Source organism: Rhipicephalus sanguineus, chromosome 2 (assembly GCF_013339695.2).
Source record: "Rhipicephalus sanguineus isolate Rsan-2018 chromosome 2, BIME_Rsan_1.4, whole genome shotgun sequence".
Classification (NCBI taxonomy): domain Eukaryota; kingdom Metazoa; phylum Arthropoda; class Arachnida; order Ixodida; family Ixodidae; genus Rhipicephalus; species Rhipicephalus sanguineus.
Window position 1 is genome coordinate 28,520,951 of NC_051177.1, and position 71,872 is coordinate 28,592,822.

General features: G+C 46.9%; 2 protein-coding genes across 2 annotated transcripts; one reads left to right on the forward strand and one right to left on the reverse strand.

Moving 5' to 3' along the window:
* The first annotated feature begins 6,515 nt into the window (after positions 1–6,515).
* On the forward strand, positions 6,516–34,373 carry LOC119382617 (40S ribosomal protein S3). The gene is made up of 4 exons (XM_037650397.2): positions 6,516–6,646; positions 7,204–7,428; positions 20,321–20,603; positions 34,171–34,373. Exons 1-4 carry the CDS (start codon positions 6,617–6,619, stop codon positions 34,359–34,361), a joined length of 729 nt encoding a protein of 242 aa, XP_037506325.1. The 5' UTR covers positions 6,516–6,616; the 3' UTR covers positions 34,362–34,373.
* Positions 34,374–42,767: 8,394 nt separating this feature from the next.
* On the reverse strand, positions 42,768–51,597 carry LOC119381510 (thyrotroph embryonic factor). Its single transcript, XM_049412172.1, has 3 exons — positions 51,459–51,597; positions 45,439–45,825; positions 42,768–43,342 (listed from the first exon to the last, which is right to left on the reverse strand). The coding sequence occupies exons 1-3, from the start codon at positions 51,595–51,597 to the stop codon at positions 42,834–42,836; spliced, it is 1,035 nt and encodes a 344-aa protein (XP_049268129.1). The 3' UTR covers positions 42,768–42,833.
* Positions 51,598–71,872: the final 20,275 nt, after the last annotated feature.

Here is a 71,872-nt window from a genome sequence, read left to right on the forward strand (position 1 = left end):
CTTTAAACATCTGCAGAGACTTTTGAACTACACTATCGACATTATCAGCAGTGCACTATCAACATTGTATTCGCTATCGAGCTTCGTGTTGAAAGGTATATGACAGCGATCTACCCGTGCCAGTCTGAGATGTCATCTGTGAGGGCGAGCACCGGCCGCCCATGCCGCCACTGCACTGTATAACCTCTTCCCCACCGCGAAGGCTTATCAGAACTCGTTCATTTTTCCTGCGGGTAGCGGACTTTGACCTCGTACGGACTGTCGAAGTAGAAGGGCGCTGAGAACGTTGCTCGGGCGGAGACAGAATATGCAACTATATATCGAGGAGCCCGCATCTAATGGCGCCTGTATATCGTCCTTGGCAATCTTCGCTTGCCTCCTGGTTCCTTTCATGTACGTAAAGAGAGAGAGGCATAGCCGCAGCGCGATAGGAGACGAACCTTAATTGACCAGTGCGTTTGCCGTGGAAGGAAGTGACGCAGGCAGCTGCTACGTAATGTTATTGAGCAGCAAGCGGAATATGAGTGATATGAGACGCTTATTAGTACACTCGTGTGCGCCGAGCAAGGGTTAAAAAAAAAGCAAGAACAAACCACTTACATTCAGGGGAATAGAAGGGCTCGTTTTTCTTTGTTTGACAAAACCTGAATGAAAACCAACAGGCAATGAGGCAAAGGAAGGTATAGGGGGCATTGTTTGTGGTCTTTTAACGGTATTGTAGTAACTGAGATACAAATGTGAAGAAATTAAAGTCGACGAAAAGACAACTTGCCGCCGGCAGGGACCGAACCTGCAACCTTTGGATAACGCGTCCGATGTTCTATCTATTGAGCTACAGCGACGGTCGTCCTCCCGTCCTGAGATGCCAGGTCGAAAAGACGAAACGTAGCCAAAAATATGAAAAACTAGCCAAAAAGTAGCCAACGTGATCAAAGGTCAGTAAAAGCAGCCAAAAGTAGCCACGCATGTGTGAAGATAACTGCGACGTTTTTTTTTTTTTTTTAACTACTAAAAGCAAGAGCGTTTCGGCGAAAATGTACAGTATGAAATCTTACAAATCAGAATTGGTGAGATTCAAACATAAATTGTTGACCTAAGCAATTGTTTCGTGCAAGATGACGCTAAAGTGCCTTGCGCTAAAGCAGAAACAACGCCTTCTTCACATGTCTTGTGTGACTTGTCTTTAGGAAGTGAGAAGTGACAGCCTTTTGACGGCAATGAAAAATGAGTACGGCGTGAGTGTGCTCAGTATCATAGTTGCCACGGGATTTGAGCGTAAATTTTAGTGTCCGCTATCGCAATCATTTTTTGCATGATTACAAAGTCTGTGGTTAATATTTCCGAGTCGCAAGCCGTACTAATAGGAAATTACACAAGAAGGTCATGGGACATCTGGTTTCTGATGCCGTTCCGAGTAGGCTCCCTTTAGGGAACCTGTACAGTACTTTTTAGTGTCGACTGCAGAGCGTTGTCGATAGGGAGTGCGGAGCACTTTCGATTGTCCCGTTCACTTTCAATTAAGGTTTAAAGTCGCGTTCGGTGGCCTGCAAACTCAGGCTCCTCGCGACAGTTTTCCTCGAGTCTCAGCCACGTATCCGAAAGCCTGTGCTTTTGTGTACGGTAAGCGCCAAATTCAATTTTGGGAGCTAATAATGATATCTGGGGTTTAACGTCCCAAAACCACGATATGATTATGAGAGACGCCGTAGTGGAGGGCTCCGGAAATTTCGACCACCTGGGGTTCTTTAACGTGCACCTAAATCTAAGTACACGGGCCTCAAACATTTTCGCCTCCATCGAAAATGCAGCCGCCGCGGCCGGGATTCGATCCCGCGACCTTCGGGTCAGCAGTCGAGCGCCGTAATCACTAGACCACCGTGGCGGGGCAATTTTGGGAGCTGCAAACACGCCTTGGCCGCCATGTTTTGACACCACGTGCTCGAGTGACAGTGGATGCGGCGTCACCAGATATATGTAATTTAGCTTTAAAAAAGTAGCCAAAAAGTAGCCAAGCAGCAACACGTTTTTTCTGCCGCCACCGGCCTTAAAAAGTAGCCGAATTGACGCAATGTAGCCAAACCTGGCAACTCTGCTCCCGTCCACTTCATCAGGTGTTTCTGTGCATATAAAACTGGTAATGTTAGTCATCGCCACTTGTAGCCTTGATGGCGAGTGTGGAACACTTTTTTGCCAGCTGGCGTCACGTAGCACGTGATCTGCAGGTTCGGCCCGTGCCGGAGGCAAGTTGTCTTTTCGTCCACTTTAATTTATTCACATTTATATCATAATTACTACGAATAACGTCCCCTATACCTTCCTGTGCCTCATTGTCTGTTGGTTTTCATGAGGGCCATTTCTCAGGTTTTTCTGTGGACAAGCACGGCCTTCCGGAGAGAGAGCTAGACAGAGAAATGTGTGTGTGTGGGGGGGGGGGGTTGTGTGTGCGCATTAGTGAAGCAGCCTTGTATAGCACTGTGTGCAAAAACAATTAACAGTGGTAGAAGACGAGTTTCGCTAAACCAGCGCAGCGACTGTTATTTCATCCTATGGAACTCTCAACTCTTCCAGAGCATTACACAACAGCTGGTTGCACATTCTGTCACTGTGCCCTTCCTTTGAACTTGCAAAGGCTTCCAGAAAAGCCACTGCCATGGTTTTATTTCTTTCTCTCCTCCCCCCCCCCCTCTTTTTTTCTTTTTTTTCCTCTTTTCTTAGAAGGTCCCCTTGCGTTTCTGACCGCACCGTAAACACCGTTCGACCCCTCGCGCAACCATCGCTGCCGCTGTGGACCGAGGGAAATTTTCTCTGGTGTGGCGGACTCTGGTCGGGCGAGGTCAGGGTGGACCGCTACGGTGCGCCGAAAGAACCGAACTCGAGTCCTTTCCTTCTGAAAAAAAAAAGGGGGGGGGGAGAGAAAGAAAAGAAGCCGTTGCCGGCGTCTGAGAACGACACTCTTTAGGAAGAGAAAGGTCGTCGGGGCGTCGGCCACTGCAACCCCACCGAGCGGTCGACTGTGTGTACGAGTCTTCTAGCGGGTACAAAAGGTGAAAAAAAAGGAGGGAGGCTGGGCGTTTGTGGAGGCTTCCTTCGGAGCTCCTCTACCCCTTCAAAAGAAAAGAAGAGCCCACGCACAACAAACGCAACCCTGAGGATTGTTTGCGGACCCTTGCGGAAGGGGTCAGAGCGTCGGTCACCTCCTCCCCCTTCGAACACAGTGCGCCGCTATTGACGGCCCCTGCGGGGGTCCGGCATAGCACCGTTCGATGTGAGTGGGAGAGGTGGCCACAGGTCATGGGAATTCCCTGGGATCCCAGATCCGATTAGGAGATCTCTCCGCAGCACAGGCACCGGTATATGCATATACTGCACCGGTGCAAGGAAAGGGAACGGGTCCGCCCGCGAGTGCTGACCAGGTGTTGTTACCTTTGGGCGTTCTCTAGAGTAGAAACCGTACATTGGGTGTCTTCGCTGGAGGACAGTGTTTGTGTCCAAGAAATTTCCAAGACCTAGGTAGATTCACGTCCCCTTAATTTACTGTACGTGGTTCGCTGTTCCAGAGCACAGTTATACTGTATACAGGGCGTCCCTAGATATGTGATATGCAGTCTAATTGTACAATGTAATCGTTCCGTGTGAGATGGTGAGCTATGATACTAATACGAAAAATATTGCAGTCTTGTTGCAGAAATCCTACAGACTCCCATCCGGGATGCAGAATACGTGAAGATAGGTGGCAGAAATGGGACTTCCCAGTAGGCAATTAGCACTGGCGTAGCCAGGAGAGTGAGGGATCAACCCCCCCCCCCCCCCCCGGAAAATTTTTAATTTTGCATGTCACGCACATACAAACACACGCACGAAATATTTAAAGGGTAGTGAACCCCCTCCCTCACCCAACCCCGAAAAATGTTTCTGGCTACGCTCCTAGCAATTGGTACAGTCTTTCTGCGGAAAGTTTGCTCAGCCTGCGTAGCCGCAGGATGCTGCATCTCTGTAGAATGTGTGCGGAGTTTGGTTAAGGGGAAAAAAAAAGATAAAGATATGCAAGGCGGCGACACTTTCAAATTGTGACTATCCCATACAGGCGGCAGTGTAAAAGTCGTGGCTGCAGCCGACGCGGATACCAGCGTACTATACGTGTACTAACTATGGTTTCGATGTAAAAGCATTATAAAGTTCAAAACTTGGCCTTCGGCATTACAGGGATACGTACTGTAACGTCTTCGGCATGTATTATTAAAAAAAAATGCCCGGTACTTAAATTTAGCTGCACGGGAAATAACTTCAGATAGCGAATATTAACCATAAGTCCCCCACTGCTACTTCGTGCCTTCTAATCACGTCGCGGCTTCGAAACATAATGCCCTAGTAGCAGGCCCGTAGCCAGGGAGGGAGGGGGACCAGGGGCCCGGGCCTCCCTCTCCCTGAAATTTTGATGGAGGGGCGTGTTTTACAAAAAATAAGTAATGAAAATAGGTGTTTTCCTCAAATAGTCAAGGCCTTCAGCAAGTACCATCCCCCCCCCCCTTCTGAAAAAAATTCCTGGCTACGCTTGCAGTAGGCATTCTAGGATGCTTTGAATAGACCAATGTTACGCGTATACAGGCATTCCTTTTCTTGCGGCGCGGTTGAGGTGTCAACCGAGAAGCGAAGCGAGGCTAGCAATTGAGAAGGCTATGCGAACGGGGCCCGATTACGCTATCGCGTTCTACTATCGCGAACGCTATCCCGAACGGGGCCCGAACGCTGTCGCGTTCGAAGGCGAAGCTCAAGCCAACGTTTATAGTTGGCTCAAGCGTCCTCCAAGACCTTTTTTTTCTTTTTCTGAAGGAGAAAGAAAGTCTTAGATGCCTCATCAACCTCGAAATTTGACCGTCGGCGTCCCGTAGCGTCGGGGACGAGGGATGCAAAAAATCATCATCACGTACGTGATGACGTCACGACGTCACACATCGACAAAATTTGTGACGTCACGTGACGTAACGCCACATGACATCGTAGCTTGGTCAACGATGGTCCGATCACGGAGGCAATGCAAAATCAGGTGAAGTGCCTGCGATCCTGGAGGCAGTGCAAAACCACGTTAGGAGTAGAAAGCTCTCGAAGCTGGCGGGGCAGGATCACTACATCGACTGAGACGAAAAAAATTATGGCTTTCGCCTTCGAGTCATCCCAAGTGAATGCATAAGAGACCCTGGGAGTTTTTGCTTCTCTGTCTCTCTTATTCGCGCTACAATGGCTTCATCGAACGTCGAGCAACTATAGACCAACAGCAATCTACTTCATGTCACCCAGTTAAATTTCTCATGCTTATCCTACTGTTTGCTATTCACGTACAGAGCATATTGGGTCATTGCTTCTTTTATCATACTCTTCTACGTTTTTTTTCTCTTCTTTCTACCATGTTTCTTGTAATAGTTACATTCGCACAGAACACAGAACTGGTTTCTTTCCCATGAACATTCATCTCGACTTTCAGATGCCCTAGCCCAACTACACGATGATGGCTTACCAGCTGATGTGCTTGGGGGAAGAAAAGAAGAGAAACCTTGGTGTCAGCCACTGTTAATAGGGGAACAACAACAACTTCCTTTCCTGTCATAGGCGTAAGCAGGATTCTCCTTTAGAAGGGGCCAAGTTTCAACGCAGACCCCCCCCCCCCCTTCCTAGTGGACTAGTCCGACCCAATCGAAAAGAATCTTCGCAACGGATGCAAAAATGAAAATAAAGCAATGGCATGCTGCTTACAACGTCCTCCCTTTGGTCCCCGCCTTGACGGAGGTAACGGTGGGAAGCAGGCACGTAGCCAGGATTTTTTTTTTTTTTCGGGGAAGGGGCAGGGGGGGGGGGGGGGCAAGGCCTAATTGTTCGGAAGTCTTTCCATGGCAAAAAGACAAAGAGGTTGCCCGGGAATATAGAAGGCTGGACGAATTCAGGGGGGGGGGGACCTCCCCTCCTCCTTGCCTACATGCCTGGTGGGAAGTAAACCGTTCTTTGAATGCATCATCAGGGGTCCTCGGCCGCCATTATTGTCAAAAACCTGCGTGGTCATAACGCTGCACATTAAACAATGACAGGACAGGGCCGACTCAGTAAAGAGATGGGGCTGACTTGGCGCCCTCGTTAGATTATTAGGGGGGGAGGGGCTCTACCGTATGCACGCCTGTACTTCCTATCATGCGGCATGGCATTCACAGCGTCACGTACGTAGCGCGAGCTTGTGAGTCACACATACGTTGTACTTGAGTATTTACACGCTTATGCAATGTTGCATGTAGAACACGCAATAAAAACAGTCACACGAAGACGAAAAGATCCGCGATTTTCGTTAATTGGCGAAGTTATCACAGAAGTGATACGTTTAAATTACGCGCGCCCTTACTGCAAGGCTAGCAGACCACTGACGTACGTTGCTAGTGCTGCCATCTCGTAAATAACGTAGTGAGCTAAATCACAAGTACATCAATTACTCGTAAGGGAGCGCCACTAAACAGTCAAAATGTGATTGTAGCTGGCAGCTAGCGCCGCAAAGAATGTTGTACGTAAGAGCAAGGCTTTGCGGTAGAGGAAGTGGAACATCGCAGCACGGAGAGTCTTTTCCGGTCTCTCAGCAGACATGGCGAACCCGATCAGTAAGAAAAGGAAGGTAAGTCACGCTATTTTAATGGTGTAATCATTAAATTGGAGATAAAATAAGGGTTTAGAGATCAGCCATAATGCCTCCTGCAGCGTTCCGCAATAATGCTGCGTTGTGGAAGTGTTTAAATTGCATGATAAAAACCGATTGGGAATGGTCACCCAGCCTGTCGCGTTTCGTTGAAGACGGTCCTTAGCCGCGGTAGTGTAACGTTGAGCATGTTTTCACTGACGTCGTTGCCGCAACATATACGTTAAGCTGCAGAATACTTGCGGCGTAATTGCTTCCACCTGTTGCACATCTGTGGTAGTGTTATTTAGTGTACTGTCGGAACACCGGTTTTGGTCTGCCCAAGTTGGCCTTACGCATTGCCTCGTGTGGTCAGAATGATAGTTTTTCTTGCTGTTACCCTAAGTGTAATGATGCGCGTGACCTATGCATGTTCTTGCTGTTTCAATGTGTGTTTGCCTGGAATGAATGCACGGCTTTTCTACCCATCTGCGCTTCGGACAAAATGCCGTCAGACACTGAAATCTGTGCATGCCTTTCTCTCAATTCGCTTGCAGTTCGTCGCGGATGGAGTCTTTAAGGCCGAACTCAATGAGTTCCTTAGGAGAGAACTGGCCGAAGACGGCTACTCTGGCGTGGAAGTCCGGGTCACGCCGCAAAACACAGAGATCATCATCCTAGCGACCCGGACCCAGTCCGTGCTCGGTGAGAAGGGACGAAGGATCCGAGAACTTACCTCAGTCGTGCAGAAGAGGTTTAACTTCCCCGAAGGCACCGTGGAGGTGAGCACATCTTGATGCGAAATGTGTAGCATGAATCTCGCTGCATTGGTGAAACATTATTATAAAACTTTGAAGCCGTTGTAACAGTTACATGTGGTTGGTGCTTTTGACAGCCGCAAAAGTTGACAGCGCGTTAGTTCTGTCTTCAGTTTGTGCGATCCAAGCAACATTAGTTATGGTATTAAGCTGCCTCCAGAGACTTGCGTATGTTGGGATTTTGCGAGTTTACCACGAAGCTTTTCGCTTTTGAAAGCAAAAGTTAATTGTAGTGTTAAACAGAATTCACGTTTTATGTTAAATGTGCTGAAACTGCCATAATCGTGGGAGAAAAAATATGGTCACTTTGTGTACAATGTGTAGACAAGGCTAATTCACTTGCATAATCCTCAGACAAGTACTTCAGCGTTATTATTCTCCATATAACTCCTGCTGCACATAAAGGCTAATCACTTTCTCCTTTGTTGTGTAAAGTGTACATATGCTTGCTGTGCTTCAATACAGGATGTGCGCACAAAGGCTTGATTCTAAAGAATTGTACCATGCTGCTGGTCGTCTTTTGTGCAGCATTGTAAAATACTGGACAAGTTGTTCAAAGCACTGGTACCTATTCAAGGATTTGTACAGGGGTCATATTGTGAAACTATCACGAAAGACAGCAATCACCAAATTGTTACCTTTGGTGCATACTATACTCGGCGACAACTTTCCTTGACAGCACTGTGGAAGCTACAGAACCGAAGTGCATGCCTGCTACCGCGCCAAGAAATAGTACTTACGTTTACTGATAATTTTCTCGTTTTTCTTGCTGAAATAAATGTTGCTTTATTTATTATGAGACTGAAACAGTTGCGGGAAGTCGTAGGTAAAATACAGTTATTGTTCACCTCGCAAGAATGCCTTCCTTTTCTTTCCATTTCTTAGACAGCACCACCTTTTCAGCATGCCCGTTTTCCAAAGTAAACATGGCGTCCGTGACGTAGTGGATCAGTGTGCGGCCGCAAACTCACCATTTAGTTCTCCAAGAAAAATGTACTCGTAATACGACACTACAATGTACTCTGAACAATCGAAATGTCTCTCCCGTTCACATTCCCTTCACATTATTCGTGAATATGTTTTCTAAACGCGTTAACGATGCGAGCGAGCAAAACCGAAATCAGCCGCAAGCTGCCGTACTACTTGCGGAGCAACACGAATGTGCGGAAGCCCCGCCTCCGTAGCCTTCGCTCCAATGTCAAGATAAGTTGTCGTCGAGTATAATAGGCTATTGAGCAAAACCAGAAAAGGGAGGGTGCCATCGAGTATTTTCAATGTTATGGTGCTGCTGACATACCTGTAATCATAAGTTTCCTGTAGAGGGAATGGCGCTAGTGTCTATGGGAGCTGCAATGCATGGCGCTTCAGCCAGCATGGGAATGATGGGTAGTACACAGATTTGTCTAAACTTCGTTCTTTCGGCTCCGTTTGGCTCCGCTTTGTTGGAAGACGATGTTCAGCGAAAGTCAGCGGTTCCACTTCACTACTTTAACCTTTTTTAGGCTCACCAATTCACGAAGTTCACGATGGTCCATTCTTTAATCCGAAACGAACGCCAAAACTCAGCAATAAACGGACCCACAAGTGCGTTCAAAGCCGTAAGTACGAAGATTAGGCAACTCCGTGTACTACCCATCATTCCCATGGTGGCTGAACGATTACACCGCCAGAGTACCCTCTAGGTAATTGTAGGAAACTCTATGCCTGTAATAAGTGAACACACCTTGTCACCCTCGGTTGGTGGGGAAGTATAGCATTTCAGTGACATAGACAGTAGTTCCTACTATTGAATCCTTGGTGGATGTGTGCAGCATTATCTACACTGAAGCTTTCAGCGAACATTCCCTTTGTGGTTTGAACATGCCAGCAGCATTAACCAAGTCCGTTGCTCGCGTCGTTTATCGTGCAGTGGCAACATGTTGTAACTGTGTCGCTGCAGAGGCATACCGCAGCTGAGCTCTATGAATAAGCCTTATTAAACAAAAAAAAAATACGTTTCACACAAGGTTGCATTTTTTAAATATTATGCTGTGCTTAACATGTACACAAGAAAAGTTTACAGGACTTTTAACACATCATATATTTCAAGTAGCCACAGCCAAGCCTGGCCACTGCGTAGACGCCAGTATGCACTGCATACTCTGGTCGCTTTGCACTCGGACAGTACGCTTGCTGTTGTGCTGTGAGACGTTCGAATCACCAACAGCCAGTGTAACAATGACGTCATGAGCAAGTACTTAATTCACTTATTCATACCTGCCAACTCTTCCAATTTGCCCAGGAGACCCCTGATTTCTGACCTGTGTTCCCAATTGCACAATCACAGCCATAAATCTCCCGATAAACTGCCTCTACCCATTTTGAAAATAAAAAAAAAATGACTAGAAAAGGTGAATAAAACGACACAACTTGTTTATATGACGCACCAAAGAAAAGGGAACGTCCACGCAGCTCGAGAGGTTTGCGGCCACTGTGTTCCTCGTTTTATGGCCCAGTTCGTAGAGGGCACAGTAACAGTGAAGAGGCTGTAACGCTTCTATAGTGACAGTGTTTCAGTCAGGCCGCAGGCCCGCTTCAAGTTTTCCAAGGCCATGCGTGCGGGGGCCGTATTCTGGATGCGTGGCCCTTCCAAGAACTTATAGCAATGGATAAACAAGTCCGCAACATGAAGCTTTCGCGCAACGCAGTCGCCTGCCCGCCTTGCTTGCCGCTGTGATGTGCAGTGTTGCGTGCAGAAAGTGCTAGTTACCTGCGGGTTTCAGATGTCTCCAAGAGTTGCACCTGTTTCAATGCACTTGAGTTGTGGGTTTACGAGAACAGCGACCCTGTTTGTCCATCTTCATGGTAGTGAAAGGGCGACTGCTACGCGTTATAGGTGAAAAGTACATTAGATGGGTTTTACAATAGCATGCAGTATGATGGGGTATTACTACAAATTACAGCTGTGGGGTTCGCTACACAGTAGTGCAGACTAGTTCCAGTTTGTCAGATGCACAGCTCGTGCTTTCACTTTCGCCCTTGCTTAACCGCGAAGTTTATATTCTGCGGCGTGCAGTGCTGTCGCTGCAGTATTCTCTCCGGTCGCAGGCTTTGGAAAGTGTGCGTGAGTTTTAGTTTTCACGGCTCCTTTTTGAGATCAGTACAGTTTTGTTGACCGATCACAGGCATTGCCGGAAACAACTTGTTTGCTGCCCTCCCTTGCATTCCTTTGAGCACCCCAGTTGCGGGTATTTGTCACCTTATTACTGCTGTTGAAATTAGTGAAAGCTTAATTAAGCAGATTTTATGTATGCATTACGGAGCTGATAAAATTAGTGAAAGCTTAATAAAGCAGATTTTATGTATGCATTACGATGAAGCTGTTGATAGAGAGCGCACCTAGTTTACCAGGCGCCATCGTGAACCTCCCTTTACGACTCTGTGTCCCCCACTTCTGGGATACAGAGCCACGACAGGAGGGACAGCACAGTTGTTTGTGGCGGCTCTCGTGCCAGTGGTGCCTTGCTGAAGCACACTTCGTTGTGGCTTGGCACAGAGCCAGACATGGTTCAGCACACTGTCCTGTATACAGTACTCTAGATGACATGAATCCATTGACCGCACACAATATATTCATGCCATCCTTGATTCATGTGATCCAAAGCACTTGCACATCAATAATGAACACACGCTTTATTAGGCCTAACTTCCATTATAAATGGCCATAGCATCCAATCGTTTTGATGTACTTGGTGGTTCAGATAAGCCCTGTCTGAAATGCACAAACTGCAGTGATTTCATCATTTACACTACCGGTATTGATAGGGGGATCCGATTTTTTTATCAGACCACGAAGAAAGCTATCTACATTATATCAAGACGATTTCACTGACAGTGCTCTATAACTACCTAAAGGAAGCCAGTTTTTCAGCACGGATGGTGAAAAAGGATCTCAAGATAACGTGTAAATGCCAGAGTCACTGAGCCATCCCTAGTCTTTCCAGCCAGCAAGCGCTTCCATCTTGGTTTCATTATAAAACTCAAGTTTTGTGTTTGTGTGCCTGTCGTCCTCACTTATGATGGCCACGCAGAAGGAAAATGCAAACAGTGAAACAGTGGAAGTTCTGACGAAGTTACCACAAAAACCGATATATAGGTCGGACCGGAATATAGGCCAAACCCCCACTTCTAACTACTGAAAATCGAAAAAAAAAGTACATGGAACGGCCAAAGTATCAGAAGGCGCCTTTACCATGAAACAAACACAATTTCAAGTGGCGCACAGTGAAAATGCCGTTTATTTACACGTGTGTTTACACATAAGTTCCACATGGCAGAAAGCCAAAAGATGGTCTCAAGCATTATCTTCGTAAAACGTCGCAACCGTCTTGACAGCAATAATTTGGATGCACTTTGAGGTCCCCGGTAGCAATCACGACGCAAGCGCGGCTCCTGGTTAAACTGTGCAACCTTCGTCTCCAACTCTAGATAAGCTGTGGTCTCGCACGGAAAGAAAGTTTTCTTCTGATCGCTGCACGCCGTGATGTGATCCCGTTGAGAACAAGAAAAAAAAAGCTCGTCGGAGCCCAAATAGATTCACAAGACAACAAGAAAAGCGCGAAATGAGACCACCAACAGCACAAGGCTGGTAGTAAACAAAGCGACACTGATGATTGCGATGGCAATGGAGACGGTTGACTTCAGTTGCCTATAGTGGCCAGACTGGCGAAGTTTTTCTGCCAATGACTGGTGTATAAGAGGGGGGGTCAACTTTGTAGGGGTGTTTCTTGAAAAAAAAATTCGACCTATATTCTGGTTTTTACGGTAGCTATAAAGTTGAACCCCCATTGTAAGTGTAAGTGGCATTGATGTAACAGACAATTGGGTATAAGAGACAGAAGTGTGCCTGCATCGAAATAAAAGTCGATCAGAGAATAAGAACATGGTACCTTGCTTGTAAGAGACACTGCTACTGGCAATGTGTTTGCCTGCTAGGCCTTTTCACTCGTTTATGGAAAGAAATATTTCTTGTTTGCGTCATTACAGTGTTTTCTCAAGTAATGAACCAACTAGCTCAGCAGCAAGCCCTGTTGAAATGTACAAGCCTGCTGTGGTTTGTACTCCAAAAAAAAAAGCAGCTGTTTATCGCAAGGATCAGACGAACAGCTCATATTCTCGGTATCCCCAGCAGCCGATGCCGGTGATACTGAGGAGACAAATAAGAGCCATGTCGTGCTCTCTGGTCAATGACAGGTGCCTATAGCAGCTTGTGCACAGTGGTGTCTCTTGTGTGGCCTGTTTGAAGGCCATGAAGGCCTGTTTATACAACAAGTTCTCTGTTGTGCATCTTGCATGGTGTGTGTGCATGTCAAGAGAGTTGTGGCATGAGTGAACTGGGCTTTTTGTAACAGTTGCATGAGAAAAAAGCCTAAGAATATGGCCAGGTTGGGTTAGTGCCATAAGACCACACGAACAGCATGAAAAAGGGCACCTGTTTCTGGGTCTAAAGCCTATTTCACATGCAAGCAATTGGATGTTCACGTTCATGGGGATTGAAGTGCACTTCAACATGCGGGTGCGGCTTTATTTCACATGCACTGCTTTCACACGAATACTGCTGCTGAGATGCGTAGTGTACCCCTGGCTCCGGAGCCTGTTTTGACCTTGTCCCTGTGATGTGCTCCTCATGTCACTGTTCACTGAGGCTCCACTATCGGTAGCTGCTCTGCTACTGGCTAAATTTTTCTAAATCTTGCAATATTGATCACAGTGGCATGCTCCCATGAAAAAAAAAGGGCGGGTGGTTCGGGGCTCACCTGTCATAATGTTGATGTGTAAGTAATCATGTTATTTATTCACCGATTCTGCTGTGTTGTTAGTGTCATTGAAATAGACCTGTATGACAGATACGGGCTCTGGGTTTAGTTTCTGTAGTGTGTGATTGATCATTAATGTACAGTACTCACGGATTTAAACGCATCAAATGTTTTAGTATAGCGACTGGTTGGCGCAATTACTAGAGATAACCAAGTCATGTTGCGATGAATTTGGTCACTAAAGATAGTGTTGCCTCTGATCTACGTGTTCGTCGAAATTATGCCGATATAACGCGAACTGAAGGTTGTGGAAACGAAAGTATGTGCATTACACTCAAACCTCGATATAACGAACACGGATATAACGAATTATCGGTTATAACGAAGTAAATGAAGAATAGTCTTGTCATAGCTACAGTGTTACCAATAAACGTTTATAACGAATTTTCGGATATAACGAAGTTATTTTCGTGGCAGATGTGACTTTGTTATAATGAGGTTTGAGTGTACTTGGCCCTAAATTGTCCTGTTTCAATTCGTGAGTACTGTACATGTAGGCCATTTGTGAGATCAATTAGGTTTAAGCACACACATTATTTCGTAAGCTTAAAGAGTCATAGAAGTCTGAACTGGACTGGTGCATGTCACGATGCCGTCGGGGATGTTGAAACAAACCCCAGCCAAAGCTAAGCTGTTGCAGCATAAGGATCTCGTTTGCTTAGCCATTGTATCTCGATTAGAATGTGGAAAAAGTAATGTTGGGACAAATGATGAAATATGAAAGGAGTAGCATGACAAGAAAACGAAAATGCGGTGCTGCTTTCCATATGTTCAAGTATCAAGCTTCTTTCGCACAAAAATGCAAGCTGTGTGTGTGTTTGCTGACTGCTTGAGTTCAGCTGCCTGGCAGCTTAGCCTTGGTGCAGAGTCTTCGCCCAGTGCTCTGCTTGTAATTGTTGATGCCTGCTATTTTTCTCTGCTTCACATTTTTATTTTTTTTATCAGTGCTTTGTGTGCTGGCAGTGTTCTGTTCCTGGACATGCTCTGAACATTTACACTCTGAGCCCCTTCACTATCCTAGCACTTTAGTATACGAAGTGATAATATGAAGTAGAAATACTATTTAAAGGCACCTGTCGCCATTTATCTGATATGTTTGCTGCTCCTAAGTGGGCACACTTGACAGGCTTGTATACATACACCGCACAAAAGGCCAGATTTGCTACACATCGGAAATGTAGTACAGTAAAAGCTCGTTAATTCGGATTTCTAGGGACCGGAAAAAATGTCCGAATTAACCGAATGTCCGAATTATCGAATGGTCGAAATAAACACAATAAATGCAAGAGTTTTTTCAACATACCTTTACTTTACAGGTAATCGCGGATGCGCCTCTGTTTTCGAGCAGAAATTCGCGCGGACACAATTTTTCTGAGCCCTTCAAGGTGCTCAGCAGCTAGCATGCTGTCTGCAGTGCCAAAACAAAATTCTTTAAGGACGACGAGGGCCTCCGCGGCTTCCTTCACAGTACGAGGGGGCCTGTGTGGCTCATAGTGTGGCTGCTCCTCTTCAGGCTCTTCGTTCTCGGATTCGTCGCCATGCATCACTTCCTTGACGATTTGCTCATCAGTCAGAGAGCCGGCAGTGGCAACGCCATCAATGCCGATATAATCGTCGAGTGTCACTGCATCAGGCATAACACTTCCGAAATCCTGCCAGTCATCGGCACCGTCGTTCGGCGACACTTCGGCCACTGCAGCATCGCTGGAGTCGGGTACAACAAAGCCACTGTTCCTGAAACAGTTGGCAATGGCGTGCGCAGGCGTGCTCTGCCACACATACGCAAAGAATGCTAACTGCGCTCAGGAGACTCACGTCGTATTGTTTGCCGACGTCATGGCACAGGAGCTTCTTGCCGGGAGAGCCCATTTTTTAGGGCACGCAAAATTTCTACTTTGGTGGTGAAGTCCTTGGCCTCGTACTTGGGCCGCTTCGCCGGCGTTGCCATCGGCGGAGAGTGTGTTCACACGAGAAGTCAGCACAAAAGCACCAGCAACGATCAAGCTAAAGGAGCCGTACTGAATTGTTCCTCGATAAACGGCGTTCAACGATGCAGCACACCAACGGGAGCAAAGCCGGCAAAGCAACAAAAATGACACCGCGCCAAACCCACACGCTATCACGCGCGAAGAAAAGGCGTTCAATCAGTCTCAAGTCAAGCCAAGCCGATAATTGATGTCCATGGCGATGCTGCGTTTGAGCTTCACTTTTGTTCCGAATAGTTCTTTTTTCGTTTTCGAGCCTCGCCAGCGGCCCGAAAGTCGCCGAATTATCCGATTTGCGGTCAAATCTGTCCGAAATAACGAGCGCCCAGTCTCATAGAGTGATGCATATATTTACAGGGACCAGATGACGTGTCCGAATTAACCGATTTTCCGAATTAACGAGAGTCGAATTAACGAGCTTTTACTGTAGATGTTGCACACACAAAAAAAGTAATTACTACTTTCAAAAAGGTAATATAGTACCAGTTACTGCCCTGGGAAATAATTGAGCAATTCTCGAATTTAACAGATTACATTACTACATTTACTCGATCTTAATGAGAGTATTTTTACTACCTTAATTTGCTTAGAATTTCCCCTCTCATTATTTTCAGCTAAATATACTAGTAGCTGTAAAGATGCTGCAACACACCGTTTGAATTGACAGCTGGGTGTGTCCAGATAAGATCGAACACGAGGTCCCGGTCACCATTCCCGATTGTGATGAAATTTACTGTAGGTCTAGGCATTACACCCAGAACAATGGTTTCGCAGTTAGTTTTGCGAAAAAAAATTTGTTCGCCTGAAAAAAAATTACAAATTCTGGCCGCAAAAAAACGCTTTTCCGTCAATTTCTCTATTTCTGAATTTTGAGCGCACCTAGGGAAAAAACGGTGCACTTCTTCGTCACAATATTTATTCCCCTTAAAGAAGAAGTGAAATACAATCTTATGAGTCTATTATTTTCCTTGCTTGTCGAAGCACTTTTGAAGAAAAAAATCACAAACTTGGCAAATCGCACAAAGTACCTGTATTTCATGAATTTATTGCTGCACGCAAGTTAAAGTGAGGATAATAAAAATCGGTACATATTAACATTCATACTTTCGCTCTCTTTTAAAATAATTTGCGCGGTTTTGTCGAGCTCCGTTTTACTTCATAATTGGGCTGAAACGTAAGTGATTTACCAAAAACGCAGAAATTTGAAAATGATTTTCTCAAAACGGCCATTTTTAATTTTTTTTAAAATCCCTCTGATTGAAGTCAAGGACGTCGTCTACCATTGTGCAGAAAAAAACGTTGCATTATTTTGGTTGCTAACAAGTTATAGTGCGTCAAATGAGACCATGCCAGCCTAGCGGCTGCGTCGTTCGTTATGGGCTGAAACTCGGATATAAGTTGCCCAAAATACTTGTACGTGACATAATCACAAATCAACAGCTCCACACCAACAAATGCGCAGCCCGGTGTCAAGGTTCAGCAAACTTTGTCTTGGGATCAGCCGCTTGACAAACCCGCAGCAGCGGCCGCTCGATACTGCGGGCACTCACATTACATGAGTGCCGCTTCGACTGCGGATGAGCTCCGCTTGCGCGCCAAACTACGCTCAGAGGACAAACGAGAGAAGGAATGCATCACTGTGAAATTAATGGCTGTTAAGTGCCAACAAATGTCATAATATTCAAAAAAACTCTGCCGGCAATTTCCCAGTGAGCGCCTCCAGTAGTGCGCTCATGTGTTGCTTTCTCTCTTCTGAAGCCCTAAAGATAATTAGGTTCATTCTATGAGCAACATATGACACAAAAGAAAGCCATTGACATCTAAAGAAAGCTGTCATACGTGCTTCCGATGGTCGAGCAACTGAAACTGCAGTTGTTCATCTCGTGCCAGAACACTTGTGTCAGCCGGCTGTGAAAAGAAGTGTGTCCAAGTCCTTTACTTCATTAAAGAACCGCTTTTAGAATACTGTGTTGTTGTGCGTCTGCAGATAGAATATTCAACGCAAGTCGAGCGTTTGTCATGATATTATGCGGCTTCGGGCATAACAGCAGGGAAAAAAATACATCTGTGCTGTATTGAAGGCTCTCACTGGGAAATTGCCGGCAGAGTTTTCGTTGCATACTATGACATTTGTTGGCACTTAACGGCCTTTAACTTTCACAGTGATGAATTCCTTCTCTCGTTTGTCCTCTGAGCGTAGTTGGGCCCGCAAGCGGAGCTCATCCGCAGTCGAAGCGGCACTCATGTAATGTGAGTGCCCGCAGTATCGAGCGGCCGCTGCTGCGGGTTTGTCAAGCGGCTGATCCCAAGACAAAGTTTGCTGAACCTTGACACCGGGCTGCGCATTTGTTGGTGTGGAGCTGTTGATTTGTGATTATGTCACGTACAAGTATTTTGGGCAGCTTATATCCGAGTTTCAGCCCATAACGAATGACGCGGCCGCTAGGCTGGCATGGTCTCATTTGACGCACTATAACTTGTTAGCAACCAAAATAATGCAACGTTTTTTTCTGCACAATGGTAGACGACGTCCTTGACGTCAATCAGAGGGATTTAAAAAAAAATTAAAAATGGCCGTTTTGAGAAAATCATTTTCAAATTTCTGCGTTTTTGGTAAATCACTTACGTTTCAGCCCAATTATGAAGTAAAACGGAGCGCGACAAAACCGCGCAAGTTATCTTAAAAGAGAGCGAAAGTATGAAAGTTAATATGTACCGATTTTTATTATCCTCACTTTAACTTGCTTGCAGCAATAAATTCATGAAATACAGGTATTTTGTGCGATTTGCCAAGTTTGTGATTTTTTTCGTCAAATGTGCTTCGACAAGCAAGGAAAATAATAGACTCATGAGATTGTATTTCACTTGTTCTTTAAGAGGAATGAATATTGTGACGAAGAAGTGCACCGTTTTTTCCCTAGGTGCGCTCAAAATTCAGAAATCGCGAAATTGCGGAAAAGCGTTTTTTGCGGTCAAAATTTGTATATTTTTTTTCAGGCGAACAATTTTTCTTTCGCAAAACTAACTGCGAAACCATTGTTCTGGGTGTAGTGCCTAGACCTACAGTAAATTTCATCAGAATCGGGAATGGTGACCGGGACCTCGTGTTCGATCTTATCTGGACACACCCAGCTCCACTTTGAGTGCTTTCACAACACATGTTAGCGGGCAACATGTGCTACTGTGAACTGTCCAAAGTCATTACAAGGCAGGATTTTTGTCAGTCTTTGTTTTTTTTTTCCTGTTTTATTCCTTCTTTACGAGCCAGTCCTGTTATTGTATTGTTTGACCTGCTTTGATCTCTTAGTGGCTAAGATGGTATGCTGCAGTCACGAGGGAAGAGGTTCTATTTCTGGCCATGGCTGCATTATGATGGGTGTGCGCAATGCAAAAACACTGATGTATGTATACTTGGATATAGGTGCGAGTTAGGGAATCCCTACTCTTCAAGTACATTCAGGTCTCTGTTATGAACTTCCTCATAATCACATAGTAGTGATTCTGGCGTGTAAAAACATCACAAAAACATCACAAAACAACCACTACAGCACAGGTGTGCTGTAGTGGTTTGTACCAGAAATCGGTTAATATATTGGAGGAATGGCTATGCATTCAAGCAGAAAGCCTGGTCTTAAAGTTCATTTTTAACAGGAATGTGTGTCTGGAAAACAGGTGACCTCTTCTTTGTCGGCCTGTGGCAACTTGCAGCCATGATGGTAAGCCAACTTAGCTGTGGATTAGATAAGGTCTATAACTGCAGAAGGCAGACCCACAGAAAGGGAGCACACTGTTGTCAGCCCTGTGAGTTGTCCTCAGCATTGGCAGCGAAGCACTCTCCCTTGACGAGGAGGAATCGGTGCACAAGCGTGAATTGAAACATGATGCTCTACACCCAAGACAAAATTTGAGAAGGGCTGGGAAAGGCAGACATAAGTACCTGCTCGGCAAACTGACATTGTGCATTAGATATCTGTACATTATTGCGCTAAACACATGCGGGTTCGATGGACTCATCAATGGAGTTGTTGAAAAGCTGCAGTAGGAGAACAAAATGGCTTTAGCCTTCCGGTCATCTTGCGCAAATGCATTAAAGGGACACTAAAGAGAAACAATGAATTGGTTTAGATTGATAAAGTGTGCTCGAAGAACTCTTGTGCAGTTTATTTCACCACTATAGGTTTATTATGAGAGGAGAAAGCCAAGTTGAAAGTTTCATTTTTAAATTTCGCGCCGAACTTTGTAATTCGTGACGTAAAAGGTTTCAAAGAGCATTTAACGTATTTTGGCGCCACTGGCTCGACGAAATTTCCACAAACTCGTTATGTCAAGTCTCTGGCCCCCTCGGAGGACAATGTACTTCGATTTAACCGATTACGAACTACGTAGGCCCAAGCAGGCGCCGTCAAAAATATCGACGTCATGGCAAATGGTGCGGGAATTCCAAGGTGGCGTCGCCACCTGTATTTTCTTTTTGCGCGTTTTCTCGCTTATTAAGCGTCTTCTCGCAGCAAGCGTGGTGTTTTTGGTATCGTGGAAGGCTGCTTTACTAATGCGAGAAAAATCGTTTTGCTCTTTAGTGTCCTTTTAAGGACCGTGTGACTTTTGCCTTCAAGTCATCTTAGGTGAATGCTTGAGGGACCTAGTGAATTTTTTGGAGTTATGAAACTAAACAAGAACATACTGTTGTGTTAAACCTCGCAAAACCGCCCAGTGGAAATTTCATTTTAAGGCATAGAGCAATAACCGAAGAAGGTTGAATGTGCAGTGATGCAAGCAGATCTTTTTTGAACGGACAGTCTAAGTGCCGTTACAACACACCGAACTACTATATTTTTTTTTGTTTTCAGAATTGCAATTGCACGGCATTAAATTACATTATTGTAAAATAAGTCCTTCGTTCCAAGCTGTGTTCAGCTACATAGTCCGAGACAACTCATCTGTTTGGGTACGATGGTGCTATCTAACGTTTCTACGTGCCTGGCAGCTAGCTTAGGTAATTTCCTTGTTCCCGTGCAGCTGTATGCAGAGAAGGTGGCATCTCGTGGCCTCTGTGCCATCGCCCAGTGCGAGTCCCTGCGCTACAAGCTGATTGGAGGCTTGGCTGTGCGAAGAGCATGCTATGGTGTGCTTCGCTTCATCATGGAGAGCGGCGCCAAGGGCTGTGAGGTGGTGGTCTCTGGCAAGCTGCGTGGCCAGCGAGCCAAGTCCATGAAGTTCGTGGATGGGCTCATGATCCACAGTGGAGAGCCAACAAACGACTATGTCGAGACTGCGGTGCGTCACGTGCTGCTGCGGCAAGGTATGTAATGAAGTTCTGACTGACAAGGTCGTAGCTCGAACCTATTTTATCAAAATATTAAATCCAAAGTTGGTAGGTCAACTTACAGTCGATCGACAAGATTGTAGGTTGACCCGCTTTATCAAAATATGAAATCCAAAGTACCCAATTAAAACTGAAACTAGTGCTGCCAGTAACGGTGGTGCAAATGAAAAATTGTTACGCTGTGGTGTGGTTGCAACATTACATGTGCTTTCCAGCACTACCTATAGAATATAATTATTCCACATGCATGCTTTGAAGGAATGAGTTTCTTTCTGTTTCAACTTTTCTCAAGTCTATGTCACCATCAGGAGTGCTGCTGCTGATAGGAACAGGTTCTTCGATCGATGATCGACACTCCAATAAAAATGACTCGCTCGCTGACCACACGACACGCCCGAATTGACGGGGGTTGAATTAACGAGGATGAGGTTTTACTGTGCTGTATCATCTCTCTTCATGGTTCCTTTAATGCTGATGCCTCAGCAACCTGTCAATTTTATACCCATTTTACATGGTTGTTTGGAAGGCCTTCTAAACTTAGTTATTTTGACTGAAGGTCATGTTCGAGCCACTACAAGCCGCTTTCGAAGGCTGCCAAGTCAGTAATATAAGCGGGTATGGAAAACTGCAGCTGCATTGAGCGGTGCAAATGTTGCAACAGTTTTGCTACTAAACAACTCAAAGAACTAAACATACATGTAAAACAATTTATTAAAATGTCAAAAATGTAAAAAAATTCTGGTGCTTTTAAGTGGACTCGTACTTTTTAGCTTTTGGTGACATAAAAATAATCTGCAGCACCACAATATTTTTACAGTCGCCGACCGTTTATTCGGACTCGGCGGGAACCGCCAAAAAGTCCGAATAATTGGGAGTCCGAAAAAAAGGATTCACCAGAAAAAAACGCTTTTATTGGCCGAGCGGCCGTGAAAAACTTGTCAGTGTGCGCCTGTACACATGTACGCTTACACGCGACCTAGTCAGCCTGTATTTCAACCAATGTTTGCCACCCCCGTGGGTCATCAATAGCACTGCAACGGCCTACGCTAAATCCGCATTTGATGGCTGTGGTGCGGGAGGTGCGTCATCACGGCAGTCACTGTCCGCATGCACTGGCTCGAGTAGCTGACGGATGATCACATCACCCAACTCGGCAAAAACTCCCAAGCAACTTCCACCTGGTGAACAATCGCGGCTTTTTTTGCCATCGTTAAGGCCTTGTAGTTGCCGCGTTTCTTTAGTTCTGACGGTGCATCGACGGCGCACATGGAATGAGTGGCAATTTCAGCCTCGCACGCCAAGGAACAAACAAGGGAGCGAGACAAAGCTCAGGGCTCTGGACGCAGATAAGGCCTAGCCACAAAAACGTCTGACAATGCGAACCCTCACACGCCAAATGGAAACGACGTTGGGCTAGTTGATGTTGCAGCGCTTCTGTTGTCGTACCCTCTTTATCAGAATTTGAATCCGCGCCGTACTCATACGCGCTGTCATTCACCTCAAACGCCACACCGAGCTAATTACAATCTTGGCTTGGCTTGGCCTGCTGTTCGGCCATGGTAGCCGTTCAATGGACACTTGACTGGCTAAAACCAAAAGGTAACCGTTACATGTAGCCAACAAACATAGCTTTCAAGATCAGTAATTTCTCCGTGGATTTTTGACACTGGCACGATCTTCAGTTATAGCCAGTGCAACATTTCAGTGCTGGCAACCCAGCAAAAATATTGTAAACATTGCTGGGGCGGTATTTTGTAAGCGCTGAAAACATTCCCAAATTCCTTAGCTAGCTATTGGCTGCTTGCTCCCTCTCGTTCTTCCATTCAGTCCCGCCTCCATTCTGTGACAGAACGCGTACAAAATAGCGCCCCAGACAGCTTGTCATGGCGTTGCACTCGATCAGCCAGCTGAAGTCCGAAAAATCGAACGGCGGACTGTGGGGCGTCCGAATTTTCAGTCATGAGTTTATATACTTCAACGGGACGAGTGGCGGTGCCGCGGAGGTGGCCGAATAAACGAGCATGTCTGAATTTTCAGCGTCTGAATAAACGGTCAGCGACTGTACAAGAAATGCCTGAGACACGCAACATCGTTTCAAAACTGACGTGTAGTAGCACCACAACTGAGTCAATAGAGTTGTATATTGAAGGTTGTCGCTTGAAGGCATTCCAGATGTGCTCGTTTGACACGGGTATTGGCCAGCTTGTTACTGTGGATAAAATTGGTGGAAGTTTTTAGTTAAGCAGATATATTTGCATTATGGTGCCATCAAGTCTTCATTCATAGTGAAGCTGTTGATACAGAGCACACCACATTTACCAGGCACCATCGAGAACCTCCCTTTACGACTCTGTCTCCCCCACTTCTGGGATACAGAGCCACGACAGGAGGAATAGCGCACTTCTGTGGCGGCTCTCGTGTCAACAGCGCCTTGGCGAAGTACGATTCGTTGGGGCTTGGCACAGAGCCAGACATGGTTCAGCATACTGTCCTATATACAGTAGAATCCAGATGATACGAATCTATTGACCACGTGCAAGATATTCGCGGCGTACTAAATTCTCACGATCCAAAACAAGCCGACTTGCACATTAACAATGAACACAAGCTTTATGAGGCTCATCTTCCATATGAAAAGCCTGTAGCTTACGATTGCACTTAACTGCTCTCGGTGGCTCAGATAAGCCCCATCTATCATGCACAAACTGTGCAGCAATTTCGTCATTCACACTACTGGCATTTATAGGAGGATCAGGCTTGTATTGGATTATAAAGCTATAAAAATCTATTTCAAAGCATTTGTTTCTGCATCTGCAATGCCTAATCTACGTTATATAATAGAATCTCAGTGATACGAACGTTGAGCAGCATTGCTTTGACTCAGTGACTGTTGGGTGCGTATGTATGCAGTGAAAGCTCGTTAATTTACACCTCGTTAATTCGAAATTTTGGATAATTCGAAATGGTCTCCGCAGTCCGGTCCGCGGTGCATAGGAGACCATGTGTAAAACGACTCGTCATTTCGAACAGAAATTGCCGCCTCTGCGGATAATTCGAAACGCGCGCCGCCGAGCGTTATCGTCGTCAAACACCAGTGGAAGCTTTTACGGACGAACGATAGGTGGCACGACCGGTTTTTTCGAGCTTTGATGGGGCTCGGTGCTTCAGGTGGCCTCCGAGCAAAGGGCGAGCAAAGTATGGCCTCCAAAAGCACGGGAGCAATTTTGTTCTGTCGCCTTCCTGCTAGCTGGCGCCACTTGTACTACAGTCTACGCTCGTTATAACGGACCCGCATTCAACGGACTTTCGGATACAACGGACCATTATTAGTTTGGTCTGTGTATTAAATTAATGGAGCGAAGTTCGGTTTTAACGAACCGTGATACAACGGACTATCGGCTACAGTGGACGAAATTACCGGCACTTTTTGTCGCAATTGGGCGCATAAAGCGGACTTTTGCCATGTTGACGCGGGCTGATAACAGACTTCACCACGCCGCTCTCCGCGAGCTAAAGCCACGGCAATTTCAAATGGCAGCTGGCAACATTGGTGGCTTCCGGCCAAGCCAAGCCTCCAGCCAAGCCAGTCTGAGAGCACGTTGGCGACTATGGTTATGCACGGACGTAGCTAGCTGACGCTATTTTGTCGTGTTCCCGTGCTTGACTGTTCTGTCTGTTCGCAAATTTTGAGGTAATGGCCTCCAGAAAGCGGAAGCAAATATCAATGACCGACAAGCTCAAGATAGTAAATGCGGTCGCTCACGGTGAGAAGCAGGCGGACATCGCAGTGTTGAAGTGTTGCAGCTGAGTGAAATGCGGCGCAAAGTGATAACAGCATCGTTAAGGGTGCTCGCCAATCGCTGATCACTAATTTCTTTTCAAAGTAACTGTAAATAAAAAGTTTGTGATTTGTATTAGATGTTCGTCACTCATTGCAGTAACGTTGTTAGACATCGCGACCTATGTTTTGAAAGCAAGACGTTCCGGTGCTCCGAGCAGGTGAGTTCTGCTGTCAAATTAGAATTTTAATGCGAGAGGTGCCTTGGTGCTGCTCAGTTCAGAACTCTCAGATGAACTTGGGGCCGTCCGGCGATCCTTGGAACGGAGGGGGAAGGGGGGGGGGGGCTGCGCTCCCGGCAATAGGCGTCCCCACTTCAGCAGATATGCCTTCCCGTCCTCACAAATAAGAATTTATTCGAAGCCGATCAAAAGGAGCGTATGAAAAAGCCTACTAGAAACGTTTTATTATCGGGCTAAGCTTCGTTTCGTTGCTGAGCAGGAGCCACATGGCGTCCCTGCATCTACTGTAACGGCACTGCGCTGCAATTTTGTTAATAACCGTTGCTAGTGATTAAGTCTTTTCTAAACATGCTGGTGAATGCACTCAGCGTTCACCAGCAGAACTAGCCTGCTGCTGAGCGAAATCGGAGCGATCGTCACACGGTAACGCAATCCACCCCCCCCCCCCCCCCCCCCCCCCCCCCCCCCCCCCGCGAAGTTTGGATATTACGGGCTTCGGATAAAACGGACTCATTTTGCCGGATTATGATGGTCCGTTGTAACGAGAGTAGACTGTATACGCGAGAGGCTGAGGCAGTGGAGTGGCGGAGTAGTCCTAGGCCGTACCTAGCAGCGTTACTTTGTTGTTCGAGCACGTTGTTTGTTCACGCCAGCTACGCCGTCTTATTCCGCATCAAAGTAGCAAGATGCCGTGGCGCAAGCACTAATGTGCGAAGATTGTCAAGGAGAAGGTGAAGATTTTGCGAGAGGTGGACCAAGGGAAGTCGAACAAATATGAAATTGCAAGGAAGCACGGCATACCCCCGAGCACGCGGTCAACATACATACAGAACAAGACGGCCATTGAAAACGCCTATGAAGCCGAGGATTTTGGCACCAGTCGGAAAAGGCTAAGGACAGCGAAATTCCTGGAACTGGATTCATCTTTGATTATCTGGGTTAAAGAAATGAGAGCCCAGAGTATCGCATTGAGCGGACCTATCATCATGGCCAAGGCAGCCGATTTCGCCCTGCGCTTGGACATTGAAGACCTTGTCGCCTCTGAGGGATGGTTCCATCGTTTCAGGAAGTGGAACAATCTCATATTCCGCACGTTATCCAGCGAGGCAAAGGAAGTGGACGCCGAAACATGCGCTACTTGGAGAAGCGACACCCTGCAGCAGTACTTGGAGAGCTACTTGCCACAGGATGTGTTTAACGCTGACGAGACAGCATTATTTTTCAAGTTGCCATACAAGACAAGACACCTACAAGGGAGACAGCTGTGCCGGTGGCAAGCGCAGCAAAGAGCGTATCACTGTTCTGGTCGCCGCAAATATGACCGGTACGGAAAAGGTCCCCGTTTTTGTGATTGGCAAAGCGCACAAGCCACGGTGCTTCAAAAACATTCGGTCACTCCCGACAGAGTACACCGCAAACAGGAAAGCCTGGATGACAAGTGACCTATTCAGGAAGTGGCTATTGAAATTCGTCAGGCGAATGGAACTGGGCGGCAGACGCGTTCTTCTTGTCATCGACAACTGTTCGGCGCACAAAGTCGACGTTGAGCTGAGAGAAACAAAGTTAGTGTTCCTTCCAGCAAACACGACTGCGGCCCTACAGCCAATGGACCAGGGTGTGATAAGGAATATCAAGTGCTTTTATAGGCGTCACATGCTGGAGAGAATGATTTTGTGCGCGGGCGACAGGAAAGACTTCAGCATTACGCTGCTCACTGCCATGCACATGTTGGTGCACGCATGGGAACAGGTGACGGCGACCACAATCGCAAACTGTTTCCGCCACAGTGGATTTGCAGCTGGAAGTGCGCAGGATAGTTGTGACGTCGGGGTGGATGGGGCTGAGGAGCTCATGCCAGTGGCATTGCGCGGCACTCTTCAGGGCGTACGTTTTGCCGATTATGTTGAAGTTGACACCTGTGCACCGGTGTGTGGTGCCCTGACTGATGAGGACATTATCGCTCGAGTAGCCGGTGCGCAGCCTGTTGCTGAAGAGCCAGAAGGTGAGGAAGACGAAGATGACGAAGCGCCTGTGCGCCAGTTAGCTTCTGAGGTGATGGAGGCACTTAACGCGTCTCTTCTTCAGCTTTGAAGAGGGTGAAGAGAATTCCCTGCGCCGTGTCCGCGCGCTGGAACAGAGAGCAGCAGCTCTGGCATTCAGAGAAAAGAAGCAGATGGTCGTTACCGACTTTTTTGGCCAATAAATATTTTTTGTGCCCCCACTTCCGAAATCCATCCATTTTTGCTCACTTTCATTATTTCTAATTTTGTTTAATTCGAAATTGCTCAGCGTCCTCGTGGAATTCGAATTAACGAGCTTTTACTGTATTTACTGTATTAGAAGTTTCGTCGTTGCCTTACGCGATCACGTCGATAGCGAGCATGGTTTCGTCCACAGCGGTTGTGACAAATGAAAACCACAGTTCTGACTGTGTGTGCACTGGCCGCACGTGTATTTTCGAAGCTTCCAGAGCACGCTACTCAAGGCCACCACTTGATGGTTTCGGTACCCAAGTTCGTGTTGCCGGTCGTGACACTGAAGAGTTCGGTACGTCCGAATTTCGGCCCATTAGACACAATGGAATTTGGCTAGGGAATACAGTAGAATCTCCTTGATACGTTCCCGCTTAGTACGATTTCTCGGCTTCCATGCTTGCAATCGCGAAAACAAGCTAACCCAACAGAGAGCTATGTGTAATACGTTCCCAGAAAATACAATTATTCGGCAGCAACGTTCAGCACCGTGGGAAACTGCGGTCGTATGATACGTTCTGCAGCCAGAAACTCCTTCAGCTGTGCAAAAAGGGCCCTCTCGTGTACTTCTGAAGTGCTAAGTGGCAGACTGCCGCCGTGCGGTGACGGCTTCTCCGCAGTGCCTAATTTCCCCCTCCGCGTCGTCTGTGCTTTGATAGATCGTCCCCTCCGTGTCTTCGAATTACTCGATTGCCCCCTCAGCCATTGCCTCGGCTCTCTGTCAACCACACACCGACCCGAAGGCAGGCGGCCATGCTGGCCGTCAAAATCTTCACACAGAACGAATAGAGGCTGTTGTTTCTGCCACGGTTCCGTACGAGACCTAAAGAAACGCACGTGCCGCCGCGGCTACACAACACGTCGCGCCTCGTAACTATAGCAACGGCGCCATTGTGCACAGTGTATATGGCTGATAAGACGTCATTTCCTCCACACTTTTCTCCCAGAGCGCGTTCGTTTTGCGTATGCCTGAGAATATCGCTTCAGCTTTTTAGCAAACCTAGCCACATATTTCCAAGCGGCAATGCAGAAAGAACCGACGTTCAAGCGGCGCAAAGTTTCGTTTGCTGCTGCGGCGGTAGCGTTTCTTTACGTTTGCGCTCGTCTCTGCGTTCGATTTTGCAATATCTGGGTTGTCTCGGGATTTCAATACACGTGACTACAGCGTTGTTTTCTGTCAGGACCGGAACTACCGTATTTACTCGAAAATAGGTCGGGCACGAATATAGGTCGACCCCTACTTAGTGTTCTACGAGAAAAAAAAATAAAATATTCGAATATAGGTCGACCCATGTTTTTTTTTTAAAAACAGAAAAAATTGAAACTTAGCACACCTTTATTTACAAGTTAATCTTCGTCAGATGTGCTAAGAAGGTCGTCGTCGTCGGATTCTTCGCAGGCATCTGCGGCTTCCCAAAGGACGTCGTCCTCGCTGCCATCGAGCGCGTTAGAAATGCAGCACTTTTTAAATCCAGTGACAATAATTTCTGCAGGCAAGTCCTTCCACGCGTCGATTGGTGTCGATCACCCATTTCTACAGTGTTCTAGTACACTGTACCCACGTCGCAACTTCACTGAGGGAAGCCTTTCTGCGGCTTCCCGTCGGTGTCATGGCGGCATCCTCCTTCATGAGCCACTCTTTGCCACCCGGTCCTTAAAGGGCTTGTTCACGGCTACGTCAAGTGGCTGTAGCTGGGACGTCATACCGCCAGGTATGACGACCAGGTCTGTGTTGGCCTTGTGTAGGGCCTCCTTGACACCCACGGGCAGATGTGGCCTCTGAATGAATCGAGGACCAGCATATTCGGCAGGTGTAAGTCTGCTCCCGGCCGCTTCATCCAAACCACTTTGAGCCACTCTTTCACCATCGCCTCGTTCATAAACCTCTTTTCATTTGCGCGGATGATCACGTTCTTGGGGAATTGCTCATTTTTCGAGAGGGTTTTGCGGCGAAATACAATGTACGGCGGCAGTTTCGTCCCATCTGCCGTGCAGCACAGCATCACGGTAAACCGTGTGTGCTCATGACCTGTTATCAACAGGCGCACGTCCTTTGCCCCTTTGGTTGTGACTGTCGTGCGACTGGGCATGTCAAAGTAGACTGGGGTTTGGTCAGCGTTCCTTATCTGGCCCAGAATGTAATTTTTCTTACGGCGGAGTTTTAACACGTAACGCTGGAACTCTACCAGCCGTTCCTCATGCTCTGCCGGCAAACGCTGACAGATAGTTGTCCTGCGACGAAGAGACAGGCCGTTCCGCCGCATGAACTTTTGCACCCAGCCCCGACTTAGCTTGAACGTTGACCGAGCAATCCCGTCCCGTTGTGCCAACTGCCGGGCTTTCGTTTGAATATCCTCGCAGGAAACCGGGAGGCCTTTGGCACGTTCCTCTTCCACATGGAGCCTCAGTTCTTTTTCCAGAGCGTCATGCCTGCTGGTTGCTGGGCCGCGAAAAGCACGATGCCGTCCGTTGCACGCGAGAAGTCGGTCCCGCTGCTTTCGCCAACCCCTAATCAGCTTTTCATTTACACAGAACTCTCGCTGCGCGGCACAACTGCTCGAGTTCTCGGCAAAAAGTATCACTTGGTGCTTGAAGTCAGCTGTATAACTCTGCCGACGTGACATCGTCGCAACGACGCACAAGCAAATGCGAGCAGTCGCCCCGTCACGCCGATCGTACAACGAACACAGAGCGAGGCGGCGAGGCCTCAGGCCAGTGCCAGTGCGGCTGCGCGCCGGAAGGCGGCACCGCAGCACGGCTAGCGGGCTAGGGACTTCACGGCCTACCTAGGGAAATCGTGGGTTTCATCGCAAACAGGGCGGAGCGGCTGCATTTCGCGGGGGCTTTGAAAAGGCGGTACGCGGCTATACCATCAATAACCTTTTTCTTAATTACTTAGTCGGAAAAGGGGGGGTGGGTGTGGTCTTTATTCCAGATTTTATGATATATAACGTGCGTATGTAGCAGGAACTGCTTGAAGAACAGTGGGCGCGGCAGTTGAACGCCATAAGCTCGGCGCTTTTGGTTCGTGAATATAGGTCAAGATTTTTTGGTCACGAATATAGGTCGATAGCTGGTTATGAGCAACATTTTCGGAAAAAAAAAGGTCGACCTATATTCGAATAAATACGGTAGGTGTCTGACCTCTGGGTGCCAGCAAGATGCCAGGAGTAAGAAAATCGAAGAGTCCCTCTGTGTTTTTTGAGAAGTAAATGTTTTTTGTCCTTGCACTTCCATTGGGGCTTTTCAGCCTCAATGTTTACTGGATTCGGATCGTGCATTTATTGTTCGCGTTTTTTCTTTTTTTCGGAAACGATTATCAATGAGGTTCTAGTGAATTACGAATTCTTTTCAGCCGGCTTTGTAGCACCGAGATTCTACTGTATCAAGACGATTTCACTAACAATGCTGTAGAACTGCCTAAAAGAAATCGTTTTTTTTTTTCTTTTTTTTTTTTGGCACATAGCGCAAAAAGGAGCATGGGTGTATACTAGTATCACTGAGCCATCTCTTGTTTTTCCTGCCAGCAAGTGCCTCCATCTTGATTTCATTAGAAAACTCAAAAACTTGTGTCAGTGTACTCGTCCTCGTTTTATGGCTGTGCTGAAGGAATTTGTTATCAAAAAACAGTGGCTGGTCTGACAATGTTAGCAATACACTTACACCAGCATGCTGAGAGGCACCTATGGCAACTGTGCACCACTGCTACAGGCAGAGTGTTGCCTGCTAGGCCTTTTCGCGAAGACTTCATTAGTCCCACCGCTCCTTGTTAAGCCGTGTATGTAAGATGCAAAACAACGCACATAATAGAAAGAAAAACAGTTGCCGACTGTTAATTCAGACTTGGCGGGAACCGTTGAAAAGTCCGAATAATTGAGAGTCTGAAAAAACGTATTCACCAGAAGAAAAAAAAAAAGCACCTTTATTGGCCCAGTGGCTGAAAAAACTTGTCGGTGTTCTTCACACACACACACTTACGCGCTACCAACTAAGCCTGTATTTCAGCGAGTGCTTGGCCATTGCTCTAGGTCGACAATTGCACTGTTGGCCTGCGCTAAATTCGCATTTGATCGCTGTGGTGTGTGTGGCGCGTCATCATCGGAGCCAATGTCGTCCACCTGCGCTGGTTCAGGACGATCTCATCATCGCCCAACTCGGCAAAAACTCCCGAGCAACTTCGGATTGAGGTCGGCCACCTTCCACCTAGCGAATAATCATTGCTTTTTTGCCATTGTGAGTGTCTTGTACCGCATTTACTCTCATAATTTGCGCGCTTTTTTTCGTGAATTTCGAGCTTCGAAAAGGGGGTGTGCAAATTATGCGGAGATTTTGTGAACACATCTGAAATAACGTGCAATATATAGTCCTCACACGCACGGTATAATACATTAAAAAAGAAAATAAATTATAGCGCAAACGAAGGGTACTTGTTTATTTAACAGAATTAGCACGTACTTCAACCAGCCAGATCCGATCATGCACGGTCGTCAGAATCACTGGTCGAGACGTCCGACTAAGAATCATCGCTTTGGCTGCTGTCACCACCCTCCCAAAGTGCATTGTCCTCGGTTCCGTCGAGCGTGTTCGACAGCCCCGTGTTCTTGAAGCTCTTTCTCGACAATGCTGGAGAAACGAGGTCCCATGGCACGGCGATACCGGTGGACCCAAGCTCTGGCACATACAGTAATACCTCGTTAACTCGAAGTAGTAAAAACCAGAAAAAATTTCGAGATAAGCAGATCTTCAGAATAGGCAAAGTTGTGCAAATTCCATGGAGAAGTCCAGTCCTCTCTGGCCAGTTTCTTACCTAACTGGCTCTTTGTAAAGGTTTTAAAGAAAAATAATGACATACTAGAGCTATCAACCAGCTGTGTTTTTTGGCACTGCCTTTTTATTTAGTGCAGAAAGACAGGCTAAGGGGCCTCTCAGTAACACTAGCCCCTAGCAAAGCTTTCTTGAGTTGCTTAACACATCGCATATGTCGATCATCTGCGCCGCTGCACTCGACTTTATTTCGTATCAAGTTGCGATAAAGCACTGCTGGCATGGTCCGACTGTCTCGTTTACTGCTGGAGCAGCATGGCCGCCTCCCAAACACGAAGCATGTTTCTTGTTTCGGCTGATGTCATCACCCGTTGAGTAGCTGCGTCGACACTTCCGTGATCACTGTGCGTGACGCCACATTGTTTGGCTTAAGAAAGTTGTCAAACTAGCCGATCTTGCAGGCGAGATCAGTGTAGCCCACTGCCAAGTCCAGAGAATAGGCCTTCTCTGTCAATGTTGTGACTGGAAGGGGCTGCTCTCGCACGATGCAACCACACAATCAGCGTTGTTTTGACGTCTGGAAGCTTTGAGCCTCGAATCTGCTTCTTTGATTAGGGCTACCTTTCGTTGCAGCATCAGTGACTTGCTTTGCTTTGGCAGCGTTAACCTCACCACATCGCACGGCCGCCTAAAAAATCCATGCAACAGGCCTTGCATAGATAAAAATGCTGAAATCGCATGTCTGACGGTAAACAAAACAAAGCTTTTGCATCTCACGGGGTCATCAAAAATACTCGTTTCAACAGTAAACATGGAACATTAATATGCGACAAAAGAAAGCTGGCATACATTTATACTTAGACATTAGACGGCGCGTGCGCACGCATAATGAACCAGATGTGTTGTGACCCGTCACAGCTAGTAGCCCCTTCCTAATCTTCGTACGCTTTTCTGCATAACACCAGAGTACTGCGGCAAAAGTGACTTAAGGAGCACTTTGCATGCGATAAATGTAGGCCAGAAAACTTTAGACATGCTGTCATTTCTTGTTATTTTTATTGCAGTGGTGTTCGAAATGTTTTTCGGTAGATTTGCGGCTGCGCCTGCACAATCTGGAGGTTGACTGAAAATTCTGGAGTTCCCCGTGTAAATAGGGAGTGGGCAGGCGTGCGTGTCCCCCATCAATTGTGCATGTTGACGTTGTGAGGCCTAGCTCCTTTGCCAAGGCCGTCTACTTTCTCTGTTGGTCCTCCACCACCCACCACCTTTCATAGGATGTCTGATTGTGAGGACATGACTTGCATTTTTGTGGCAGGCACATGTAAACAGTGCAACGACACTGCTTCAACCACAGCAGCACGTGTCGGCACATCAAAATTTGAAAAATAATAATAAAAAGAGCGCAACGACGTGCTTCTGACAAACTGGTGGTGCGGCACACATGCCTCAGCCGCACATGAATGCCGCGTCGTCGCGGCAGCTTGGGCAGCACCTGTTCGTATTAAACGTTGCGGGGGTGAAAATTGGTTTGCAACAGCCATATTCCATTACATTGCAGCCTAATGGACCTTGGCAGGTACTACCGAAAAATTCGTACGAGCCGTGATCGTATCACTGAGGTTCTACTGTATACACATTCTCGTCCTTGCCAAGACAGTACAGCAGTGTACCCACTATGATGGTGAATGGGCCAGTAAACAACCCCGAGGTCCAAAAATTTTAACGAATGGAAATATGTGCACTTTTGCTATGTGAACATGCTGCCGCAATAATCTTGCGAATACGTTCTATAATAAGGAAGTTACAGGGTTTAGAACATCCGTTTCAGCTGGTTTCAAATTTTCGCGCGGGAATTGTTTCTCGAAATGAAGGGTCTGCGCGGCGCGCAGCGCTGTAATATTCGGAAAACGTGATCGCCGCGGTCTACTGTACGAATTAGCGAGCTTGTTTGGGGGGTGTAAAAAAAAAAGTCGCAGCCTGTTTACGGGTCCTTTAAATGGGCTGTGTGCTGGCTTCCCAGTTGATGGTGAAACAAAATGTTAGCTTTAGGAGTACTTATGCTTTATTATGTTATAGATTTGAATGTGTGGTAGCTTGTTCCTGTGAATGCTGCTACTATGCATTTGATCCAAGCACGAGAACCTCAGTATATGCTGTGTTGCTTTGTTGAAGTCAACTGGAGTTGGTACTTACTGCTAGCAAGATGCTATGTACGATACAGCTCCCCACCCCCACCCCCCCCTGTTCTAGTGAGCAGTTAGTCCGCAACAATTGTTTGAGATTTTTTGCAGAAGCCAGACAGGTAGCAGTGTAGCAGAATGTGTCATCAGCATTACCTATTTTTCAGGTTCTCTGCATATTTTGACTGAAAGAAATATATGCGTCTTGGTCAGGGTTTCATTTGCCGAGCTTACTGAAGTTCTTTCAGAAAACGGTCTATAAATATAGTACGGAGTGATGTCTGTCATTTTGCCAATTTGCTATATTGTTTTACTTTTGTGCTGCAGGTGTCTTGGGAATCAAAGTAAAGATCATGCTGCCGTGTGATCCCAATGGCAAGCTTGGTCCCAAGAGGCCACTCCCTGACCACGTCTCCATCATGGAGCCTAAGAAGGAGCCCAAGAAGGACGCGTCTGGCCTTGACTACGCTGAAAAGGCAGCTGGGGACAAGGCCGCTGCCCTGTCTGCCCCTGCCTAAGCAATGGCTCTCCCTGCCGGCGAATAAAAAACATCCCTGTCATTACACTGGGCACTGGTTTACTGAAACTTGATATAAACATTGGGTTGGGCATGTTGAGGCAGGAGGCCTACTAAATTTGGGATGACTGTCTACTTTGCATTGCTCTGCTCTGATTACAAGAGGGCAATGAAATAAGAAAACGCCGGCGCCACCGTCGGCGTGACGTGCTTGGCAGGATCACGTGGTCTCAGCGGCCGCGTCGGCTCTTTGTGGAGCGCCGCCGCGAGCTTTGAAAACGACTTTCAAGTCCCACCTGCGCTGCGGTCGGTTAAAATTGATAGGTTTTCTCGCATTTCAAACACAAATAAGTCCCTTGTAATAGGAGTGGCTGGGTCCGGAGGCGACGAACACGGTACTGCTGAGTGCCACAGTGCCGAACTTGCGCAACGCAGCCCGGTGTCAGCCTACAACGGTATCCGCGGGACAAAAAAAAACCGGCAGATGTAATGCGAAGAATCGATGTAATGCGAAGCAGCCAGCACAGAGCTGCATACATCGTCTTGTATGTCATTGAGGAAAATGCGTGTCATGGTTTTCATGTTAACTCCTATTATTCATGTTCGTCACACAGTAACGTCGCGCAATACTAACTTCGGGGTAGATCAAGCTAGCGAAACGGCCGCCAGGGCACAATGACCGTGGCACGTAAGTCATGCTGTACGTGACATGTGTGTCATGACTATCATGTTAACTCATGTTATGTTCGTCACACAGTCCCGTCGCAAGATACCAATTTTGGCGTATATCAAGCTAGCGAAATGGCCGCCAGCGCCTCATGAGCGTGGCACGTAAGTCATGCTGTACATGACATGCGTGTCATGATTTTCATGTTAACTCGTGTTTTACAGCGAAAGCTGTTATGAGATCATTTCACCGGCCGTTTTTGGCGCCGTAGTTGTCCGCCGCCGGTGTCCGTAACCAGTATCGCTCGAAAAACTAAGAAAAAAATTCCAGGATGGAACGAAGTTCAAACCTGGGCCCTCTGCGTGGGAGCCCAGTATTCAACCTCTGAGCCATGCCGGTGCTTGAAACTGCTATGCAAAAAGGTCCTATACAGGCTTCATGTCGGGAAGGAACCACATTAGCATATGCAATATAGCGTGGTAGAAGATTAAAATAAGCACCAAGCGTCGCACAACGCGAATTCTGTAACCAGGCGTCACACAATGCTAATTGCGCAATGAGTTTTTGTTGAATGCTTCCAACCCATTACAAAGGACTCTGCCATAAGTCTTCATCGTCGTCAGGCACAGCATCAACAAAGTGCGCATAATGCCTTACATGCGTTTAGCAGGCACCACGGCTCTCCGTAGAATGACGAAAAATGGCCCAGTGCATGCTGCCCTACTTCTCAAACATTACAATGATTTATAGCGTAGTGGGTTCCTCGCAAGTGCACTTGTAGTGGTTGCCAAGGAAGCCCATTAGCGCATGATTCATTTCCTCGGGGTCTCAGATAAATTACAATGATTTAGAGCGTAGTGGGTTCCTCGCAAGTGCACTTGTATTGGTTGCCAAGGAAGCCCATAAGCGGATGATCCATTTTCTCGGGCTCTCGGTAAAATTACAATGATTTAGAGCGTAGTGGGTTCCTCGCAAGTGCACTTGTATTGGTTGCCAATGAAGCCCATAAGGGCATGATCCATTTCCTCGGGGTCTCAGTAAAATTACAATGATTTAGAGCGTAGTGGCTTCCTCGCAAGTGCACTTGTATTGGTTGCCAAGGAAGCCCATAAGCGCATGATCCATTTACTTGTGGTCTCAGTAAAGTTCTTCGCCCCACCCCGTCTCTCTCCCACGTCAACGTATGTTATACAGCATGACGGGAGAGGGAAATAGCAACCGGGCGTCACCAAATGCAAATTACATAACTGGTGGGCCGTTTAAAGCTTCCAACCCATTACAAAAAGCTGAACCATAATTCTTCATCGTCATCAGTCGTCGCGTCAACAAAGTGCACATAATGCCTTACAGACGTGCAGCTGGTGCCTCGCTTCTCCGCAGAATGAAGAATAATGGCTTAGTAGGTACTTCCCAACTTCACAAAAATTGTGATTTATGGCGTAGTGGGTACCTCTCTAGTGTACTTGTATTGTAGCCCCAAAAGAGCTTACAACGGGCTTTAGAAACGCCGCTCTTCCAGCTTTCGCTGTGACTGTGCTGCGGTTTCAGCGCAGGCCTGGCGTTTTTTTATGTTCGTCACACAGTCACGTCGGAAGATACCATTTTTGGTGTATATCAAGCTAGCGAAACGGCCGCCAGCGCACCATGATCGTGGCACGTAAGTCATGCTGTACATGCCATCCGTGTCATGATTTTCATGTTAGCTCGTGTTTTTATGTTCGTCACACAGGCACGTCGCGCAATACCAATTCCGGGGTAGATCGAGCTAGCGAAACGGCAGCCAGCGCACCATGAGCGTGGCACATAAGTGATGCTGTATGTACATGACATGCGTGTCATGATTTTCATATTAACGTGTTTTTATGTTCGTCACAGTCACGTCGAGCAATACCAATTTCAGGATAGATCAAGCTAGCGAAACGGATGCCAGCACCCGATGAGCGTGGCACATAAGTCATGCTGTACATGACATGCGTGTCATGATTTTCATGTTAACTCGTGTTTTCATGTTTGTCACACAGTCATGTCGCGCAATACCAATTTCAGGATAGATCAAGCTAGCGAAACGGCCGCCAGCGCCCCATGAGCGTGGCACGTAAGTCATGCTGTACATGACATGCGTGTCATGATTTTCATGTTAAGTCGTGTCATTTATGTTCGTCGCACAGTCACGTCGCAAGATAACAAGTTTGGTGTATATCAAGCTAGCGAAACGGCCTCCAGCGCACCATGAGCGTGGCATGTAAATCATGCTGTACATGACATGCGTGTCATGATTTTCATGTTATGACTTGTCATTTATGTTCGTCATACAGTCATGTTACGCCATACCAATTTTGGTGTACATTCGATTAACCAAGCGACCAGGAGAGCCCAAAGTCGTAGGCGGCTAGATAGATAGATAGATAGATAGATAGATAGATAGATAGATAGATAGATAGATAGATAGATAGATAGATAGATAGATAGATAGATAGATAGATAGATAGATAGATAGATAGATAGATAGACACAGTGAAATCCGTCGTTTTCTTTTCACTGTGTCCTGTGTTCCACGCTCGTTTTTATCCGTTTCGTTATGCCCATATTCCTTTCCTTTGATGTATGAGCGTCAAGTACAGTGCACAATTTAACTTGATTGTGCTGCGGGCTTCCGCAGAATTAATTTGGCACAGTTGAAGCTGTAACGCTGTCACGGGCGTTTACCGTCGTTAAAGGCGTCTCTTGGCGAAACCAAAATTGAAGTCCTTGCAGTCCCGGTAGATGTGAACATCACACCCCTTCAGTCCCAGAGATTGACACCAACTCGAATCTGTTCAATGCCATTTAATAGAACAATCGGCAAATCCGGACAGCAAACAAGCGTCCGCAATAACACATTTGCATCAAATGACAAAGGAAGCGCGTCCTGGAATGTAATACCTTTTTTCTTATGTGAACACACACCCTTTCCTGTGTACTTATACTATACACAATAGGTACATCAAGTTTGGCACCAATTTACACGACACCGACTTGACATGCACTTAGACAGTATAACAAGTAATCGGGAGGAACCGTTAAGCTCTCGATAACGACAAGGAGGAAAGCGTCCATGTATGTAGCTGCAGCGCTCGTGAGGTAGGCAACGTTTGTTGCGCGTCTAGCGCAACTGTCATGTCCCCGCAAGAGCTGAGGTCGTATTCTCAGACGACCACTTTCGGGGACACTTTTGCGTGGTTTTCACGGCACTAGCACGGAACGCTTTGGCGTCTACGGATGACAGTATCCTTATGGAAAGGTGCCAAGCAATGCTTTATCGCAGCGCTGGAAACGCTGCCGCCGCGTTTACGTTCATGCGTACGGTGCAAGACACGTGAAATCTCGCGAAAATGAAAAACAGTCTCCGAAATTCATCGTCCCACTGTAGCACCCCTGGGTCAATTCACGCGTAGTGGTCCATTGGTGCGGCAAGAAATCAGATGGACAGAATGTTTCGAGCAAGAATGGAAATGCGTTTGCCTGTTCTGCTCCTCAGCCCTCCCCTCTTCCACCACCTTGGTCAAGATATGAGACTGATAGGCTAGCTTGTATTGTATTACGTGAGGTGTAGCATGCTGTAGACAATGTTCCATTCTGGGCTCGCCTAGCAAGGAGAGAATGCAGGGACAATCTGCCCTCCTGCGTGCCTCGCCATAGCGCTTCACCTCACGTAATGACCTTTTGTTCTTTTTTTGACGCGTATTCAGAAGACCGGATACTCTGATAGAATGCGTCTTTTTTTATGTGAAGCAACGTTGGCTTGGTAATGTGTGATCAGTAACCCGTCACAAAAAAAAAAAAAAGAAAAGACTGCGTAGAAAATACGCAGACGCTTGGCTTTACTCAACCATATAGGCAGAATCAGACACGGAGTGCTATATACACACTGTCGAATACGGCCATGTCATATTTCGTAATGACGGTATTTTAAGCCAATCAGAGAGGCCGTAGCAGCCCTGTGGGCCAATCAGAGCTGACAAGATGACGAATTCGACAACATGGTAGAATTCTACGGTGTCCAGAATAGCATCCACAGACTCCATGAATCGACCGTTGCGCATCTAAAAGGCATCGAATCGCTGCGCTGAATTGCAGCTTGTGGTGGCGCGTTGCGGCGCCGCTGGGCAGCGCTACGCTCGCTGACATGGCCGAATGAATAGGTGTATCGCTCTATCGCTTTAATGCAGCTTCACAGATACGAAGAAAGCGCAGTGAAATGGGTACATTTGTTGTGATGTTGGCAGTACTCTGGATTTATCATATTTAAGTAATACCGTCATTAGTGGGCGTTGATTGCCTAAAGCTAATAATAGGCTGATTGTCAGCCATTTGAAATGAGGTGGGCCGGGCGCCACTTCGCGCCAAACAAGATTTCTCGAAAATTGTCAGTCGAAAACGCAGTCTCCCAGAACCACGTCAGGTAACTCGAACTTTGTAATGTTGCTTCTATAACATCTCAATAATCTGTTCTGACTGTTCAGATGCTCTCTTCTATTCCAAGGCGGGTGGAATTTTAAAATAAATATTTCTTTTGAAGCTGCAAGTTCCGTCATCTTCGCACAGTCTAATATTTGCCATAAGTGAGGAGCAAATGGGGTCCTTAATTTTAAACTCACTTCTCTTTTGCGAAAATTGTGACCCACTGGATACGTTTGCAAATGAGTGATTATAATGGCCATAACAATTTACTGAGTATCTGAAGAAAATTCACAATGTTTCGGCCTTATAACACACTGCATATAACATATCGAGTCGCCTAACTAGTGGGAAATGAATGTAGATGTCTGGAAGATATAGCTATGATATGCGTCGCTAGGCAAAACAAAATTGAAAAATATACTTCTACACTACCAAGATCACATACTCTCCACATAAATACGTGATGACATGAAAAACACTGGATCACTTGGTATGAAACGGCAAAACTGGTCGGTCGCGTGCGCGCTTGTCATGTTAACGATGAATAGTACTGACTTGCGCTCGACGCTATTGATATAAGATTGTTTAGGTTTAGTTAGGCATTATGGTGCATTGTAGATGCTTCCTAAGGCATTGACGGGGCCGTGTGATAGCGGGGTGTTACGCTTTACAGCACACCAATGTGATACTACTGCGTGATGAGTGCTATACATAACACATGACAACATGATCGCTGGTAGTACGTTTTGTGCAGGTTTTCCCCGCACTGAATATGTAACACGTAGAGTACAAATACTTAAGTATTTGCACTCACTCAGCAGGTCGATCACACTACGCAATGCGTGTCAAGGAGCGCTGAAGAACTTCCCCGTTATAGTTCGTCCATTGGAACGCACACGATTCTGGTGGCATCACAGAAACGAAAGGTAGGAGATTCACAAGACGAGCAAGAAACGGTTTTTCGTGTGCTCTCAATTCTTTTTCAGAAAACATTCGATACATTCGGCTGAGACCACGGAATGGATCGGCTGTTCGTTACACCTTGTGAATCGAGTTTACAAAGAGTCGATCACACTACGCAATGCGTGTCAAGGAGCGCTGGAGAACTTCCCCGTTATAGTTTGTCCATTGGAACGCACACGATTCTGGTGGCATCACAGAAACGAAAGGTAGGAGATTCACAAGACGAGCAAGAAACGGTTTTTCGTGTGCTCTCAATTCTTTTTCAGAAAACATTCGATACATTCGGCTGAGACCACGGAATGGATCGGCTGTTCGTTACACCTTGTGAATCGAGTTTACAAAGAGTCGATCACACCACGCAATGCGTGTCAAGGAGCGCTGGAGAACTTCCCCGTTATAGTTTGTCCATTGGAACGCACACGATTCTGGTGGCATCACAGAAACGAAAGGTAGGAGATTCACAAGACGAGCAAGAAACGGTTTTTCGTGTGCTCTCAATTCTTTTTCAGAAAACATTCGATAGATTCGGCTGAGACCACGGAATGGATCGGCTGTTCGTTACACCTTGTGAATCGAGTTTACAAAGAGCGACACTGAATCAGGTTACATTGGTGAACTGTTGTGCCGAGGATCTGCTCAGCATCTACTACATTGAAGTAAAAGGGTCGGTTACGAGTGGATAAACTGCATGGGGATAGTTTCCTTTCAATAATATTGAGCGCGAGCTGAAGCGCAGCAGTAGCCTGATTGTATTTGATGACGTGTTGAGACCGACCATGGTGAAAATTCGATTGTAGTGAAGTACGCTTTTGCACGAATTTTATCTTGACGCGTACGGGATGCTTCCGAATTCAAGGCTATGGATGTCGTGCAAACGAGAGTGGAAGAACTCTAGAGACGTTGAAAACGTGGCTGCGGTACAGAATAAAAACCTCGTTGTAAGAAAGGGCAAACGAAGCGTAATTGCTTTGTTGCGGTGCTAATTTTTCCATCGTTGTACAGCGATGACATCTTTTTCAGAATCGTGGCGATTCGGTAAGATGTTTAGTCATAAACCGCTACTGTTCCTCTGTACTTGCCCTAGCGTCGTAGAAGACGCAATTCTGTACATCGCGCCGCGTCTTCGCTTGGTTCAGGCACGTGATGTTGGGTTTTCCCAAGCCTAGGATTAAGTAGTCTCGTGTGATCATGTAGGAGTTCAAAATAAAAAAAAAAGAGACGCCGACCAGTCCAAACAACGTTTATGACGTTTCGGCTTCCAACAAACGTTTCGTTTGAACCGGCTTGACGTCCCAACGCAACACAACGGCTACGGGACACGATGTGTGCTGAGCGTCTCCGGACTAATTTCAATCAGCTCAGATTTTTCAATTTGAATCAAAAGACAGCGCTATTCAATTTGTAGCAAAAGTTTCACTATGCTGCGTTACAAATGTTACATCTTTTGCATTATCTTATCCCTCACCTAAACTTAGAAACGAATATCGATTGCAGAAGAAAAAAAAGTAAGGATAAAGCGAGACTGCAGGAAGGCGTCCGTGGGAAATATTCGTGGAAGACACGCATGGCCGGAAGGCAAAGCATTTCGGTTTTTGTAGAGACTGACTCACACCAATGTTGGCATAAACGCAGAAGCAAAGTGGGGGACAAGGTGGAGAGCGTTGCATGCAACATCCGCAAATCCTTTCTTCAAGGTTATTTCCTGCCGCGCGATAGCAATATTATAAAGGTTGCACCGCAGACAACTCTACGCAGTTCCTGTTGGTTGCACATTCTGTTAGAAGACGCTCTGCACCTGATTCCACCTCATTAACTGCCACGTTGCAACGTTTGTTACTTAATTCGCGTGTAAATCTTCCCTCCGAAGTTGTAGTCCGTTATAGAATCTACGGTGCAAAAGAAATGAAGGGAGCTAAGTTACTTCAGCTGGCTGACGTTCACGAAACATCTTCGCTACAACAACCTACGACCGTCGCGGCACAAATGTAAACACGGCACACTGTCTCCTTAGCGTTCGATACGGTCGTTTAAAACGTGCCTATAAACAAATGGCGTTGCCTGCACGTTTTCTTTCTTTTTTTTTTCTTGCTTAGTGCAAGTCGGGAGGCAGCGCAGGGCCTCGTATGGGCGAGCAGTGTGAAGATTTGATTCCACATCTACAGCCCGCGCATTCGTTCATTACAAGTAAGAGCACTAAATTTGGCTTCCGTGGTCGGAACGATCACTTCAGGCGCAGCCGGGGGCGCACCGGACCCCTGCCGGTGACATCTGTGACCCGTAGGCAGGCAGCAGTGCCGCAGGCTGATGTTGCAGCTGCTGCTGTTGCCAGTGGTCCCACGCAGCCGCGATGACGCCGCGCTGAGGCCACGGCTGCGGCTGCTGGTGGGTCCGAGCGGCCGGCAGTCAGGGCTCGTACTCGTGCAGGCGTTTCCTGAGCATGTCGTTCTCTTGCTGCAGCTTGTGCACTTCCTCGCGCAGCGCGATGTTCTCCTTCTCGAGGTACGAGGCCCTCAGCACGATCTGGTTCTCCTTGACGCGGCGGACCTCGCGCGACCGCTTGGCCGCGATGTTGTTCTTCTGGCGGCGCGCCCAGTACTTGTCGTCCTTCAGCTCGTTGGGCACGAACTGCTTGCGCGACTTCTTGACGATGGGTTGCGGCTTGAGCTCGTCTTCGGAGAAGGGGTGGTGGCTCGGGTCGAAGTCGTCGTGGCCCGGAAGGTTGGCTAGCGCCAGGTCGGTCTTGGTGAAACCACAGTCGATCGGCACCACGGTGGCGGTGGGCGAGCCCGACCGGCGCCCAGCCGCCATGGGGTCGCACGCGGGCCTCCTGGAGGTCACCTCGTCGCCCCGGAAGTGCTCGGCCAGCGACTGCATGGAGTAGCAGGCGCCTTCCGCTGCGTCAAAGCCCGGAGAGAAAACGGTAGCCGGTCACGACGACGAGGAAAGAACATAGGGCAAGTCGCATAGCACCTCGATAGCTGCGGGGCCGGTAGCTTTCCGCAAAGAAGGCCATTGAAAAGGGCGGCACAGCTATAGTATATGATATAAGCCTTGCATTACTGTCCTTGAGCGCTCAGCTTCGTTTGACCTTAAACTCCAGTTTGGTAAGCTTTCTTTTGCGTCGCATGAACATGCCTCGTGTCTTTGCACATCTGCCTTCAAAATTATAACGACTACGGTTTAGCGCCTTATAGCATACTGCAATGTCTCATACATAATTTGCATCTGTCTTTTGCCACAGGTTTGTCGGTGCCACTAATCTATCCTGCTTTGTAACACATGCAAGCACAGTTCAGTTCTGCAATCACTTTGTCACCTTCTACACTGGACGCACATTTGAAAGATACGTATGGGAAAAACTGGTGGTGAGGGAACCGCGCGTCTCTCCAACGCCGGCCCATTTACACGTGTCTCACCGCAGTGTACACTGGGGATGCGGCAAAGCCAGAAAACTACTAGTCGACAGAGACCGCGATCCGCTTCAGTTCGATTCGTTTCACCGGTAAATGCTGCATGGCTTAATTTTATATGGTGGAGCTGTTCCACACACAAACGAAGGAAGAAAACAACACTAAATCACGAAGTAGAGTCATTTAGAAGGCAGCAACAAGAAAGAAAAAGCACACTTTGCACACGTGTGACGTGGTGGTCATGTTGCGCCACAAGAAATATCTTAAGCAGTGGCGTAGCCAAAGGGGGGGGGGGGGTTCAAACCCCCCGCCCCGAAATTTTTCAATTTTGCTTGGGTATATATACACGCACACATACAAACGCACACACGAACATACATAATGTATGGTTACCCCTCCCCCCCCCCCCCCCCCCCCGAAAAAAATTTCTGGTTACGCCCCTGATCTTAAGGATGGGCGTGGGGCGGATATAAGGTGAAACAGGGATAGGGCATGCGTGGTAATTGGTGCGTATGCGAGGGAACCTTATTACGGAAACGGACGAAGATCGGAGAGTAAACACTTTGAAACAGGAGAGCGACGTGCTCCTTTAAAGCTTTTATATTTGATCACCCTGGCGCCTTTTTGCCGCATTCTCCATTTCGTGACATCAGTACATCGTCTTCTCTGGCTGACCGGTGGTGAGTGGTGTGGTTTCCCCAATTTGTGTGGTACATCCATTTTTGTTGCGGCACAGGAAAAATGCGCGGAACCAGGGGGGGGGGGGGGGGGGTTCAAACCCCCCCCCCGAAATTTTTCAGTTTTGCTTGCGTATATATACATGCGCACATACAAACGCACGCACGAACATACATAAAGTATGGTTGAACCCCCCCCCCCCCCCCGAAAAAAATTTCTGGCTACGCCCCTGCGCGGAACCCCAGCCACGTGTAGATTCGCTGTAAAACGACCTGGCAAACAACTCCACAATGGCAGTGGGTACGAGGGCAAAAGATCAAGAAAGGCTGTTAACGAAACGATTAAAGCGTTCCGCTCGGCGACCCAAGTGGAATGTTTGCGAAGTCCAGTGCTAATACTGGGAAAGCTTTCTTCTTTTACTTTTTCTCAAGCTACCGTTATGTTAATCGACAGTGATAGGTTTTGCATAGATACCTCACACATGGCGTAAGAAAAAAAGAAAGAAAGAAAAGAAAGAAGAAAGAAAGAAAGAAAGAAAGAAAGAAAGAAAGAAAGAAAGAAAGAAAGAAAGAAAGAAAGAAGGAAGGAAAGAAAAGGTGGAAGGCATCAATATTACCTAGAGCACCGAGGCTTTCCAAGCGTCAGGCGATTCACGAACCTCAAGAAATCGACTAAAAAACATCGAAATATCCTTGACCACTCATCACAACCAAGATGGCGGATATATTTTGAACAAATAGAGAATGCTAGAATAAAGATTTAGCCTCCTCAAAAGGTCACATAAGCGCGAATAAAATAAGGGATAATAAATTTGCGAGGGATCAAACTCAAGTCGAAGAACCCGAACGCGGGGGAAGCCTGTAGGGCTGGGTGGGACATGGACAGCAATAAGCGCAGGACAGCGCGAGAAATGCACTTGCAGGAGTTGTGTGCCAGCCTTTGTTGGGTGCACCCAGGGGGTTCTCCGTTGGGCGGCGGTCCCGCCAGGGCCGGCTCGTCGGACTGCTGTTGCTGCTGCAGGCCTCCGGGATCCGGGGCGAGTCGATGCGGGTCCACCATAGAGCTCGCGGCCTGTCGGAACGGGTTGTGGCGCGGTGAGAGCGCAGCCACGCCCTTGCCGGCCACGCCGTTCTCGCTAAGGAACTCGTCTAGGTCCATGTATTCGAGCTTGAGCTCGCTGAGCGTGCGGTCCCACAGCATGGCGCCGCCGCCACCCGAGCCGGCCGAAGCCGCGCCGGTGTCGTACGCCGCAGCCGTCGTGTCCTTGGAGTCGAGCTTCTCCTTCTTGTCGGCGGACGACGAGGTCCCTGCAACACCTCATATATTTGCCAAAGAATCCTAGGTATACGCAAACATTCCGTCGTTTGAGGCCGCAAGCTACACATGACACGTGAAATAGAAACCGCTTGTGCGCTGGGCGCACGATGAAAGCGCGTTTGGTCTTTTTTGCAAGAACCGGGTCTTACGAGACAGTAAATAAATGCTAATGTGCGCGTGTTAAGAATAGAAGCGTTCGTGCTTGTTGTATGTCCTTTTCACTCTGCCTGTACAACTTGAGTACCACTGAAGTTGTAAATAAAAGAAGAGTTCAAAATTATTCTGGAGATCCCCACTACACCGTTGCTTATCATATTAATCAATCTTGCACGAATAACTACATTACTAAATGAATTAACACGTTTGAGAAGCCAGACATAGATACGTGCATTATTGTGGTTCCTGAAGTGGAATGACATCAGGGGGAGAGGGGGAGAGAGAGACTGCGGCGGCGATATTTCTGTTCTCTCAATACGGCGGCACAGATGTTTCAAACTGAAGAAGAAAACATGTAGACATGAATAGATTTCGCTTTACGAACAACACGTGCAAGTAATGAAACGAAAGTACAACCTCTCAAGGGACAATGAGGAAGAGGCCTTTTTTTGCCAATTAGTTGGCAAAAAAAGGCCTGACATTCACGTAAATATATGATGTGCTCGGTCTCAAGTCGACAGCTGCGAGCGACACGCTTGAAACGAATGCGCTCTTCGGCTATCTGTTCAAACGCCAACATTTCAGTCTAAATACGATACATACAGTGGCAAAATAGATGAAATAGATGAAGTTCGCCAAGACTGACTATAGAAATTTCGCTTAGGTTCCACGCGAGCCCATGGCGTCACCGGCGATCTAATGACAACTCATACGCAGCTCGGCGAAGTGCGGGCACGTTACCGTCATACACTCTCTTGCTGCTTGCCGCTCACCCGAAGGTCACGGGATCGAACCTCGGCCGCATTGCGAGGTAGGTGAAATGCTAGAGCCCCATGTACGTACTTAGTTTTAGGTGTATGTTGTGGGGATTGAGGCTTGCCCGTCGCCATTGCGCTGGTTTTCGCCTATTTCTGCCATCCCCACCTCCGATCATGCCGTTCCTCTCCTCCGCCGTCTTACGGCGCTGGGCGAGCGGGGAGTGACGGTAACCTCCTCTCTCCCGGCGCCGGACCTCGACGGGGGGCGCTGCGCTCGGGTTTCGTGGTTTCGTCGTCCCGCGAGACGTTTCGCGCAGCGAGGGAGACACTCTCTGGACCTCGTAAGGTGAGCACGTCTTTTCTTTCCTGTCCGTCGGCTCCTTTGTTTGGGCTCGCTCGGACGGAGTTCGCTAACGGTGCCTTGCGCCAGCGGCGAGCGCTTACCTTACGTTGTCCTTTCCGAACGCTAGGCTGAAGAGCGGTGCGGTGCATTCGCGCGTGGTCTTACTACGCCGAAACCGTATCTATCGAAGCCAACGCGAGCGGAGTTTGCCCTTGCTCGAGCGATCGGGCCCTGTTTTGGTCGCTGATCGTGAGAGCTCGCAGCATAGTCGCGAGGGAACGTTTCTCTCAGCGGCGTGTCCCCGTGAGCCCTTTTGCCCGCGGAGACGTGCTAGCGGCACCCTTTGTGTTGTACTTTCGCCCGTGGCGTGGTTAAGCCTGTTTTGCTTCTCCCGCCGCCTTTGGGAGCGGGCGTTGTACTGCGTTTGTGGTGTTGCCGCAGGCAATAAAGTGTTGCGGATTTCGAGAGCAGTACTGTGTACTTGCCGCGCTGCGCTCGGCGCCTCTGTTGCGCTCGAACGTACGTGTGCAGCGGCGCGCTAGTTCACGCGAGGCGACGGCAGACGCGGCCCCGTTGGCTCGCTAAGTCCGAACCCACGCTAGTGGCCCTGTGAGATACGTGCACACTACAATGTTAAAGAACCCCAGGTGGTCCACATTTCCGGAGCCCTCCACTACGGCGTCCCTCGTAATGATATCGTGGTTTTGGAACGTAAAACTCCAGCATTTATTATTATCTGTTGCTGCTTTTAGCTTTGCGCGGCCGAAGGAAGGACAGTTGCTGATACCAGCATCCCAGCCAGCTGCTCCGCAAGAATTTTAGAGGAGCAATGCATGCCAGTCTGAGTTTCTGGGCCTGTCAAATGCAAGCAGGTTAGCTGCTTTACAATGCAGAACAATTGAAATAGCGCCAAATTATTTAATTCAGTAACTATTGATTTGTATAGCGTAGTTTTCATACAGTAAGTGGGAGAAAGCTCGTGTGGGCTGTCATTGGGTAATTATCAAATAATGGGACGCCATACTGCTATTTGTTTTACCTACCATCCCTCAAATGCGACCTGCGATATTTTTTTCTTTGACAATTTAGCCTTGCTATAATTTTCAGCGCTGTTAGATCTTTCGATAGCTCGCACAGCCTTCCCCGATCAACCAAGAGAAATTGTAGAGAAGTTGTCAAATGCACAACTCCAGTTTCCGTGTGCCTTGTGCGATACAGCTGATAAAAGAAGCAAAAACTAGTGTTTGCCCCCTCATTTGAGCTCTTACACTTCAGAAGGACGGACAGCTGAGCGAGTTGGCAACTCATCTTAGATCGGTGGTGCGCAAAAGAACGATAACACGAGAGGAAGTTGCGCCTTGTCCGTGTTCCTTCCTCTTGTCACTGTTTTGCGCAACACCGATCTAAGATAGTCTTACCTTACGTACGTACGTGGGGTTCAAAAATATTTATGCAATTGCTTACGAATACATCAGTGTGCAACTTGATTTCTTTTGCATTGCGAATCTTGTAATTGAAAGCACCCCTGTTTCCGTCAAATATCGTGTCGTAGGAGTTTCCTCTTGTTGACTAACATACAATAACAAACTCGGCTGATGACTGGCTGTTTGAACGACCGAGAAATGACGGCTAACATAGGTCTAAGCAGGGGCGTAGCCAGAAATGTTTTTCGGGGGGGGGGGGGGGGGATTCAACCATACTTTATGTATGTTCGTGCGGGCGTTTGTATGTGTGCGTGTATATATGCGCAAGCAAAATTGAAAAATTTCGGGGGGGTTGGAACACCCCCCCCCCCCCCTTGGCTACGCCCCTGATCTTAAGGGCGCCAATTGATCTCCGGCGTGCAGGCACACTTCTGTTGTGTCTGCGACCATGGCACTGTAATCTGCAGTCGTAGTCTGAATAGTTTTAATGTCACCGGTCATATAAGATGAGATCGAATGCGGCGGTGTGCGACGTATAGCAAGACGTCATATCGGCTTACTCGTGGATACTTTCAAAACAGCGATTGTAACAAAACCTCCGTTTCTAATCTGTACTTGCAGAAGACGAAGGGAGACCATATGCACGTGAGATTTACACAAGAGCAAACGGCAGTTCGCCACTAAAAAATGTTTGAAGACAAAACAACACAAAGCAAGAAGATCGACTGCAGGAGTAAACAAAGCTATGCGTCGTTGGGAGACACGTGACGGCGCAGGGTATTGACAGTTTTTGTTTTGCTTTCCCTAGAAACCGTTGAAACTTGACACAACCCTGTAATTTAAATTACATTTCCATCTTTACTTCTTAACGCGGTCCTGGCGTTATAGAAACACGAATCAATGTCAGGCGTCATAGCTCTTTCCACCTCTCCGTTTCACCTTCCAAGCTTTCGATCGTTGCCAACTCCTATTTTTCTACCCAAATAACACGCCACTCGTGACGTTGACACATCCTTAGTGAAGGCGTCTAACTACTGCTAAGCAGCAGGGCTGACGATTGAGCCTAATTATTAATACATTCCTTTGACATATCCTGAGAAGCGCTAAAGGAGCTACCGCTCAACAGCGGTAGAAGAGACGCGGGAGTCTTGGGTTCCATTCCGGCTCTCACCCATGATTTTCACGCGTGCATCCATCGCGAGTTTCCGCTCACCGACAACGCCGATTTTTTGTTCACCACCAACGACGGCGACGCCGACGCCAGAATTCGCGTGACGCGGGCTCTTTGACGCTGTCGCGTCAATTGAAGAAAATCTGCTTCGTAAGCTAGTGTACAACATTCGCTTACATCGCTGGCATCGCTGTGTGCTGTCAGTAAAGTCGCTTATTGTTTATGTTGTATTTTTTGAGAGTGGCGTAGCCACTGAGGAAAAAAAGCCTTTAGGTTAATATCTTATGTTTCCCGCGAACGACGTTGTCTATTTCTTCTTGTTACGAGTGAGAAATCAAATCATTCCCTCATTCTTAAAATAACAGAGAAATGAGGTAGGTGGTAAGTATTCATGTTAAAGAGACCACGTACACCACGTAGACTCTCAAATAGACCACCACGCGTGCCGCATTGATCGGTTCGCCTATTGATGATGGATAGGTTCGCCTATTGCTTGGGCAGATAAGTTTTGGTGCCTTTCTTTTCCGCCGTTGTGCGCCTTTTCAGTTGATAGTCGACGTTCGTGGTGTCTTGACTTCTCTCTTGTGTCCGTGTTTGCACGCCCTGTCTCTTTAACATGAACCCTCATTCTTATCGCTTACCTGTGCATACGTGCTATGTCACCGTATTAAAATAGTGAGCATGCTGGGCAAGCATAAGCAAATGCGAGTGCACGCTTGTATTTTACATATACTGAGTTCATGGTCTTCATCGAGCGCATACTTAAACATTTTATCTCTTCCTTTTTTTCTTTCAACTCAAGAAGCAAGATAAATGAGCGACGCTGTAGGAAAACAAGCCTTGACGGATCCATGAAATTCAATCTGTCCCGACGCACATGGAGGTATTGAGGCGTTCTCGATCATCGATTGTTCTACAGAGCAAGACGATAGCGTGCTAACAGTGCAGCGAGGCAAGCATCCGTTAATTACTACTGCGCTTAATTAGCACACCTTATCGCGAATCCTTGCGTTGAATTCTTGAATCACGTTGCAGATATACTGCCAGTTCTAGTCCGCCTTCAAGCTCAAAGCATAGTTGGAGCCAAATTACGCGGGTGTGACGCTCGACTAAAATATGACCCGCGGATTCACTCTGAACGCTCGGGTGGTTTGACACGAAAGTACCCTTACTGCGGTACTTAAGCATAATTTTGCGTAGTCTGACCTAAAGTGTCGCTCTATATCTAAAACACGCGGCCCGGCCCTTGCATGAACGTCTTTGCCCCGTATATTTTATTTCTTTTCTTAATAAGTATGTTCGTGAGCTACGCAGACGTGACTGGTCTCAAGCATTTTTTTCGCGAGGCACCCTATTCGGTTACCATGTGTTAAAGTAACCGTGGAACAAAAGCTTTATATTTCAAATCGGCGTTCAGATTTCGGTCATTCTGGGGAAGAGTATCGATATGTTTCTCGAAACCTAACGTCATATCGCCTTCAGAAAGGACCTATATATGAGATATAGGAAGGGCCTTCTTTTTAAACGGCAACGTTAGCCGACAATTTGTTCAATCCTTCCCCCCCCCCCCCCCCCTTCAACCTTCTTCACTGTCCCGGCCCTTGCGGGAGACAATTTCGTGACTGCGGCCCGCTAGCTGAGGTGAGTCTGAGACCCCTGCTCTACAGCTTACAGCAAGTCCCGAAGGGTGAGCTCCTACAAAGCGCCCTGTGGCATCTCACAAACGAACAGCGTTGAGGGGCGCCCTCTGGGGAAGTGCAGAGAAACCTACAGCGATCGGAAGCGGCTCCTGGCGGCGGCTGTGGCTGCACCCTGGTCGCCATGTCGTGTCCATCCAGGTACCCTCTGATCCCGATGCCGTACGCTGTCGGAGCCATGGGGCCCGGCCTACCCAGCAGGGCCTCGTCCATGCGGTTCAATAATCAGCAGGCCGGCCGCCCCTGTCGCTTCTGCCCTGCGCAGATCGCGCGCTGTTTCGTCTTACACGCAGACTCACGCCTAACTGGCTAGCGTTGCGTCAGTTTTGTGAAAACAGGCTGCCTCTTAAACCATAGCTCTAGGCCATTTATTTTGGGCATGACTCGAACGATTATTTTTGAAAATGCCTCATATCGTGGTTGATCCTATGTCTCATACTTGCATGGAATATGTTTTCTTTTCCTTTTTTTTTTTGTAGTTTAGGTTCGACTTTGTTGTGTCGTGTACTGATTTCCTCTCCCATTTTTTTTTATATTGGTGCCGTTATCGACGTCCCATTTTTGATGGCGGCCTGTTGGCGGTTTTGTCTTATGCTTCTCGCTCGACGCTTCAGCCCCCATCATCGTTCAACAGCTGGTATGTGAGATCATACAACCTCGCCACCGAGTCGTTGAAATAGGGCACACGATCGAATTTCACTTGTTGAAGAATGAACGGGGGATCGTCGGCAACAAAAGCGTTGACGGAGCAGCCCGTTCCGCCCACGAACAAGACCGCAGTGTGTGCCCGTGCACAGTACTTTCGAGGGTGTCATGCATGTAGCTCAACAACTTCGCCCACTTGCTCGCCACCATGACTTGGAACATCGGTATCTACAGGAACGTGCCTTCTCGTGAGGGCACTTTCTTGACCTTTCGTTGCGCATTTGGCCATTGTCTGGTCTATCGCGACGCAACGCTAGCTTACTGTGTCGCTTCTGCTTCGGCGTCGCTTTTACTTATACCATATTTCGACAGTGTCATGGTGAACAGCGTCCCGCATAACGTTTGCGGGCTACGCTGAGACCGTTACAACATAACCTCGTATACTACAGGGTTGCTCTTCTTTTACAAACCTATATACGAAGGACAAACATTGCGTGCCGATTGAAGCCGACTTGACGGACAGAGCTCTTGCAGAAAAAGAAAAATAATAGTGGCACGTGGATTCGACTGTCAACCAAAGTGCGAGGCACTCCTGCGCTATTTGAAGACGTATAACTGCGTTATTTGAAGAAGTGAAACATTCTTTGCCGTACTGGCTTTTGCAGCAAGCTGAACGATGTATCGTGCGCGTGCGAATAATTTCTTCTTTTTCTATTTACTTCGTGACCGCTTTCCCCTCCCGTTGCGTAGGGTAGCAAACCAAGTGCAACCTTGTTAACCTTTACGTTTCTTTCTTTCTCTCTACCTCTCTGTTTTGCTGACTTTCGTCCCGATGTATAGCTCTTGTCTCTCTGATTAAGCTGATTCCTAGCTCTTGGCTGCATTTTCCGAAACACTGAATGTTTCCATCAGCGTAGATTGCCCCTCCATGTCACGCACGCACGTACTTTTCAGCGCGATCTCTAATACTACGCGGAACATTTCTATGCAGGATTTTTTGGTTGGGTGCGTCACTTTCTGTAGTGATGTTAATGGTAACAACGTTTTTTACCATCGCCCTACTTTCTTTTTCAAAGGTGACACTTGAATTTTGATACACGTACTCTCGACATTCTTGTTGCCGAAATAACTGCTTAAACATTCTTCCAGTCTTCCATTGAGCCTGGACTCTTTTATCGCCTTATTTCTGTCTTCTCTGTCTTCTGTCTTCTCGATAAACATTATGGAAATACTTCTCAATCGTTTTTGGTAATATCTGCGCCCTGACTGAACTCTTGTCTCGTCTTGCACGTTACACAGCGATGCTTCTCTTGATTGTATCCCTGCTTGTTTGCTACGTTAATTTTCGAAATGTCTTATCGCATTATCCAACTTGCTCAAAGAAAAAAGCTATCTCTGTATAATTTGTGCGAATGAACGTACACCTTTTTGCTTTGAAATGAAATGACACCATTCTTGGAGATATCCTCTTTCCTCATAAATGGGGGATGCTCTTATGTCATAAATCCTCCCTGACGATCTTAAGCGCAGTAACAGGGAAACTCTGCCCCTTTTGTGCATATTACAAGGAATGGTTCGTTTAAGTCATTGTTGTTTCAGGATGTCGATTACATATCTTTTCACTGCAATGGGCAAAGAACTGACCTATACTTGTCTCTTAAACCAACTGACCTTACAAAGAGTATCGTTCGATGCCAGTGCTTTTAAGCGCCAGCGTGTGCACCGGAATTCACCATTTAAGATATTTGCAACAAATAGTGCATTTTGTTATTGCATTTGGGTACATAGCATTTTCCTAAACGTTTGTGGTGTAATGTCGCGTACCACGCAAGAGTGACCGACTGTGACTGAGTCTGTGTGTGCTGTGTCGTGTGCTATCTTTCTCTCTCTCTTTTCTCTCCATCTTTAAATCTCCCCCTCCCAGTTCCCACGTGTAGGGTAGCAAACTGGTTTTTCTAAACTGGTCAACCTTCCTGCCTTTCCTTCTCTACTATTTCTTCTTCTGTGGTAGTGCTGCGATTTGAACCGGTCACCGTAGTCTGAAATCGATACTATAGCACTTACATTTCATAGATACTAGACCGCTGTATTTTTGTTTTGTTTTTTATTGTGAAGACAAAACTTCACCTGGATTCAGGTATCTAAGCACATCATGTCTAAAGTATTTTGTACTAAAAAAAATCATAGTTCACTCCTGCAGGTGCAGTTTTCAACTTCGCGTAATTGTCGAGCTAATATGCGCATGTGGCAGATAATAATAACCCACGGAAAGGATTAGAGTACACTCCCTACTCACCCAGGCGGCTGGCTGCGTTACGTGTTGGGAGTCGATGCGCCTATTCGTATGCTTGACGTAGCCGCCACTGATGCTCCGGATGAACTATAGAGCCGCTATTTGAGCTCCTGCGTAATAATGCCAATAAAAATTAGTGCACAAAATGAGTAACACTTCAGGAAGATGAATTCTTTCGTAATCTCATTATCATTCGATGAAGTAAGCACGTGACTTCAGTGAAACTCGCTTACTGTGCACTTAGCTGAAGCACAACGCTTGCGGCATTAAACAAACAAGCAAACAAACAAAAACGACTCTTAGAGAGTCATTGCTATATAAACTCTCAGTTGCCCTGTTACGGAGTGATTGTGTAAAATAGACCTATTGCTATGAGTTCTGGTTAGAATAAAAACGATAGATAGCGACCTTTAGGAAAAGAGGTATCAGATATTTTGGAGGCGGTAATGACAAAGTACTCCGTGCGCGGGCCCGGGCCGCGGCCATCGCCAATGGGCTCCCGTAAGAGGGAGCCCACCTAGTGTTTGTACGGGGCGGGCCTTTAAGGACCGCTCCCACCCTCATGTAAATAACATCTGTAAATAAATGTTTTTCAGCAGCAGCAGCACTGTCAAAACACTATTTCCGCAGTTTGGAGGATTACTGAAGTAAAAAAAAAAAAAGGTGAAATTGAAAGCCTCGTATCAGGCTTGACATCTTAGGTGCTCTTTCAGTGCTCCAATACCTTGTTCAGCTGATATCCAAGAACAGCATGCTAAGCTGTTATAACACGTGATCTGGTTAATATGCTAGGGAACCTTCACTGAATAATCAAGTAAAAGCTAGAATAACACAATCGTACATCTTGTCCCACAATCAATATGCAGTAAGTTGAACACGTAACCCGCAGTTACCATTAGTAGCCTTCCCAAAAGCTGCCGACCAGACGGTCATGATATCGTGCGCCTTTGAGATTCCTCTTTTGCTTTTTTAAAAATATTCATCACGCTCTCTGCAGATCTCACGATCAACAAAAGCTGCGCCTTGTTGCTTACTACGTTCTACGAGTTCGTTCGGTTTCAGCAGTTTTGACAGCGAGAGCGTAGTGACCATATCTGCCAATATAGTGACGAGGTGGCAGCACACACATTAATCAGAGGTCGCAACATTCATTAAAACAGCGTGACACGCTCACGGGATAGTTACAGTTTTCTTTGACGAACTCTCGGTGGCGATTCGCTTGTCTCCGCGGCCCACGCGTCGTCGATGTCGCTCAACCGGCGGCACCCGCGTCCGAGCGTACCTGTTGCATCGCGGACGGGACAACTTGGTCCTCCAGCTCGGAGTTGCAAGGAGCCGCACGGGCCCGGCTCGGCGAGAGAGAATCTCGGGAAAAAGGGGAGACGGCACGACGTGGAGGAGAGAGGGCACGTCGGGACGCACGTGCTCCGATGGGGGCGGTCGCTGGAGCGGGGCCGGCGCCCCAGGCCCGGCCCCTGGCTTCGGCCGCGTACGCCAGCGCTCCTCCTCACCTGACGTGCTTGCTCGTGGGGTTGCGGCACGGACGGCGTCGAGAGTGTGGGAGTAAGCGGAGAGCAGAGGCTGAGAAAAGAACGCGGGAGAAACGGGAGAGAGGGCGCGTGCGTCGGGTGCCGCTCGGAGACAGTGGCCGGCTCGTTATGCGCCTATATGCTGGGGACGAACAATTTTATTGCGGCCGCGGCGGCGCCGCTGCTGGACGTACCTGTGCATTCTGACGGTCAGTGAAAGCTTGGAATGCCGGGGTGGTCTTTTGTTCCATCACTTTTTTTCTGCAAGAAATAGCCGAAAACGCACACAGAAAGAAAGCATGACATGTCGCAGAAACTGTCAAAGAATAAAAGGAAGCCGAGAGATAGACATGAGGCTATCTGCGCGTGGAACACTGCCAACCCGTGGTTGGACAAAAAGAACCACGAGCGCGTGTGTGGCTGCGTCGCGCATTAAAGCTTTCTAGCGAAATACTTCAGTGCGGTCTCATCCGCTTCGCCCCTACGCCTGAACTGGTGCGCACGTGTGCTTGAAACTGTATACACGGTTGGCTTGGTGGTATTGAGAAATTCGAGCTTATAGCTTTCACAAAACTATTGACTAAAGTTACAGACATTTAAAAGGCACTTCAAGAGGTGCTTGGCGTGAGCTGTTCCTGAATAACACAATGTAGCTTTTCGATCTTTAAAGCGGCTTTCACTGCAGTATTAGTGTGTATGTGGGAAAGCTGACTTGTGATGAAAAGTAAAGCCGAAATTGTGTCTAGGTGACGTAGAAGTGGTTGTTCAAAGCAGAAAGAAGCACGTTGCTGTGGTAACCATTATTAGCATGTTTTAGTACTCCGTACATAGCGCCGGTAATGGCGTTGCGTACGTAAGAAAGCATGGGCAGAAGTTCTACGCACGCAACAGCGTTAGGGACGCAACGTACCGGCGCTCCGTAACGGCGTTGCATACGCAAGAAAGCCACGATACGCAGCATTAAATCTAGCTGCTATCTCGCTTAACTGATGTTGCCGGTAAGAGAAACAACGATCCTCTTTCTTAGCGACTTCGTGTCGCTTAAGGCAGACCTCACTGCAATACATATAAGTGGCAAAAGTGCCATCTCATCCATTGTAAACTATGCTGGGACATGTCCTCATGCATATACCGTAGTTTAGCACTGGTTATATGCCCGAAAATGTGGGAGCGGAAACAAAAGCACGAAGCGCGACACCATGCATTCATTATTCGCACTTTGCTTGAGGTCAGAATGAATGTAATCAGCGAAGAGCCCAGCCTTTAACTGAGCGTCCATTTTCATTACGTTAACCGCAATACATCTCTGAGACTATTCCACGAGAAAATAAACACACCGCGTTTCTTTCTTTTCTTTTTTTTTAAGGTGGGCGTCCGAACTAACTTGCTGGATGAGTTTTGGAATCTTAGTGGGCAATATACAAGAAAAAACCGCTGAGGCACGCAAACAAACAATGCTTTCTTTTTTTTCTGCGGATCCCACGCCTCCGAAAAACATTGTTGTTTTGAAGCAAACCTTAATTAAAGACACCTGAACCAGACGAATCTCTTAAAAACCTCGTTACGTATGAAGACAGAAGAATTGCCTTTCACATATTCTGTAAACAATTATCGAAGTAGGTTATATACCACAGGCTCCTATTGCAGTGGATAGAAACACTGTATTCTAATTTAAAAAAAAAAAAGACACTTCGGTGCTACCTCTTTCGATAGGTTTATTTTTCTAGGCACTGCTTTTGAGCTATTTACTTTTATGAGCCCACCATGGCGGCTTAGTGGTTATGGTGTCGCGCTGCTAAGCAGCTCTAGGACGTGGGTTTGATTCCCCGCTGTGGGCAGCCGCATTATGATAGAGGCAAAATGCAAACAAAAAAAAAAGAAATGAAAGGAACGCTCGTGTTCTTAGGCATAGGTGCTCGTTAAAAAAAGTCCAGGTGGAAGAAATTAATCAGAAATACCCAGCTATGGTGTGACTTCATAATCATATTGAATGAAGGAAAGAAGATTACTTTTTAAGGGCTCGTTTTCTTTGTTAGGCACAATGTTAATGAGAAATAACAGACAATAATGCCAAGAAAAGTATAGGGGGTGTTATTTGTAATAATTACTACAAATAACACCCCCTATACTTTCCTTGGCATTATTGTCTGTTATTTCTCATTAATATTGTTCATAATCATATTGTGTTTTTGACAGGTAAAACTCTAGAATTTAAATTTCTGCTTTTAGGAGGCAGATGATGTTCTAGTCTCCGCCTTCATAAGTTTCTAAGCTAAACACCGAGAATAAGTCTAACCAACAAGACCAGAAGTCCACCCTTGCTATGTTCTAGAAGGTATTTTTTTTTTTCGAAAGAAAATAAAGGAAAATGCAGTCGCTTAAAGCTAGGACGCACATCCCGCTGCAGTGAGTGTTTATTCTTCTTCTTCTTCTTCTTCTTCTTCTTATTATTATATTATTATTATTATTATTATTATTATTATTATTATTATTATTATTATTAACAAAATCGCAAAATACGGTGTATATATGAAGGTGCAACATCTTCAGAAGGAGGCCCAGAAGTAATAACTGTGGGAAGGCCTCCTACCACGATCGGACAAAGCAACTTTAGTAAGCACAGTAATGGAATGCTTGTGCATGTTTGGATTGACTACACGTATACAAATATAATAAACTAATAAAGAATGCATGGAGGAACATCAATGAAGACAACACAAAAACGGTATAGTGGACTAATTAATGTATATTCTAGAGCACTGCACGGGCCGGGATTCTCGGCCCGGGCCCGGCACGAGCCTGGAACTCGTTCAATTTTCCTGCCCGAATCTGGCCCGGTGACTCAAAGCGAGACGCGGGCGCTGCCCGAACCCGAAAAAACTTTCGCCTGCCCGACCCGGCCCGACCCGACCGCAGATCGGGCCCGACGAGGGCCCGAACCACTAATCTGGGGGGTGTTCGCCGAACATGGAATCGACAGCAAGGTGTTTTAAGTGGCAAATATCTACGCTTTGTTGGCGCATGTTTCGCTAAAAATTGTGCTTTAACCTACGGCGGTATTTTCTCCTTAAAAGGGGCTCACGGTGGAAACAGTTGAGCGGACATACTGGATACAATGAATGTTTGCTCGGCAGTGGTATACTGTACCCATTTTTTCTGCAAATGTAATGGGGAACATCAGGGGTGTTTTAACTTAAAGGTACACTTAAGAGAAGGAACAGCCCCGCCACGGTGGTCTAGTGGTTATGGCGCTCGACTACTGACCCGCAGGTCGCGGGATCGAATCCCGGCCGTGGCGGCAGCATTTTTGATGGAGGCGAAAATGTTTGAGGCCCGTGTACCTAGATTTAGGTGCACGTTAAAGAACCCCAGGCGGTCGAAATTTCCGGAGCCCTCCACTACGGCGTCTCTCATAATCGTATCGTGGTTTTGGGACGTTAAACCCCAGATATTATTATTAAGAGAAGGAACAAACTTGAAGGTACACTGAAGAGAAGAACGGTTTTACTATTATCAGTAAATTACTCTTTTACAATTCCAATATCGCTCGCTGCGACAAGGCTCTTGCTACGCGATGGAACGCACAAAACGAAAATGCGGGTGGCTACGAAGTTCGCGCTATCTATGACGCCATGACGTCATAGATTCTGACAGTGTCTACTGGGGCTTATGTAGTTCCTAATCGGTAAAAATAAAGTATATTGACCTATGACGGGGCCATAGCCTTAACATACTATCAGGAAATTTCGTTGAGCCAAAGTCCCTAAAATACGACAAATACAGATTGAAATACGTGACGTCGCGCGCGGAGTTTCCAGGGCGAAATTTAAAAATGGAACTTTGACCTTGATCATTCTCCTCAGTTAATAAACTCATGATGGTGGAATGAATGACATTCGAGTTCTCAGAGTACACTTTACCAGTCTAAATCAATTTAGCGTTTCACTTTGGTGTCCCTTTAATAACGGAGCGAAGTCCAAGCCCGGCTCGACCCGAGCCCGCCACCTCAAACCCGGGCCCGGCCCTAAGCCCGTAGCTTCAGGCCCGTGCCGGGCCCGGGTTTTCGGTTAGGCCCGAGCCCGTGCAGTGCTCTAGTCTAGACTCAGTAATAATAGAGTTGTTTCTGTGTATTTCACTGGTGTGGGGGCACATAGTTCGTTCATGTACCTGACGTGAACTTGTCGAGCGCGGTCGCTCAGAAGAGGCGAAGAGTGATCTGACTAGTAGAATATTGAGCATTTACAGTGTTTGAGCAGCGCAGGGGTGCGCCTATCGAGCATCCTTCGCAACACATTCGACGACATGCATGGCTGCGCGTGCTTAGAGACGACATGCGCGCGCATCTCCAGACAATTCCACGTGAGTAGGCTCAACTGCTCTCATGCCGGACAATGTGCTCGGGCTGATAGCCTCGCATAGTCTTAAACGTGGGAAGGCTGTGTAGAGAGAGGTTCAAGGGTGGGAAATGATAGACGAAGAAACGTGAGAACGGATCGGGCATGAGAGCGGGCAGCAACATGATCTTGAGGCGGGCTACGTGCCGCGCACTTGTACTCTGAGGCTCGCATTGGCTCGCGCTTCGTGTCCGTGGCGTCTTGGGGTCTTCGTCGCCGCGTAGGTGGAGCTCAGGCTCCGCCCAGCGTCGCGGTGGCCGGACTCCCGCTTCTAGAAAAGTCAACTCGGCGCTGCACACAGCGCTGGCGTCACCGAATGGAAAGAACGGCGCATCTGAGGGTACAAAAGAAAGTGAGGATGAAGAAAATGAGCCAAAGGAGTGAGAGCAGTAGAGAGAGGAGGAGGGGCAGGGAGGGAGGGAGGGAGGGAGGGAGGGGGGGGCGGATGAGGTGTCTAAGAAATCAGTACGCGACCTTCAAAGCGTGACGACCGCGCCGGGTGACCCGGGTCAACCGAGACTTACGTCTGTGTGTCGTGGTTGCGTTACGAAGGTTCCTTATAAAATGAGCCGGGATCGGAGCGCGTCGTGTAGGGAGCCCCTGGATTGCGAGGAATCTGGGTCCAGAGGGAAGCCGAGGGAGAAAATATTTCGCGTCCGTGCTCGAGGGGGCAAGAACTAGGGGGAGATAGATAAAAAAAGGTGTCAGTAAACAGTATAAACGGCATTTGGCTTTCCTCGAATTACGCGAAGTGAAGTAATACCCCAGACAGCATCGCCTTCCCGAGCTGAACATACCCTTCCTATTTCACCTCCTCTCTCTCTGTCTCTCGCTTTGTTCTTGCGTATTGATTGCAATTTTCATCCGCACATGCGCTACTTACGAGCAAGAACATGTTATGACATAAATGGGCGTGTGATGTGCTTGCTCTTGTTGCGAGGATGCTGTCTCGCAGGTTTCTGGTATACGTGTTTTTGTACTCGGAGTGTTAACGGCTCATATCTGATCCGTCATTAATTGTTGCAACGAATGGACACCCACGGACGTTTATCTATTTAGCATTACTCCGGATTCTACTTGAGATCATAGTAGGAAGGACGCGAACATATGTCCTGCGGTACGGATAATCCACGAAAATAATTATGAGAGAAATGCAGGGCACCATTTAGGTCTTAGCAAAGGATGAGACCTCGAACAACGTGTGCATGTGACATCATATTTAACTTTATACCGCCATAGGCGCAATTTTGCATCTATAGTGGAGGGTGCTGCTGATCTTGGAAAGCCGGAAGGGGCTAGCCTAACACATGCGTCTTTGTTCGAAAGTATTCGATGTTTGCTCTTCACGAACTCTTTACAGCCTGGTCATGTAACTTACGCCACTCTTGGCACGTCTTCATTCTTCAGGCTAAGCCTGGCGGTGGCTTGACGTTTATGTAACGGAAAAGTCGATACTGCATGCATTGTTTTTGTATATTTATATGTATCAATATCAATTTTTGTCCCGTGCATTTCTGCGAGCTCTACTACAGTTAAAAAAAAATCACCAGCTGGCAGTTAAGAGTATTCAACACTCGCCGCCATGGTTGCGAGAGGCACTGTCTAACACCCCCTAGATTAAACACGCAGAAGTACCCAATAAAATGGACATGGGAACGACCGCCATCATACGTCAATTCGTAGAGCATCGGATGCGTAATTTGATGGCTGTGGGTTCGGTCCCCAGGGTATAGCATCGAGATGTAGCTCTTTGCATGTGTTATATAGCAATACACGGAAGCTAAATTGCACACAGCAGCACGCGATGCTTCTGTAGTGTACTGCAGCAGTAACCAAGTGTGTCACTAATAATAATATATGAGGTTTTACGTGTTTTCGCTTCAAAGTCAGAATTCAGTTAAGGTTTCGCTTCAAGGTCAGAATTCAAACAGGTAATACTAACACGTTCAGTCATTCCTTTTTCCCCAGAACATCTCGGCAATGGAACCACCTTCCCTATGACATAGTCGCCATCAATGATAACAAACTTTTCGCAAGGCTGTAGCTAACATTGTTTAACTTGAAAATTACATTATGATCTGTTTATCGTTACGGCTTTTAAGTAATTAATAACTAATTAGCTAACATTGTATAAGCAGGAATTAATGTCATATTACCTTGTTTTGTTCATGTTAGTACTTGCGAAGCATTTCATTCCTACATTGTATGTACTGCTATTACTAGTCTGTTGTTTTATTGCGTTACTGTATTATTTTCTTGTTGTGTTATATACTACCCAATTTTTGTACAATTTCCCGTTTACCACTCCCCTCTGTAATGCCCTCGGGCCTTGAGGGTACAATAAACAAATAAAAATAAATAAAACCACGACATGATTATAAGGCACGCCGTAGTGGAGGGCTCCGGAAATTTCGACCATCTGGTGTTCTTTGACGTGCACTGACATCGCACAGTACACGGGCCTCTACCATTTTTGTCTCCAACGAAATGCTACCGCCGCGGCCGCTATCGAACCCGCGACATTCGAGTCAGCAGCCAAGCACCGTCACCACTGATCCACCGCGGCGGACGAAGTGTGTCACAACGCTGGCGAAATAATGATACACCGCTACCGGCCTTCCTCATTGAACAGACACTGCTAGCTTGTTTAACTTGCAATACCAGCACAGATCGTCCTTTTCTCTCCTCCTGCCTTATTTTGGCTTTTAATATTTTCATTGCAAGGATGTTCTGGTTCTGTAAGATTTCGTCACTCATTCTGACCCGTAACGCAGCAGACTTAGTTGAACATGGCTTCATAACTCGCTTAAAGCTAAGGTTACGTCATTCTCCGTATCAGGACAAACTTTTCAAGGTGCTCTGCGTTCAATACACCTACGTCGTCACGGCATGAAGGCGAGTACCCCATTTTTCCGCGCGACCTTCTTAAAGTTCTACTTGTGTAAGCAGTTTTAATTTTTGCCCGCATCGAACGTCTCATTTCTGTTTTTCGTCTGCTGTCAGCTACTTCCTTCTGTTTATTTAATGGCGCAGATTGAAATTGAATTGTTGACTCCAGAGTTTTTAGAGCATACGTGTTTGAGAAATGTGGCGGCTTTTGAGAGCACACAATACTCCTAGTGCCCGTGAGTTAATTCTTATTTTGTTTTGGGAACTGTTTTATCGCGTGTAAGTTTCCTAACTTATGTTTTCAATTCGAAAAGGTATATCGAGTCGTGTTGATGCCAAGGCTGATTACCTAGGCTCTTGCTCAGAGGCTAATCGCCATTACACTGCTGAGCCCAAGGTTGCTGGTTGAATGCCTGGCTACAGCGTTTGTATGCTAACAGTAGTGAAGTTCAATATCACAAATACACATGAGGTTTGCAATAAAGAACACCAGGTGACCCAAACAGTTAGGATGTTTCACTAGGGCTTTCCTGATAGATTAAACTATAGTGTAATTATTGTACCTTAGACGCAATGCTTCATAATTTCCTTGTATTGATCTAGGCTTCTAGACAGCCGGAATCTTCGATAACTTGGGTTGTGTTCCAATGCTTACCGTAGACGGCTAAATAGACAGCTAAGCGGATAACGGCCATCTTAAGTCCCATTTCAATTCTGACGTAGCTGGCAAAATAGAGCTCCGCGAAGACAGCATCAGAGACAAATACGATGGAAGCTATACTTTGCTCTCCAAACAATGTGGCGGACGGATTGAAGGCTTAAAACTCTCCGGGAAGGTCGCCAGCTCAAAGGAAGACGTGGTCATGGTTTGCTACGCACTTAATGTAAGCTGCGTTGGAGTTTTTGCAGGTTTGAGCACAAAAAAAAAAAAGAAGTTACAAGCACGAGTATTTTATCGGATATTCTTAGCTTTATCTTGTCAACGTCAGGTGGCGTCATGTCATGCTAACGTCTCCAGACAACTGGGGGCTCGGTCATTAGTGTAGTCAGGGGGGTAGGGGAGATGGGGTGGGGGGTTCAACACTCCCCTCCTCCGTGGGGAAATTTTCAGTTTTGCATGTGTATGCACACATGCACACATACAAACACACGCACGAACATACATTAAGTATAATTAAACCACCTGCTCTCACTCCCCCCCCCCCCCCCCCTCCGAAAAAGATTTCTGGCTACGCTTCTGGGCTCGTTGATGTCTTCGAGGCTGCCAACACAGACTATCTACCATGCTGCCCAGAATTGAAACACAACCTCGATTTCGGCTAATGATGATGATGAAAGAGCTTTATTTGTAAAGTCCAGCGAAGTTTTACATATTTCGGTTGTTCTTGAACAGTCATATCCATAGGTCGGCAAACTCACTCATGAGTCGACTCACTCAGACTCGCACAGACTCAGATCGGGTCGTGAAGGAAAATATTGGTAAGTCTGAGTCCGAGTGAGCTCTAACCGCAAAATATATTTCTTGAGTGAGTCTGAGTGAGCTCCTCCTGTTACTGCCGACCTATGGTCCTATCTACTCAGTTTTACTATCAGCCTTATACAGGCTTAAGTTTACACTGAAGTCTATTCTCATATGTCTCGACGCACTAAAGTTCATGCTCCATCTTGATATTTATTGATCAGAGGCATGAGTTGGGGGTGGGTGGTGCCATGACTTCCCCCCATAATCTCTTCTCTGGGAAGTTCATCATATAATAATCTCGTGTGAGTCGCGTATTTCAGAAAATGTCCTTACTGGATTGAAACCACTGATAGCTCGTAAAGACGGTACAAAATGAAATGGCGTTTCGTAGATCACCGATTATGTGAGATATTGGCGTTAAAGAGCATTGACACTGTGATTGAAAAAGCAAATTTTACGCTAATGGACTCATGAGTCGGCTCACTCAGGCTCTCTCAGACTCAGGTCAAGCCGTGAGTCGGAGTCTGAGTGAGTCCGGCTGAGTAATGTGCTGGTGAATTTGAGTCCGAGTGAGCCCGGTTGAGAAAAAGTTTTGTGATTCTGAGTCCGAGTGAGTCCGGCTTAGGAAAATGTTGGCGAGTCTGAGTCCGAGTGAGCCCTCAGAGCAATTTTGCCGAACTATGGTCATATCTTTAAGTTAGATAGTACCATGCAGTGCTCATATATTGCAGTTTTGTTGTTTCTTGGTGCTTTCACTTAATGTGTCTGATCGTTCTCGCATTTATCCTTACGCTGTTTAGTTGTCCCCTATGTCATGTATGACTGACAGAGTTCGCGATGCAGCGATACTGCTCATAACGCGAACACTGCGCATGACACAGTGATATGTTTTCCCAGCGTTCTGTCATATTGCTTTCTTGAAACATATTTCTATACTTTTGTTGTTAACCGCTATTTCTTACTTTAACTCACCTTGGCATACCCCCTCGTTTTCTCCTTACTATCTAATGTTGAATCAGGCTATTAGGATGTTAAATGCGTAACAATCTAAATCAAACTATTAGTACGGTTAGCACAGTGGTCCGCTCTCTTTTACAGAAAGCGACACTTGCATCTGCCACCTCTTGCAAGCTTCACGAGCATGGCTAAAGCCATGCTACTGCGTCCTCAGTCAACGATTCCACTGTTCGAAGGATAAGGAAGAAAGATAGATCAGACAGAAAAGATTGGCGAAAGTCACGCATTGAGAAAGCATCGTTTCGTGAGACGTAAGCTCCTGCACAGACAGCGCCTCGGTGAAGAAGAACCAATCAGTTGGCGATAATTACTTATTCATCTTCGACGATCCCCACGCGCTTTCCGACCAGCGTTCATAGAATACGTCAGGCTCGCCGGAAAGCCTGACGACGGGCCTACGGATCGCATAAGCGCATTACTTACGGCACCGCCTCGTCTGCCAGGAGTCGTTAGAATTCCGATGAAACGGGTAAAGACCAGTTGGCGCGACGGCAGATTGTGAATTCAGGAGCGTTAAAGAAGCAGCGTATACAGAAATATGTATTCGATAAGTCGATTCAGGGGGCGGAGGCTGAGAACAGTGCGCGTCATTGTCGTTGTCTCTTCTTCCGAGCTCGTGAAAACGTTCCACGGGTAATGCGTGGGAGTATGTCGCATCAAAGTACGTGGAATGAGCGTGTATTCTTTTTTTTTCTGCGACTATGCCGAATATGTAGCGTCGTGTACAGGCAAGCGGCAGCTTTGTAGACGTTGAAAAGATTACAGAAACAAAACAAGAACAATAACAACAGGATTACGTCGCGAAGCGCAGAAAGAAAAGAGACACAAGGCCCGTGCGCGTGAGTGCGTGCGTGTAATGAAATTTACTATTTCGCCGTCTCGAATTTGCCCCGTCTTTGCCCCCCCCCCCCTCTCCCTCCCCTCGTATTAGACAGGGTGCTCGCTGCGTCGGCATCCAATTATTCGGGGAACACGCGCGTGCGGGCCAAAAACGATCCTTAAACGGGGATGCCTGCGAAATGCGCGGCTTCCGATGGCGGCGTCCCGAGATTCATTCAAGCGAGCTGCAAGGGGCTTGGGGAAACCCGTCCGTCGGGCAGCGGCGGTGTAGACGAGTGTTCGAACCCCGAGCAGGCGCGAAGTAATCGCCCTGTGTGCTCGAGGATGGCTTCTTGAACTTGACGCGCTTGGTGGAAGGCAACCCGACCTGAATAGCTCAGCGGCCTGCTCGGTTGTTCGAGTCCCATTGGAAATGCATGCTGCTGTGGTGGGAGCGCGGTCGCCTGTTCTTCGCGAGTTGTTCGACTCCGGTTGTCTATCTTTACACTGTAGCCTGTAGCCGCTGTTCGGTAATGCTCTTGTACCTTCCCGCTGTAGTGTAAAGCAGCGATCCGACAGAGGTTTAGAATGCGGACCAAACGTACTATAGAATTAAGTTTAAGAATGGCTGTCAGAGTGCTGGCAACCACAAAAGGTGCACAGTATACAACTGGAAGTTGGGCGAGTCACTTACTATTCATGTTAATATCGCAGTGCGTCCGAAAGTGGGCAAACAAGAACTGTTTGACACAACGTATGAGCTGGTGCTTATGTGTTCTGTCTTTTCCAAATATAAACAGTGGTGAGTGTAGCGCTTGTTTGTCCACTTCCCGGTGTCTGTGTCTTTTGTGCGCGCTATGCGGTATTAACATGATGTGCAGGCTGGTGTAATATGGCGCAAGTGCATGAGTTAGCGTACAAAACAGGCGTGTGTTGTATGTGTGCATGCGTCCGTGCGAAGCCAAAGGCTTGCGGAATGATTCTGGCATTGCCTGCTTAGAGTACATCACGTGATATGTATGAAGCGAACTGCGGATCTTCTTACTCTTCATTACCAACCCAAGAGCTAAATTCGAGTATTTTGTAAAGGAGAGCATAGCTTGCATTGCAGCTCTGACGTTGGAAAAGAGTAATTGTTTAAGAGAGCCGGAAACACGTGTCAAAGGTATAGGCTCAGAGAACCCACTTACGCACATATTCCCTGCTCAGGGTAGCCAAACCGAAGTCAGTATGGCTAACCTCGTTGTCTATGCTTTCTTTCTTTCTCTCAGTGCAGGTAATGGTGAGCACTTGATGGTGCACATCAATTCTATAAGTGTTGCCAGGGGCAGGTCGACTTCATGTGCTCTAGTAAGTCCTTCTTTGCTCTCTGCGCCATCGTACATTTGCACCTCACTAATTCATGCTATTTGATTAGATCGAGCCCTAGTTAAAGCATGTGCGGCTATATTCTCGGGGTACCAACTTAACCCATCGGTTAATACCTGGACTGCCCCAAGGAGACGCGGCCTTTGTGGCCTTCACGAACATACTTTCCGCATAGGAACAGTCCACACTTGGCGCCGATAACTATCGGCGACTGGGCGCTAACCCGGCTGCAATATTATTTTTTTTTTTTGCTAATTCTGACGCCCACCTGGGAAAGACAGGCCTTCAACTCACGTTATCTTGCGTTTTGGCACAACCCATCCCATTACACAACATCTACCATTTGAGAAAAACGCCCGTTTCGGCCTCTGCTTCACTTCCTCGATGCTCATGTGCCTGCAAACGTCCAGTAGGAACCTGTTTGTGGCAACAATAATAATAATAAAAAAGCTGTAATAAAGACCTGCTTGGTGCAGTGGACATTAGTTGGACTTTCTTTGTGAATCTGGGCGAGCTGTCCTCACGCAGTGTTCACGTAAGGGCAGTTCGTTATTAATACAAGACGGTGTTTTGGCAACCGCAAAATAATAATAATAATAAAAAAGGGTTCGTTAAATGCAAACGAAATACATACAAAAGTGGGATGCAGGAACAGTTATGAGAGCATTTCACTTCGTGTAGCGCCGTTGTTTGTTTTTGCATCCCGGCTGAACGCTGCCGCTACACGCAAGAAAAAAAAAAAAAAGAAAGATGCGGTCGGAGGCAGAGTTCAATTAGTGTCGAGTTTCGTCGAGCGAAGAGAAAAGGTTTTCAGCTTGACTCCGTGGCTGATGAAAAGCTTGCGCGAATGCTTGCGTTCGTTGTGCTGATGCTATTTAAATGCTTGTCAAATAATACAAGAAGCGGCTGTTGAAGACGAAAGTGGTCTCCCTGTAGGTGCGTGGCGAATGAGAGCACTTGTGGCCTGATATATGTTCGAGGGTTAGCAGAGAAAGAAAATAGGAGCAGTGTCGCGGTTTCAAGGCAAATACTCTTCGAACCCTATCCATTATCCGAGCACCCGCCCACCCTCATCCCTCTCCAGAACTGTATATAAAACACTAATTGTTTGATTGTATGTCAGATGCAATTTATTTGAACGTTATGCTGCATCACAGCCTTGCACCTGGTAGAGAGCAAATGCTGATCGTTTCACGAGTTTTAAACACGAAATGTTGTACGAGTCCTTTTTACGTACTGTTTGGCGAAGTATGTTTCTCATCACGTGATCCCATCCCCACCGAGGCGTTTGTCGGCTTTGTTGCCAAAGGCATTTTTTTTTTTATTTCACCGTTCTTTCGATGGTGGGTGTCAGCATGCTACTGCGGGGCATGACGTTATTAAAACGATACGATGATTACATGTTGTTCGTTACAGGTACAACAAAATGGCCGTCCCTCTTGAGTGACGTGTGTGTGCATGGCGTTGTAATTTCGACTGTATACATAGAGACGAGAGCGTCGGAATACAATAAGACAAATTTTACTGCCAGATCGAGAGACTCTCGAGAGAAGGCAAATAACTTAAGGGGCAAGTATGGCATATGATTTCTGCCGAAGATCATTGCATGAAGGGGAGATGATGATGAACTGATGATCATGGTGCCGCCGGGTGGTGATTACTCCATAACCGCCACTCGCTTCGGACAAGCTCCCGGCGGAGACGAAGTGCTTCCTTTATCAAAATACTGCGTCATCGCGGGAAATTGGCCACGAAAAGTTTCGTCGCCCGAGAAGGGCGTTACTGTATTAAGCGAAATCCAAACGTTGCTATGACTACGAATATGTTTCACATCAGTGTAAGCTTGTATGCACGTGCCTTGTAATGTAGTTGTTTGGGTTTTACGTCCCAAAACGGCGATATGATTATGAGGGACGCCGTAGTGGAGGGCTCCGGAAATTTCGACCACCTGGGGTTCTTTAACGTGCACCTAAATCTAACTACACGGGCCTCTAGAATTTCGCCTCCATCGAAACGGGGCCGCCGCGGCCGGGATTCGATCCCGCAACCTTTGGGTCAGCAGTCGAGCACCATAACCTCTAGACCACCGCAGTGGTTGACCTACCTTGTGCAGCCACTCCGGCGTTTGTGCCGATCGCGCGCGAGTATGGCATATTAGTAAGGCTTCGTAACGAGTGTCTTGGTTACGCAGTGCTTATACAGTGGAGACCACAAGGGGTGTGTGTGGTTTGCGGTAGCGGTCTTTGATGCAGACGCTGTGTGTCTGGGGGTATTTTCGCCTCCAACTTGTAATTGATACTTAAACGTAAAAGACTGTCAGCAGCTTATCATCTGCGCTTAAATTGGTGTGTTGTCGAAGCAACCGAAACAAACTATTAGTGACTAATTCATTGCACTTAAAGTTGCAGTTATTTCAAGTTAACTTTCACATCTGCCAACAGTTCGGTATTGTAGACGAAGTACAGGTAAGGTGTCCAAGTGAGCCATGCTTCCTTTATTGCCACCTATTTTCCCTGATCTTTATTCCAACGAGACTACTTTGGAAAATGCAGTATACATGGATTCTCACATCGTATTGCTCTAAAGAAGCATTTTGAAGTAGCCATATAGAATCGTATAGAATCGAGATATTGAGCTTAGTGGGGTAGCAAACAGCGATACACTCATTCGGAGTATGGTTTCGATAGAGGCACCTTGTGTCGACACTGCGCTGGCCGCATAGGCCGGATTCCTGATATGTTGATTGACAGTAATAAGGCGACCTAAAAGTGATCGGCCTCTAAAGAGCGCTGGTATGCATTTATGAAGACCAGACCAGGTTGGCACTGAGCACATGCCCTTCTCGTACACGATATAGACTGTCGCTCAGAGGAATGGAAATAAATTTTGCGCTGTAGTATGGAATTCATGGAACGAAGAGGGCAGGCCGAGGGTTTTAGGTGGGGAGGTGTCCCGGCTCTTACAGTTTGGACGGTGCTCGCTACCGGCTGAATTGAACGTCCAGCTTACTGTCCACTCGCTGCATTCCATGCCCCATCAAAGTTGTGCGACCGTCCGCTGAAGCTGCGAATGTTTCGGTGTTCTTCGGGGTGTGTGGACGTTGCCACTGGCGTCGAATCTGCCCGGACTTGGGTCTTCGTATATTCGCTATCCTCCAGCTGTCTCACGATATTGCAAAAATATAGTAAAAAAAATAGCAATTTCGCCGCCTTTAACCGATGCGTTTCAACGGCGAAAAAAAGAAGTACATAAAAAGGGATGGCTTTAGATATCCAACGAAATGTGAGAACAAAGAAAAGAAAAAAAAAAAGAACAGAGGAAAAGAAAGTCTCGTACTGATGTATGGCTGACTCTGCGGCAGCAAACGGGAGAACAAAAACTGAAGGCCAGTGACAAAAGAGGTGAGAGAGCAGTGACGAGGGAATGGTGGAGAGATATACAAAGTAAGAACACAATTTGCTACCCTGCGATAAGAATAGGAAGCAGAATATTGATTAGCAGAAGCGGGAATGTAGCATGCCTCACACGTTCAGTTGTTCTTCATTGAGTCACAAATGGTCATACATATCAACAGGGAATAGCGATCACATAGACCAACATTTCTGAATCTCTTACAAGCGAAAAGCGTCTATACGCCATCTCAGAAGTTCCCTTCAGCACTGTGAAGTCTACAGGGCCCCTTAGCCAATAGTAAGGGCGATTAGCCCCTCTACATGTATTCATCCGCGTCGCATCGTCTGCTCAGCGTCTCCCTGGTATCTATCTATCTATCTATCTATCTATCTATCTATCTATCTATCTATCTATCTATCTATCTATCTATCTATCTATCTATCTATCTATCTATCTATCTATCTATCTATCTATCTATCTATCTATCTATCTATCTATCTATCTATCTATCTATCTATCTATCTATCTATCTATCTATCTATCTATCTATCTATCTATCTATCTATCTATCTATCTATCTATCTATCTATCTATCTATCTATCTATCTATCTATCTATCTATCTATCTATCTATCTATCTATCTATCTATCTATCTATCTATCTATCTGGGTGCTCTCA

Coding starts and splice junctions, on each gene's coding strand:
- LOC119381510 (XM_049412172.1), bottom strand. CDS start 51,597: ATGGACGAGGCCCTGCTGGGTAGGCCGGGCCCCATGGCTCCGACAGCG. Junction 45,826..51,458: donor AGGAGCCGCTTCCGATCGCT/GTAGGTTTCTCT, acceptor GAGGTGTTGCAG/GGACCTCGTCGTCCGCCGAC. Junction 43,343..45,438: donor AAGGCTGGCACACAACTCCT/GCAAGTGCATTT, acceptor CTACCGTTTTCT/CTCCGGGCTTTGACGCAGCG.
- LOC119382617 (XM_037650397.2), top strand. CDS start 6,617: ATGGCGAACCCGATCAGTAAGAAAAGGAAG. Junction 6,647..7,203: donor CGATCAGTAAGAAAAGGAAG/GTAAGTCACGCT, acceptor ATTCGCTTGCAG/TTCGTCGCGGATGGAGTCTT. Junction 20,604..34,170: donor TCACGTGCTGCTGCGGCAAG/GTATGTAATGAA, acceptor TTTGTGCTGCAG/GTGTCTTGGGAATCAAAGTA.